Source organism: Molothrus ater, chromosome 5 (assembly GCF_012460135.2).
Source record: "Molothrus ater isolate BHLD 08-10-18 breed brown headed cowbird chromosome 5, BPBGC_Mater_1.1, whole genome shotgun sequence".
Lineage (NCBI taxonomy): Eukaryota > Metazoa > Chordata > Aves > Passeriformes > Icteridae > Molothrus > Molothrus ater.
In genome coordinates, this window is record NC_050482.2 from 65636328 (window position 1) to 65708416 (window position 72089).

Below are 72089 nucleotides of genomic sequence, written 5' to 3' on the forward strand. Positions count from 1 at the left end.
GAGTCAGTCAGTAAAACTGACATGATTTTAGTTGGCTGCAGCGTGTTAGGATCTTACATTACAACCTATTTGATCTCTCTTTTGGGTTTACATTTTCCTTCTGAGTAAGTGATTTTTTGGCATGGGAAACATTTTTATTAATTATGAACTTTTCTCTGTGTTAGAGTTTTGTGCCATGATGTTTGGACACACATGATGATACACTGCTGAATATTTGGCAGAACTGAGATCCCTTCACCTAGAAACTGGCTGTCAGTGTTTGTCTTTCACTGAAATGGCACAATGGTGGTTTTGAGCAAAATAACCAAACTGGATAGGGAACTTACCATGACAGTTATGATTCAAAAATAGTCCACAGTATAAAAATCATTATAAGGTCAAGTTTCCAGTTTGAAGTCTCTAGATCTGTGAATCACATTTTCCTCTATTAGTAAAACAAGGAGGATAATCTCTTCTGTGCAATGTGGATTCATTCATTACCATTTCTAGAAAGCCCTGAGAGAGCCTATTTCATAAGTCTGGCTCTTTTGCCACCCAAAATTCTTCTTTGGTAGGTTATGGCCAAAATCTATCCTGGCATCACTTGACTTCTCCACCCAGAGAGAACCCTAAGAAACATATAAAATGTTACGCCTTTTCTTTTTGAGTTAAACCCACATTCACCTGTACTTTGTATGAATTTTATACAGATAAGTCATAAATCTACAATATTTATGTCCCCAAATGAGCCCCAAAACAGTGACAGGCCTCTGAGATGTGTACTCAATTTTACATTTGTGAGATTGTCCTCTTGGGCCATAAAGTTAAATATCATGTCTGAACTTTTAGGTTGAATCATTTGAATCTGAACTGGAAAATATCAGTCCTTTACTTAAGCCCTTTTACTTGAGTAATCATCAGGTTTCTTGGCCCCAAAAATAAAAAAGCTAGGGTGGTTTTTATACAGAAATATGCAGAAAAACTGTTTAAACAGAAAGAGCAGAAGAATACAACATATAGTTAATACTTACAGGGATTCTAAGCAGGCAATTTTAATTATCTGATTTTCCATCAGTTCTTTGATTCTAAAAAATGCCAGAGGATTTTTAGCGCCACAAGAGATCAAGCCCTCTGTTTCATCTGTGGGAGGAAACAACAAACTGTAGGACATGCATCATCATCTGTGACCATCTATTTTCCTTGTGAATGAGGCATTTTGTATCTCCAGAGGAACTGGATTTCGGGTTAGCATGAAATCTCATTGTTTTGTTCTACAACAAAGACTCTGATTCTTGTTAGCTTTTGGGAGTTGGTTTGTGATGTTTGGATTGCATTATCAGGATCATGCACCATATGGGTTAGTTATCAGATCCTTCATGAAGTTACAGTTTTCCCTACATCAACTAAAAATCCCCAAAGGGGCGATTTTCTTACTCTCATCTTTCTGTAAGACAGAAGGAATGCTGTTGATTTTTTTTTCCTTTCTGGTGACAGAAAGTTTTGAAGCATAACAAACAAGATGCTTAGGAGAGTTCTGAAGCATGCTTTAAGACATGGCATTAAGGTATTATTTATAATTATTTTTTTTCCTGAAAGCATGCAAAACATTCTCTTCATTAAAGTAACTGAACAAATACATATGTTGCTCCATTAGTGCAATTAGTTTTTCCTTTAAAATAAAGATTTTTAGCCTTCTGTAAGTATTTTTTAGAACACACTGGAAGACAGAATAAAAGCACTCAGCTTGGGAAACACTGGTCAGCCCAGGAAGAACCTTAGGGAAGATGGATTTTGAACAGCATGAACTGTGATTTTTTTTCCCCTGTCTGTGGGGTGGGCTTCCCCACACAGAAAGGCATATTGTGTCTCATGGTCAAATTTTCAAAATCAGTGAGAATTCTGTTTACCCTCCAAATGGGTGGCCAACTCATCACAAAGAATTGTCTGTCAACTGAGTAGATTTGTGAGAGGGGTGAGTGGTCCTACTTACAGACTGAACCCATGACCTCCTAATCCTATCTCATGTGTAGTGCCTGCCAGACTGTTCAATGGTCATTAGACCTGGGTGAACAATTTGGACAAAAAAAAAAAAATGGAGCCATTCTGAGGATTAAAGATCCAAAGACACCCAAACTGAGCTCTCAAAGTTACTCTGGGCTTTCAGCTTCCACTCAGTTTTATTTTATAGTAATGTCTTTCCCATACTACATGTTTGTTCTGCCACGGCAGTAAACTTTCATCCTGGGTCATATAGGCTGTGCTAGGAAAACTTGAGGATATGGCACAAATGCTTTATGTGTGAGGTAGGGAAACCAGGGTCTAATGATTCACGGTAATGGCATAATGCAATGGTAATCCAATAAAATCAGGCACTTTGATTTTTACTAGGGATGAAATGCTCAGAAGTTGGATGAAAACACTGGCTTAATTCTAGAAGTGTTACTGGATAGAAACCTTTATATGATCCATACTCTAAAGAAAATCCATGAATTACAGAAAATTCAGAAGCATTGAATGATTTGAAGTGTAGATCTTAACTCCTAGGGTCCCTTGAATGTACAGACTGGCCTAGAAATTAAACAAAGGGTGACAGTATTTAAGCCTGCAACTGGAAGATACTTTTTCACCAACACATGTAGGTCCTTACAAGAAAAACTTCTCTGGTTTTGTTTGGAGACACAAGAGAATGACTTAGTAAGGCTGGAGGTGATGCCACCTCATCTCAGTTCCAGCTGGAGCAATTCTTATTCTCCTGAGCAGTTGCTCTGACTCCCAGAAGTGCAATGAAACCAAAACACATCAAGCCTACTTTGGCTACTGTTTGTTGGGAAAATTGATTCCTCTGCTGTAATTCCACTCAATACTGCACCAAAACTTGGTGTAGAATTATTCAGGCTGTGTATCAGTGGGAGGCAATATATGCAATATTTTTAAGACTCTTAAAATGGGTGCTTTTAAAACACAAGCTTTGTGTATTTTAGGTACTTAGTGAAGATACTTTTACTTGACCTGTCTCAGACAGTAAAACCTCTAATGTAAATATTAAGCACAATCTAAACAAATTGTTTTTCTATACTTTTAACCACACTTCCCCTCCATCTGCCCCATGTTCTCAAAGTCAGATGCTGCAAATCAAAGGAGTGCTCATAACTGGACACTGATTGCTGAACTGCTAATGAGGGGATGAGACACAAGGAGTCAAAATGCTTTTGGGCCTGTTTCACACAGCTGCAATGAAGTCCATGCAGGAACTGAAGAAGTCAGAAGCAATGGTAATTCACTGTAGAATAAGGACCGAAGAGCCACTTTAAGTCTCAACTCTATTTTACGAAGTGGAGCTAAAGACATAGACTGGCAAAAGCAGTTATCTTGTTTGTGTATCCCTGAGAGGAGAAGAAGGGACTGTAATTCCAGTCGTGATGTGTAGTTTATCTTCTTATGCAGAAAAGCTTGGACCAGTGGGAGAGAATATTGGAAAGGGGGATAGAAATGATCAGAGGTCTCATGCATGAGAGGAAAATTTGGATGAGGGCTCTTTTGTTCTGCGGAGGGTTTATGAACAACTTGAAGGGCAGTGCAAGGCATCTGGGGACAAAATATTCTGTTCCCATTGGGTATCGGAGAAGAAACCCTGATCTTTAATTGCAGAAATTTCCTAGAATAATAGAATAGAAACATTGGAATATTCTGAGCTGGAAGGGACCCACAGGGATCATCAAGTCCAACTCCTATCCCTGTGCCTGAGTGTTCAAATGCTCACTGGGGGAATGGAGGGGGCAGGTTGCAGGCTTCAGATCTTAGAGAATGTCCATGGCTGTCCTTGTCTATGACCACAACCTTTTAAAAACAAACTCATCTTCTGAGCATGCTACAGTGCTTAAAAGATATTTAAGTCGTGGAGTTTCAGGAAAATTTGATAATTTCTGAGCTTCCTAATAGTCTGTGATGCTGCTGTTAGCTTAAGTTTTTCTTCTGTGGAACAGATAAATGTGATTCAGACAGAAAGCTAGCTTGTCTATCGATTTCTGTTTTACCTAGGGGTAAAGAGTTAAAAAGGTCAGTGACAAAAGAATGGTAGCATCAGGGAGAAAAATGAGATCAAGTATTTATTGGCAGTGAAAGGATATTTCTGTGAGAGTGTGGGGCTGACTGATGATGGAGACCGGACTGTGGCTCAGATGTGGCTGTTAAGCCAGGCTTAACCTGCTCTGGGTGCTCACTGGCTGACACTGTGTGTGCCATCAGCTGCCTATAGCCCCTGCAGATTGCACATGACTCACTTTGGTAGAGCTGTTTTAGTACCACCTCTGCAGGCTCAGCTGTGAATCCCAGACAGTCCTTATCACTTATCCTCTTTAAGCCTCTCCATTCTTTGGGTTGCATGGCCATTAGGGGTTTTTTTTCAAATTATCAAATTCAGAAAGAAAACTGCAGGAAAAAGGAATCCAAGATGCCCATAGTCAGCAGCATCTTCAGTTTGAAGGCAAGAAGCAGCTAAATTGGGGTCAATATGCCACCTTACAAAAAGGCAGGTAAATGCCTGTGTGTGTATGACTGACAGTGTGTGTGGGATCTTTTGAGAGAGGATTTTAGAAGGAGAAGTACTCCATCCAGCTGCTTTCACAAGCTTACAGTGATTTTCAAAACACCAAGGACACACCCAGCACGGGCCACTGGGATAATAACACAGATGCAAGATTTTTATGGCTGCACACCAAATTTAGAAACTCCCTCTAGAAAAACATCTCAAAATGACTTTTGCTAATCCTTCTGAACACCTGGAATAGACTCAACAAGCCAGGGAACTAGGAAAGTTACTGTGTGGTTTACCAGGCTTCTTATATCACTCAGAATTAAAATTTTTAAATAAGTAGCTGAGAGAAACCTTAGACATTCATAGATAGCCCTGTTTGGTGTCACACTATTTTGTGCCAGTGTTGACAGTTCAGATTATAAAACAGAGAGTTGTTGTTCACACAAAGCCCACATGCAGCATACAATAATGTTTTAAATGCTTGGAAATCTGCATAGGAAATAAACTTTCATATTCTGCAGTTTCTGAGGGCTTCTCCCCTTTTTCTCCACACTTGTGACTTTCTCAGACTGAAGCTATTTTATAGTAATATCCAACTTCTAGGTACAGATTTGAAGGTCTGATCAAACCCTATTTCCATGTCTAACCAACATGTATAATCTCAAATAGACCAACAGTCTTATAACTTCAGTAGGGTAATGCCTGTAAGGAGCTAACCATAAAATATCTATCTGATGGATCAGAATTTCTTTTTGCATGATCACCAATAGCCAGTGGGGAATTTTGCTGGGTTCAGGGAATGCAGACCTGCTCCATGGAAGTGCCAAGCAGTTTTGCTTACAGCTGATGTGGTGGTACAAGAAAGGCTGAAAATCTTTTTTTTTGTCAGGGAACAGACTCAGAAAATAAGAGACAAAATTAGTTAACACACTGAGATTATAAAAAAATATTTCCAAGTGCCAATTGCTATTTTCTTAAAAGTAGGTTGCCTTTTTTTTCCTTTTTCTTTTGAATAGCTATTAATTAAAAGTATAGAAAACCTACCAAGTGTAGCATTTCTGCACTCTGCAATTCCTTTGCAACTTCCTTAGTGTAACACCTCTACCTTCTTAATATTTTTTTGGGATCCGGTGTTCAGCATGAGGTCTTTGTACAGGGACATATTCTGGTACATTGACTTGCAGTTAACAACAAATTTTCCATGGAAGCAAATAGAACTGCATGACCAGGAAAACACAAAGGGTGTCAGCCATACATCTAGCACCTTGAAATCTCTGATAGATCTCTTGTATTTAGTAAGGTGGTCCTAAAAGCATTTTCCTTCCTAAATCAAGGCTTTGCAGGAGCTTAGCTGAGCTATGCAGGCTGAAAGGGACTTTCAGGGCACTTTTGCCTTGAAGTTGCAGCCAGCCCAGGTAGGTCATTTAAAATTGGCTGTCCAGCCCTAGCACAAACCTGTCCTGGGAGCAGAACCTGTACCCAACCTGTGCCAATCTGAGCAACCTGCTCCAGTGCAAAGTGAGGCTCTGGCAGAGAGAAGCTGTGGCTGCCCCATCCCTGGCAGTGCCCAAGGCCAGGTTGGATGGGGCTGGGAGCAACCTGGGATAGTGGAAGATGTCCCTGCCTATGGCAGGATGTGGTGCTGGTTGGGCTTTAAGCTCCCTCCCAACTCAAACTCTTCCATGATTCTGAGGAGCAGGATCTGTTTCTTTTTGAGGTGATGTGGAAGGTGCATCCCCCCTCCTGTCCTTGGTGCTGGAGATGGAGAGTAGTTATAATTCAACCCATGTCTCTAACAGAGATACCTCTGCACCACCACCCAGCCTCATGCAGACACACCACCCATGTCTGGTGTGATATTGCAGGTCTCCTGTGAAGGAATAAACTCTGACATAAAATATTTAAAAAAAAAATAAAATTAAAACCCCACAGTTTTCCTCATTCTTACCTGTTCATGCTAGACCTGGAGAGGTCCATGATTCCGGCTTCTGGGAATTTGTGTTTCTTTTCCAGTTTTTCCTACATCTTGAGAACAGGACAATTGTGTTCACTGTGAATGAGTGTTCCCCAACTGCTGTAGTTTGAGGGAAAGGTGAAGGTGGGTAAGTGAGGAGGAAGAACACAAGGGCTCAAGGCTGCACAACCAAACTGGGACTATTGCCAAGGCACCAGTGATCTGCCTGGTCCCACCTGGGTGGTGCCAAGGATGTGCCCAGTCCTCACACTCTTCCTCCCCTGCTGCACACCGGAGCAGGAGGAGCTGCCCTTCTGTCTGTCTTCCCAAAGCTTCAGCTCTTGTAGGGAAACTTCAAAAGAACTCATCCTGCCCCTTGTACCCCCTGAGAATGGTTTTGTCTGAACTGAGGCATTTAGAGCAGATGAGAACAGCACATGCTGCTGCTGGTTTGAGCAGTGCTCCCATTCCACACGTAGTAGCCAGTAAGTAAACCTGACAGCACCAAATCCACGGATTTTTTGCTTTAATTTTGTTTGTGGATGTTACTTAATTCCATATCCTGACTTTTCATGGCCTTACGAAAGATTTACCACCATGAAAACAGTGGTGAGGGAAGGAATAAAAGAAATAAGTCATGGCTCATCATAGTGGCATATTCAGTGGATAAAAATTCAATGTCACTGACAAAGAGAATTTAATTTTTTTTTCCTCTGCTGCTAATTCAAGACCAGCAAGTCCTGTTTTGTGGTCATATATCTGTGTCCAAATAGCAGCCCTCAGTGGTCATTTAGTCTGAAGTTCATTATGGGAAGGGTCAATGTGGCCTCTCCACCTTAGTAATAAAAGTACATCTGAGACAACTTTGTATGGCTTTTCAGGTGCACCTCAGAGCTGCATACAGATTTTGATCCTCATGATTAACAGTCACTGCAATGGAGTCTCAACATTTTAACACAATATACTAAGTTCTCCAACATAATGGCCCAGTAGACTTTCAAAATTTATTCTCATTTGTTGCTAAGATCCTGATGAGCTCCTGCCTGAACCACAACAGCAGTAAACCCAGCTGACTTCATTTTGAGAAGGAAGAGTCTTCTCTCCTGTAGACCCATTATTACATGCTTTCCTCTTTCAATTTTTGTGTCACATCCATGAAAGCCCTATGCAGACAAAGCAAAAAATTTAGGATCTTTCAAAAATGTTTAATGAAAAATATCACGAAGCATATGTTTTAAGGTAGAGTCCTGTAACAGTCCACCTTAAAGATTTTAAAGCCACAAGGCACACCTGGCACTTTAGAATGAGCTAATCAACAGATAGCTGCTTCTGTGTAGGACATCTGTGGTAGGACTATGACAGGCTTTCATCAGATGTCACAAATTAAGCAGGGCATGGTCTTGATAAATCTTGGACTTTGCCTGAAGACTCCTTATTTCTTTCTTCCTCTTAATCCATTCCCCAAACAGAACAGACTGCTCAGCTTTGGTCAGAGACAAAATATGCACGTCACTTAAGTTTAATTAAGGCTTGGAATTGATAAAGCTTGGAAAATGCCCATACCTATATATATGTTGTGTGTGATTGGAGAAAGCTTATTTGTTCTTATTTACTATATGAAAAACATGGCAAAACTGTGAACTTCACATATAGAAATGTGAAATTTTCATTTTTCTATGGTACTGAACTGTTTCTGCATAGACACAGAAAATCTGTGAGTTATCTCTTCCAGCCACTTTGGTATCTCAAAGTTGCATTCCATGCCAGGAGAACTGCAATATCCCACCCTGGTTATTCTGCAGGGTAACTTTGCTTTCCACACTGGTGGGTCGCTGCCAGCAAGCTCTGTGCCTCCTTGTCAGATATTAGTGTGGCTCTTTCTAGTACTGAAGGGAGCCAGAAATGGGATGGAAGGCAAATTATGGTGCTGGACATCAACACCAGCTGGGAGTGCTTAAGGGGCATCTTGGCATTGAGGAATGGATTTTGTTGTTACTGAAGGTAACACCACCATGTTGCTTGGTACTCTGCAAGGTGAGGCATGTGCATATTTGCAGAACTGGACTGGTAGGTCCTGCTAACACTCTTTATAGAGACAAAAGAAAAAAAACCTGTGTGAGACAAAAGTGTTTCAGTTTGATTTCTAAATCTGATAAAGCTCTGTTTGTAAAAGGAATCAAATAATTTTATATCAACACAATTTTTCATTAAGCTTATTCAGATAAGTTCAATTGCACCATGTATGTCACCACCTTCATCCCTGACAAGACCAAAGCAGGAATATTCCAGCCTTCCATGAATTGCCCAGGAGAATGCTTAATTGCTACCTTCCTGCAGCTTTCTAACACTGGCCTATCAGTTTTCTCTGGTTTAGCAAACCAAACACTTATTGAAACACAAAGTCCTTTGGAATCATTATTTGCCACACTTCAGATATTTTAACACCCAATTTTATTTTTATAAATTTTTATATCCACAGGATGTGTTTTCCACCATATAACATGATGCCCCCAGAGTAAAGTGATTTGAGACAAGAAAGAAAATCCCCATTAGACAGTAGTTTGCCATAGAAATTTCATTGGACAGTAAATGTCCAATGAAAATTGAAATGTAAATTTGCTAGTGGCCTTTACAATAGGACACATGAGGCCTGTGAGGCATTTCTGTTCTCCATGAATCTTTTGTTGGTGTAAAAAAGTTGAATACAGGTAAACTACAGATGTAGCAGTCTTTAAGATACCCTGCTGTTATGTATCGAGTCTTGCCTCACTGAAAAATTATTAAAAATTATTGCAGTGGACCAGTCATACAGCAAATAAGATATGTGTCAAAATCAGATTTCTCTTGCTGAGTGAACAGCAGGAATTTGCAGGAGGCTGGTGCTGGTTGCTGGTGCTGATCTGTGAATGGCATCCCAGGCAATGTCTGCCCTCCTTCTGCTGAAGCCTAATGATTCACAGCAACCATCCCAGCTGGGAGGGTGTGATCCAAGGCTTTGCTGGTGTTCCCTGATTACTGTGGCACAGAGGGATGGGGGGCATGCCCCCACTCCTCTCTCAAGCACCCATTTACCCCAAGGCAGGCTCTGCCCTTGTGTGAGCTATCCCTCAACTCACCCATTCCTCCTGGCCATGCCAGCAAGCACAGTGCACAGGATATCAGGCACTTTTTTGGGTGAGCTCCTCAAAGAAATCTCTGCCTTTCATTTGGTGGGAGTGAATAGGTCTGTGTGCAGCCCCCTGATGAAGTCTCTACTGCAAAGATGACCCCGAAGTGTTAGAAAGTCTCTTTTTCCCAGTCCCGAGACAAAAGAAGAAGACAGGATTCCTTGGCTCTCGTTCTCAAGGTTGTTTATTTTTTCTTATCCATAACATTCTTTCTCTGACCTGCTGAGATCTGTCCAGCACATTGGTTCATGGCACACTGACCACCTTGGGGTGGTATTATCTTTTTATACTAAGAACTACGTGTACTTTATTTACAGTAATTTTCCAATACCTATCACCTATGTTAGACAGTGTGTCTCGACTCTAAACCAATCCAGAAGTGTCACCATCCCAGCAGAAGATGGAGGACAAGAAGGAGAAGGACAGGACACGCCCAAATTCCTCCATCTTGCCTCTTGAGCCCCCATTCGAAACCCCCAAAATTCTACTTTTTCACCCTGTGACAAATTCCCTAGCATTCTATTCAAACCCTTGTGGCTTGTAACCCTTCACACAAAGTTGGTAATTGTTTCCATGGGTTAAAATCGAAGGCACAGGTGTCTTTGACTCCATGCCAAGGTCTCTGAGCCCCCTGCCAGGGTCTCGAGTCCTCCAGGGCAGTCAGAGGAATGTCCTGGGTTCCGACAGCCCCCAGGGTCTGGAGCCCCAGCAGAGGGGAGAGCAGCACAGGGCTGAGCCACGCAGCCTTGCTGGATTTCCTCTTCAATCACACATGTGCCCAGCATCAGCTTCCCAAAGCCAGGGTAGAAAACAAAACTGAAAGCCTAAACAAATGCATATGGCATTCAGAGCCCAGGACACTCCTGCCAATTTCTGCAACTGATACGCACTCAAAATATTGACTTAGGAATTCTTAATTAAGTCAACCATTTGGTAGTGGTGTACGGTTTCAGATGTGTCGCAATGTCACCACAAAATACCTCGGTGGCTCCTGCTAACAAAGAACCCACTGTGTGGATTTTTTTTTTTTTTTTTTTGGTCAGAGATGGTGGGGTAAGTTTTCTGTACAGTCTGCCAAAAAGCTGCACAACTCCTCTGCTGTTAATGGGGTTCGTGTGGCTAAATGCCTTCATTCCTTGCTGAAAACAAACCCTGTGCCCAGCAGCAGTTTCAGGTGAATGTCAGAAAGCAGAGCTGGGGTGGGATCGCAGTGACCCTACAGTTGCCTATCCAAGGGCTTGCAGCAGGGCTGGCTCAGTGGGAAGTGTGTGCTGTGCTGTTGTGCAGTCAGGAATGCAAGTGAGGGACGGTGCTGGAGGAGAAGAAGTTCTTGACACCAGTCCTGAGCTCCAATAAAATGTAATTTGCCCAGGGAGCACAGATTGACAGAGGATTTTTAAAGCAACTGTTTAGTTTTTTTTAACCAAAAGGTTGAAATCAACTTGACTAAGTGTTTCATCTGTAGGCAATGTGTTGTTGGTTTAATCTCATTTTACATCTTTTATCATGTATTTGTCAGAATGGTATATTAAGCTCCCAGGAGAAATCTCAGTACTCACCTGTGCCTGTGCAGGAGCTTGGGGATAACTCCAAAGATTGGTCAGTTACTGCTCTTCATCTAGAAGTAGACAGTTCTGTTTCATAATTTTATCAAAATTCAGATTCTTTTAGCAAGAATCAAATTTAAATTGTTTCTTCTCATGTGCTTGTACAGCTATCCATTATGAGGATTTACTTTATATATTTTCCACTCCTGCAAAGACTCTGTAAACTGCAGTTCACATGATGACCTTCTTATATGTAAAATTAATCAGAAGTTGCAAGGACATGATAACATATGAAATCAATGAAATGACTCATGCTCAAGTTAGGTGAATGCTTGCTTTTGCAAATATAAAATGGAGACTCCAGCAAGCCAACCAGGAGTGAGGAGAACATTTCTCTTCAAACAAGCAGTTCTTAAAACTCAAGTGGCCTTAGTGCTTAATTTCTGAAGCATTTCAAGGACCTTTACTTTTATGACTCGCTTAGAATATCTAATAATTTTCATTTAGCTTTGTGAAAAGGGGAACTGGAATTGCTTAGGTCCTACAGAGGAGATACAACTGTAACAGGAAATACATTTGGAAGGAGAAATTTATCTTTTTGTGACAGGATTCATCTGTCTTTGCATAAGTAAAAAAGCATTATTTCAGAAAATAAGCTGAAACTTGTCTCCCACCGCTGTGTTTTTCTGCTTGCTGTGACACAGTCCTAGTTATTTTTTCAAATGATAAAAACCCTGATGTTTCAGAATTCTTATGCAGAAACCAAGCCCTCCAAAATCTTGTTCATCAGGTGTAATTTGATGGAAGTTTGAACTGCAAGGTCCTATCCAAGCCCAGATCTGATGGGGTTTTTTTGTTTGTTTCTGTGTGGGTTTTTTGTTTGTTTGGTTTTGTTGGGTTGTTTGGGTTTTTCCTGTGTTTTTTTTTGAAGGGGTTGTTGTTGTTGTTTAAATTTGGGCATAACTCTGTTTATAGATATTGCTCAATTTCAGTGCTGGTGTTTCCCTTGCATTAATGGCATAGGCATGAAGAAATGTCAAAGCTCTCCATATGCCAGGGGCTAGTGCCGATTCCTTAGGAAATGTGCCATTATTCCACTCACTCTGTTTATCTGGATAAGCCATGTGGATGATGTTTAATGGAATAGCCCATGTGGATGACCCAGCAGAACAGTCTGAGCTGTGTGGAGACTGTTGTGGTGCAGGATGGTTGCAATTACTGTAAACTGCATCAGAAATCTTAACAAAATGCCAGACTCAGGAGTTTCTGGTGATAAGAATCAAGGCAATTTGCACCACAGAGAAAGATTAGATGAAAGAGGACGCCAAAGTGTGGCATGGAGGATCTGCCTTTTGACAGCTATAAATTGGAAAAAAAAAATTTAGCCTTCAACCTGCCAAGGGGCAGGAGCACATCACAACCCTCCCAAATGTGTGATGGATGCACAAACTGAGGGACGCCACAAGAAATAGAGGAGAGGAAGCTTGAAATGCTGTTGGGTGCATTTCTTTAATAAAAATACAGCTTTCCAAAACCTCAGTTTCATGATTCAGCATTTCTTTTGGCAGTGTAACAATTTAAAAGTAGGCTAAACAAGTCTGAGGGAATATGCTGGTAAATTCAGGCCAGAGAGGGGGAAGTTTCTGGAAGTAATAGAAAAACCAAGACCCCTTCCACCCCCAATAATTGCAGTTTAATTGTTATAATACATTTCACAAGCACACAATAATTATAATTCTAATGACATGAAATCCTCACAATGCCTTCTGAAGCAGGTATGATCGTGCTTATTTTCTGGATGAATAAACTAACTCACTGTGTTAAAATACTGTGACCAAGGTCTGCTCCAAAAAACAATGGGAGCCCAAAGAATATATTCTTTAACCTAATTATGAGACAGCAGGGACATGTATGAAGGAAGCAACTTAACTGAAAATTATATGTTTAGAGGCTGTGGCCAATTCTTGCTTTCCTTTGTTTTGAAAGTCGTAAGGTTTTTGCTGCTCAACTTGAGAATAGTTAGTGGAAACTGTGGAAGCCCAGCAGCTAAAAAAAAAATTATGTCAGGAAGTTATCGCACCGTTTTATCATTTTTTTAATTTTTAAAAAAGTATTTCTATAACATACAAACAATTTTTTAGGTGTAAGTTTTGCTAGCAAGTTGGTGGCATAGCCTCAGTAACTTGATGGCCATCAGGCAGCTACAAGACCAGAACTGTGTGTCTTGTGCATGTGCCAAGCATTAGATGGAATTTTGAATGCCTTGTGCATGTCTCTTTCTTAGGAGCCAGCCCCAGAATTTGCTCAGGGCTAGATTTTCCTGGAAGGGTCAGTGTCTGAAGCAGCAGTGGAAATGGGTTACCAGGTGGGAAGGTCTTGCAGGAAGCCTGGGCACCTGGTCTGTCCCAGGGAACTAGGCAAAGCCTGGTGGAGGGGATGGGGCAAGAATGGGACATGTGATTTTAGTGTCATCAAAGAGTCTGTGTTTCTGAATTTGACACATTATCTATTAAGGAAAAATGCTTCCCTTTGTATTTGAATGAATATTTTCAGAATGTCCATCCTACTTCGTGTGGAAAGTGGATGAAGTCAGAGAGAGAAGGGCTCCATGACCTTTCAAAGAAAGTAACACTTATATTTTTCAATATGGAAAGTGTGTTATTTAAAAAGAAAGAAAAAAAAAAGCGCTGATCCTTCCCTCTGTGATTTTCATTAGCTTTTGAAGCCATAACATAAAAGTCATAAGCCACTGTAAAAAGAATCTTGTCCCTGTATCAAACATAATACTTTTTAAAGATTATCACATCTCTTGGAAAGTCCTAAAGACATCACTATTTAAATTTATTATTTTTCTTTTTAATTTGAAAGAGGAGAAATACTTTTTGCCAGAAATAAAACGTTAGCTCAAAACCTGCATGAATCTCAGGGACTCTTGTTCCATTTGAAGCTTCCAGCTTTGTTTCTCAGCATCCAGAGGAACACAAATTAAAGCTGCAGGTCTGAGCACTCCTGCTCCAGCACTGGGAGTGGTCAGACTGGAACTACCTTTTGTTCTTACTTCTGTTTAATAGGCAGAACAACAGGGCAGGCACATGCTGGGTGATCCCTTATTTCTGTATCCATAACCCCCCTCCTCCACCATAAACAAAAACCCACCAGTGGTGAATTTCTCATGGGTTGTTAACTTTGGAAAAAGTGCAAAAATACCTACTAAAGGCAGAGTGGATCATCATGGAATTTCCATTCCACTGGAATAGCAGTATTTCACCCTCCTTGCTCTGGCTTTAATGTATTCTATTGAAATGGCAAAATGAAACACTCTGATTTCATTGAAATGCAGCATATATGTAATCTTGCAGTTTCCTTGTGAGGAAGTTGACAAATTCTTCTATAATTCTTCAATTTTGTTTAGTTCAGCATTTCCCCAAGAGAGCATTTCCAGTGGGAAATTTTTAACACTAAGATGAAAGGCCTAGGCTGGTGTTCAAGGTAGGAAGCAGGATCATGGGCAGTCAGTCTGTTTGTCCAGAGCCAGCTGAAGCATCTCCGCAGGCCTGGAGGGTACTCAGTAGATGTGACCAGAAGCATCACTGAACACATACCCATCTTGTCCTATTTTTTCAAAATACTACCATTTAAAATGTAGGCTGTAAAGATGTTGAAAAATGAGCCTGTGAAGATGTTGAAAAGTGAGCTGAAAAATGAAAAATAAATGTGCTCAAGTGAAAACGTATGGCAGGTGGAAGTTATGTGCAAACTTCCTAATGAATTCTGAAAATATACTTGAATAATGAGAACTGCAAATGTTTCTAGCCTGGATGGCACATATTAAGGATAACTCCCATGTGCTCCATGATGTTTGCCAGATCTAAAAGCACAGTTATGCTGGTGAACTTCATTAATCATTCAATACCCTGAGCAAAAAAATGGGCAAGAGTGTTGGTAGCGTCAAGTCATTTTCTAAATCGTGCTTAACAGTTTCAAATGAGAGGTGAATGAACTGGCTGCAGTAACTAAAACACTAATTCTGAACCTGCATTCAGAGATTTGTGGATGATTGCTTATCACTATATTTCAATTTTAAATAAGTCTTTCTTTCCACATCTCACAAGCTGACGTCTCTGTGTAGGACTGAAAACAAAAGTGCCAAAATTAAATTCCTTTGTTTCTTCTGGCACAAACCAGACCAGGAATTACTGCAAGATTTCCAGGCTGCTATACCAGACCAGAGACACTGTTCCAAGTCGGCATAATTACAGGAACTCAACCTCCGACCCTTCCCCTTTTGCACAGCACCCCGCCTGCCACACAGGAGCACCTGCTCACCTCAATTCGGTTATAACGTGTCTTTCTGCTTTTTCCTTCAGAGCTTTGTCATCCGTGGTGGCTTTAGGAGCTAATATAATCTGCAACAAAATCCCAGGCCTGGCCCCTCGGCAGCGCGCGATCTGCCAGAGCCGCCCTGATGCCATCATCGTGATCGGGGAAGGGGCACAGATGGGAATCAATGAGTGCCAGTACCAGTTCCGGTACGGGAGGTGGAACTGCTCTGCTCTGGGAGAGAAAACAGTCTTTGGACAAGAGCTTCGAGTAGGTAAGGGTGTCTCTGTCCCTGCAGTGCTGTAGGGGTTTGTTTGGGATGGCTTTCTCTTACCTTTCCCGCAAAGGTTTATAACCCTCGGAGTTCAACAGCAGTGCTTCCAGAATAACTGTGTGTTTCCACTCAGTGAAAAGTCACTGGCAAGAGACATGGAGTCTCCAGTGATCTGTAGATGAAGTCACTCATATCTGTGCAAGTTCAGGCCCAGCAATGGCCTCAGCGCCTGCACAGCCATCCAAGGTCACAGCCCATGAAGAGTATTTCCAACATGTTGTCATGATAACTGTGGTGAATATCATGGCTGATCAAAATTTAACTAAAAGCAGCTCAGAAAAATCCCTCTGGATGGATAGTTCCAAACAGAAGACTGGGAAAGGGAGGGGGACAACTTCTGAAGGAGAGATACTCATAAGCAACAGTGATTCTTGCTCTCTTTGTACTGGAAACAGGTAACATTGTCAGTCCCCTCTTGATCCCATGCTTCAGCTGCAGGCCTGAAAAGACATGGGAACTGGGCATGAAAGATAGGTAAATCATGGAGGAGCAGTTAGCATCTTATCATACATGGTTAGGGGGTGTCAGCCGGTTAATTATTCTTTGTTCAGACTTCCCAGAAGCTTAAGCAATGGAAGAGTCCCAGATAATTGATGAAGTACTGTGCATACAACACTGGCCTTCCAATACGTGGCAATGATACATTTTAGTGTCGCTATCATACTGCAAAGAAAATACTGCAAGTGATTTGAGGCAGGAAACATAGTCAAAGAAAATAATACATGGCCTTGGCCTGACAAGCTGCTAGCTGGCAGAAGTTAAATCAATACCTTTTCATTTACCCTATGTCTGGTGTTATTTCACAGGGGAGATTATGTAAATTTTTTTCCAGGAGTGAGGTCACTATTTTCCTCATCATCCAGCAGTGTATCCTTAACTTATTCCTGACCTTTTCTCTCTCCCCCAAGGGCTGCCCACTCTCCTGTCTGTTGCTCTGGGTTGGGATAACATGTTGTACTGTGTGGCTCTCTCAAGGGCACTCAAAGTGATACCATCCAGCTTCTCAGTGGGGTTGTACCCTATTCTTCTTGTATCCCATTTTTCTTTGGGTGATATCTCTTACATTCAATGGTTTGGGTGAGTCTTGTGCTTCCAATACAGCTGAGTGTGGTCAAACATAAGGTCTCATTAAAACTGTATGAAAAAAGGCATAACATTTAATTTCATCTGTGCAAAGAGGTGTTGACTCACATGGTGCTTTGGTTGTTAGTGGTGGTCAAGATGTCAGGGTTTTTTTCTGACACCCTTGTGAAATGAATGCCCAAAACTGAAGTATGTTTGGGTCAACAAGGGAACTGAATATTTTTTGAAAGAACATCAAATCTGAGAGTCTGGCTGAGGTCTGGGTGCATTAAGGACACAGTGGTTCAGCTGTAAAGTGTTGTAAGGGAATAAATCCTTTGGCATTGGGCAATTGACTTATGTTTGCAGAGGGTCTGTCATATTCTGTGAGCTTTACATTACATTCTCAAGGCATCATATTCAAGGATTAACCTAACTTTTTACTTCCACCTTCAAATTTAAATGAGCCAGAAAATATCTAGTGACTTGTCTTGACTATTAGAAGCATGGTCTGGTCCTCCTTGGCTGGTATTATGGTTGTTTCATTTTGGTTGGTAACCAGAATTGCATTGCTGTCAGAAAATATACATCTGCCAAGCATTCTGTGCTTCTTCATGCTCTGTTTTCATCTGCCAAAGCTTGCAGGCAAGCCCTGACCTTAGATAAGTGAGTTGTCTCACCTTCTGTGAGATCCCTTATGGCCTGAGAAGGGCCACACTGGAGGGTTGTACCAGAGTGGGTGTCATCTCAAAGCTTTCCAGTGAAAAGGCTTCCACCACTTCTGCTCTCCTCTTCAAGCTCAGGATCTTGTGCTGCCTCAACATCTTCACCACTGTGCTCGTGGGTAGCAATCCTCTTCACCAGAGACTCCTTTCATCCTCCAAAACTTTGCAAGTGAGGGCAGTTCAAATGCCTAAAGAGGACAAGTCGTAGTTTTGCTTTCAGTCTCAATGTTTCTATGCAAAGTAAAAGAGCTACAAGGAACAGAAATTATTTGTCATTAGGATGGACCAGCTATCAGGCTGGTCAGACTATACAAAGTTGGAAAAAACCAGGGTTTTCTTGAGCCACTCTTCAAGCCATATTTGCCAAAATGTTTGTCAGATTCTTGACCTGTTCACTGAACCTGGGTGGTTCCTTGCAAGTCTGAAATGACTGAAGTGGAATTTGGTGGGTTCTTTTATGGGTTAACCCAAACACAGATGAAACTTGGCTGTTGCAGCTGAGTTCTGCTCTGACATTTGTTGGGTGTGAAACCACACAGACTCTAGCAGTTGCAGAAGGTTTACATGACCCCTTCCAGCCGAGCCAGATGAGTTCCATGCAGGTCTGTAAAGGATCCCATAATCCACAAGTCTTTATTTCTTTTATTAGTGGGGTAGCACCCAGAGATGATGAGGTCAGTACCTAGGAAAAGGATAGAGTTTAGGAAGTAGTGCTATTACACTAGCAAGGGGGAAAAAGGTAAAAAATGGACAAAGAATTAAAAAACCCAACTACTTAAAAGTACAAATATTCACATGTGTAACAAAACACACCCATGTCTGACACAGAAACACTAAACCAGCCATTTGGCTCTTCCTGAACACACTGGAGAAAGGACTGAAACTAAAAAAAGACAAGCATGTTTTTCACTTCACCCCAAAGGAAAGCTTTGTCCCAGAACCCCTTGGGGAGATGAACACTGAAGGTGAGTTATTCAGGTCTCAGGTAGGGAGGGAAAGTAAGCAGTGATAACATATTAAACTCTTGGGGCATGGGAAGGAGAGGACCTACTCTTTAGCCACTGACCAAGACTCTACCACCACACTGACAAGTACAGATTTATGGTTATTCTAACTTGTATTTTGATGCAACACTCCTCCTTCAAAACTCAGAGCAAACACTCACCCAACGTGAGGTTTTCTCCAGCAGATGTACATCTCTTTCTACCATCACCTCTTGGGTGCCTTTGTGTTCTAACTGTGCATGTCTTCCACCCACCACCAAGCCAGAAGACATGACACAGGGACACATGTCCCTCCTGGTGATTTCTAGGGATCCTGCTGTGCCAGGAGAAGTCCTCAGTTCATTAGATAAACTCTAAGATGGATCAGTGAGGAGTTATTTATTCACAGAGGTACTTCAGTGAATGAGGGCTGTACCACCAATACAGTACATGGAATCTATATTTAAAAACAATTGAAATAGTCCAGAGGATGGAATAAGAGTTGTAGAAATCGTTCATGTTGGTGTGAAAGATTTATAACAGCCAGACATAAAAGTGACAGAGAAATCTAAATTACTATCATGAACAAAGGCTGTAGCATGGGATGAAATTGCCAAGCATTGTGTATGCATAGCTTATTTTGATATATTTATAGCTGGGAACTCTTCCATAGTCATGCCACCCCCAAAGAAAGTCAGTCCTGCTCTTGCTTTACTCATGCTGTCCTTGTACATTTTTGTATTTGTCACCTTCCTGCATTCATCCCTAGTTTTCAGACCAGCTTCTCACATACTCTTCTGTACTCTCCACTCATTCTTCTTGCTTTAGCCTCTTTAAAGATTGCCTCTAAACAATTGAATTCAAAAATTAAAAATTAAATATTTTTATTCTAATTAAAAATAATTATACATCAAATGTTGTTAGTGATAATCACTGTTGAAAGATAATTGCCCTTCTAACATTTTGAAAGCAAGGACCCTGATCTGGAAGAGTGAAGCCTCTGGTCCTGTCAGGTTATTGATACAAAAGAGCTCCAGCACTAGGTCTCTATTCCCCCAAATGATGGGCAGAGCAATTTGTCCCCTACATGCCTCTGAAAGCTGCAGATCATTAATAGCATTGAAAGCAAAGAACTCCCCCCAGAAAAGTCAGCAGTGCAGGCTCTGCAGTAGGAAGTCTGAATCAATAACAGAAATGAAACCTACTGTTGTTCTTTGACAGTGGATTATTCTGGCTAATCATTTGTGCATTGACCCTTTCCACTGGAATCCTTTAAACTGAAGTGCTTGTGAACAGGCAGCTCTTACCAGTGCTAAATCCAGGGCAAAACAGAGCTGTTCTGGTGTTTTGGAACATATATCTGTCAAGATATCCAAAGTGATCTGTACCTGTCTCCTTTGTCAAACTCATGATGTGGAAAATGAGCAATGATTTAGCAATATTTGGCTGTGTCACTGGTGCAGTGATTTGGAAAATCATTAAATTGGACACCTGACAGGGAAATATTAACAAGCAGGCCAAACAAAGGGAGTTCTGAAGTTGTTTTTTTTTTTGGTTCGGGGATTTGTTTGTTTGTTTGTTTGTTTGTTTTTTAAATTTAATGTCTTACCCTTAGTTTTGATCTGTAGTTTTCTGGTGCGTTGAAAGGATGCCTCTGAAGGGAAGTTACAGCTCTGCTTCCCAGGGGAGGTTGAGGAGAAGAACACCTTAAGAAGTTTCCTGTCTCTTCCCATTCATTTAACTTTTGATCCACTCTCCAGGCAGAAAGGGGGAAGGATAGGAGAAACAAAAACCCCACAGTTTAAGCAACAAACAAAATCTGTGCATGGATTTTATTAACTGCCAGGTGAAGGAGACTTTTGTCAAACACAATCAGAACATAAAGTTAATTTCACAGCTCTCTACAAGCATGCACTTGTGCATGTGCACACGTAAACCGGGAAGAGGATGGATAATTCCAAACAGAAGACTGGGAAAGGGAGGGGGACAACATCTGAAGGAGAGATACTCATAAACAACAGAGATTCTTGCTCTCTTTGTACTGGAAACAGGTAACATTGTCAGTCCCCTCTTGATCCCATGTTTCAGCTGCAGGCCTGAGAAGACATGGGAACAGGGCATGGAAGATATCTAAGTGATGGAGTCATGGAGGAGCAGTTGGCATCTTATCATACATGCTGAGGGGGTGTCAGCCAGTAAATTATTCTTTGTTCAGGCCATATATAGGCTAAATTAAATTTGGATTCCACATATGAATCCAGTCATTTTTATTCTGGGCTACAATGATGGTTTAACCGAGATGCCAAATGTTCATAAAAACTTCCTACCAAAAATGGGAGGAGTAGAGAGGTTCATTATTCTCCAAAAATGGATATTTGGGTCCAAGCAGATGGATTAATCTAGCACAGTAGTGTCTAGTGTGGTATGAGTTGGCCAGCTTGGGAAGCTTGGCTTTCAGTGTGAGCAGAAAACTTGGGACACATGAAGATAGGCGGCATTCTTAGGAATGCTTTACAACCATAGCTGTGCTTTAATGCTATCAGCAAGTCAATAAAGGGAACCATAAATGAATCCAGACAGTTTGCTCAAGTAAGTACATTGCTAGCTCACTTTTTGCCTTTATTTTCTCCTGCCAATTCTTTCTCTGCTACTTTATGTTCTCATTTTCAATTTTTTAAATAGATTTATGTTGTTTGTTATATGTTTGTTAAGGCTTCGTAATATTCATATATCAGGTTGACTGTATGTTTATTATTCTAACATCTGCGTATTTATTATGGGAAAATCTATCTTTACGAACTTGCACTATATCCAATAAAAACAATATGGGGGAAAAAGAGGAATTGTACAGCTGGAAACAATTTGGAGGGGGAAAATGAGTTGGAATTAGATTATTTTAAATATGATACAGAGCAGGGTACACACTTCACCGACGGAAAGGCAGTAATTATCTTTGTCATAGCAGTAGGTGCTATGATTGGTTTAGGCATTTGTCAGCTATTGGAACCTCAATTGCACAGTGGCTTTTGGACCTAAAGTGGAAAAATTTGGGGTTTTTTGTTGTTGTCTTATAGCACAGGCCCAGACAACAATGTTCTTTGAGCATTCAAGCAACAGAGCAGAAATCTGTTTTCAGTAATTTGAACTGGATTTCTCTGTTGGTGCTAGGATGTAGTAAAGCCCTTCCAGTGTGAGGGGTGGCTTCTGAGGGCATGGCATCAGCTTTCAGCTCCTAGTGCAGCAGGCTGTCTGGGATTCCAGGAGAGAGGTGCACAGGATGCATTCAATAGGCTGCAGTCTGTGCTGAGGATGTGTGCAGCTCCAGAAGATGATGTAGGACCAAAACAAATTCTGTCTTTATTGCTCATGTAGCCAACTTGGGGTGACTGCTGGTGTCCATTTCCCAAGATGCCACGTGGAGTCATTGCATTTGCCTGTTTGATTTAGTTAAACTATGAATACCATGGCAAATTTAATGATCTGCGGCTTAAGCAAGCATAACTCTTAATAGAAGCATAGTGGTGCACAATAAGTTGTATATTTCTTGGTTATTTGGAGAGGGAGAGTATTCTCATTATTAGCCTGAATGAAAAAAAAAAGGGTAAGTGGCTGGCAGGTAGAGACAGGCAGTAAAGAGATAAAACCCTCAAAATCTGTGGAATTCCTCTGCATGTTCATTTTGCAAGAAAGACTTACTACCCTGCAAACAGTCTCTGCAAAGCCTCCCCTCAAAATGTCCCAAACAGCACTTTTATTTTCACAAGTGCCATGTTGTTGCTGGAAGGAGAAACTAAAATATCTTTAACTTTAAGGAGGTCCAATTGATTTGTTCTCACTTATTAGCTCTATATTACTGCTATTATATAGTATTATATATTCCTTATATTAGAAGGATTCTGGTGTGTCAGGGACTGTCCCACAAGTTGCCTTACAGAGGTAGAAAGGTAGAAAGGCCATGCTGGAGCTGAGCTGCTCCACACAAAGCCCTGTGTGCTGGTCTGAGTTATTCTACAGGCAGTGAGAAAAGTCCTCGAAGGCAGCCTGTCTTAGCAGAACAGTTTCCTCAGTGCACTTCATCTCAGCTGAAAGCTGAGCACTGGGGAAAAGGGGTGATAATGCAGCAATAACAAGGCAAAGTATGTGAGAGGGCATTTCAGTTTGCATTATCATCTTTGGGGGAAACTGAGGAGTTGGTTAAACCGTTCATGCTTTCTTACTGTTGAATGTTGGATAAGCTTTTCACTATCACAAGTAACAAGGTAAGGCAGTAACCCAAACCAGAATAAGAAAATAAACCCTCCCAGCTGGTGGTAGCCGAGGTTGTGAAGGAGCAGTAAAAAGGTTATGAAACCCTTAAGGTGCTAAGAATTTGTACTTTTTAAACTGAGGAGACAGGTTATTGTGGGAGTGGTAGGTTCAGACTCTTAATGTCTGTCACTTGGATGTTTTTAGAAAAAGGAAAATTATCTTTTTATTCTAAGAAAGTACTGTTGTTTTAAAGAAATATCCTATTTTGACAGGATGGAGGATTCCCAGCTTGGTGAATCAATTTGAACATTTGTGGGTGATAATTTCTCTGTGTTTTAAAAATTTCTTAGATGTCAGAACCTCAAAATGATTCAGGGAGGCCTTAGTAATGTTTTCAAAATACATTGTAAATCATAGGATAAAAGACAAACATAAATGGACGGTACCATTTGTAAATTGAGTTGGCTGAAATAAACTTTGTTTTACTTTACTAGAAAAACTGTCAGTTGGCCACACTAATTTTATAATCTATATTTCTTTGTCTCCCTATTAAAAAAATAAAAGCATATATAGTCTACAGCATATAATAATTTCCAGCCATGAACAGACAGATGTTTATATATCTCAATTTATCTTCTCCACTTCCTTGTCTTTTTGTAAGGTTTTACTGTGTAGTTCAAGTATGGCTCAATTGTATTTTCTTCTTCCCTCAAGGGTCCTGTGTGTGAAGAATAGTATAAATCCTCTTAAATTAAAATGTTGTTGTTGCCATTTAAATATTTACCTATTTGGCAGCAGACTTTCTTTAAAGGCAGATATCCTCATTCCAAACACAGCACTAGTATGGTAATACAATTACTTGGTGAACTGTGTGTGGCTTGCATCTGGATGGGGAATGGTGGTTACTGATCTGAATGAAATCTGGAATTTCCATTCGAAGGAAAGGGCTTTTGTTTCATTCTGTTTCATATAAAACTGAAGATTTTCTTGGAACAGGTGCTTTTCTGTAGACATTTTCAAATTTAAATACACTCACATACCTGAGTGTGAGTAATTTCATTTTTGTTTTCAGAGCACTTGATTTTAAATTTGTTCCATGCATTGACATAAATTAATGCCAAGAACCGTAACTTGGGAGACTCAGGTCTCTGGATCTCCTGAACTCTGCTCTCACATGCTTCCATGAGTATTCTGGGATGTAAGGGCCCATTACACTGCACAGCTTGGTAGGAAACATCATATAGAACAACACATTTTCTTCCTGTGACCCTAAACCTCAGATCTCCTGAAAAACCAATGGACTGACATGGGAGTGGGGTTTAACACATCATTTCCATGGTTCAGAACTAAATGGACCTTTTTATTGTATGGAATTGCTCCATTTAAGTGTCAGTATGGAAAATAAACATTTTTTGGGGGAGAGGGGTGGGTACTCATAAGTTTTGGCATTTGATCATCCTGCTTGGGTGTAGTGGAAAGGGGGCAGGAGCACATGATGGGGCCTTGGGTCTGTGATGATCATTTCCTGCTCAGCACAAGAATCCTCCTTTTCTCTTTTAGCTTTGTCTGTAGCTATTCAGGGTAACATTTTCCATATTGCTTTCTGGTTTCCCTTGGGATGAGTCAGTCAGAGGTCCTGTGGAAAAGATAGTGTACAAATTCTAGGCTATGGTGTAGTTGAATTCTGTACCAAAGTTTGGACACAGGGCTGACTTCACATAACAGCTTTAAGCTTGGCATTTCCTTACTTCCAAGTGCCTCCAAGGAGCACTAATGTTCATTTAGTGCCATTTTTTAATATTTTTATTGCTGAGTATAAATGTTCCATAGCATGCTGACTCATTAGTTACTTCAGCATCCCAGTCCTCTTGGTCAATGACTTAGAATGCAATGCATGCTTAAGCCAGGAAGGCAAATGACATTAAAAGTCAAATAAAGTGGGGCTGGGCTCCATCCAAAAGGACAGAGGCCAAGTCCTTGTCCTATTGCTGTCAGTAGAAATTTTGCCACTGGTTTCACCAGAACTAAAAAGTCTCCTGGCTTTTGGTTATGAGCAGAATTTGGAAGTGAAGCTGAATTTCATAGAAGGATTCAGCTAAACCCCAATTAGTTAAATGACAATCAACCATACAACATTTGACTTTTTAAGTACAGAGCAACTTTGCAAACAGGCAGGTGCTGCCAAGCCTTGCCACTGCAGGGGAAGTTCTTTATGGAGGGTGACAGGGAGTGCAGGACAGCACCTGCTGGTGTGTGATGCCTTAATAACTTAGGGTTCCAATGACTTTGGAGATTCCTTGAGCTTTACTACTGTGGTTAAGTGTGTTGTCAAAACCTCTTCCCTAGAATTACAGATGATAGGTTTGGTCATCTAGCCCAACCTCTACACCAAGCAGGACAGGCTAAACATAACATTAGGCTTCAGAGTTACATGTGTAGCAGCATCCCTCCCTTTCCTCCTCTGTTCTTAGGGATAGGTTCTGTTTGGTAAACAATCTGTTTCTAAATTGAAAACTTGAAATGCAGAGAGAGGCATGTACAAACATTACAAAAAACACTGAGTTTGTTATCTGCACATTTTGGTTTGCAAACAAATATTTTAGCATTCAGGATTAGACCACTGATCCATGCAGTTTGCCATCGTGCCTCCAGTCACGAGCAATTTCTCTTCCTAACAAAGTGGCTGGTGTATTGCAAAATATTACATCTGACAAATACCTCATTTTCTAATTGACAAAATTTCCTTCGTGTGTATCATGCCTGACCTTTTAGCATTGGATTAAATTGTGCATGACTGTAGTTTATTTCTTACTGATGTTCATACTGTGAAGAATAATATTATTGTTACTGATAGAAGAGGAAAATTGAAAAAAGAAATCAAGCAAGCAAGCAAGAGAACTCTATAATCTGTTATTTGGAGACTTGAAAAAGTGAATCAAGCATTCTAAGGTAGTCATTCTCAATATTCAAACTGGGAACTGACTCCAGCAGTGCTTTTTTTACCCAATACATGCTTAACTTTAAACCTTCCATTGTAAGTGCTATTAAAGAGGCTTTGAAAGCCTCTTTTTAAAGGCAGAACGAAGTAGTTTGCAGAATACAAAAGTCATAGTAAAATCCAGCATGCAAGAACAAGCCGAGGATGGGTCCTTCTGCCCACCCCAGATCCACTTGGCGTGGATCTAGGGGACTGCTTTTAGCCACAAGTGTAGTTTGCTGCTATCTACAATGCTCTCTCCACTGCAGAGGTTCAAGAAGTTCACATCCCTATTCTGGGATTGTGTGAGAAGGGTGACTCCTAAGACTTAGCTGCTGTTAGCTAAATGGGCTTGAATTACTGAGGTGTCTTTTTGGTTTGCTCTCACCCCAGAAGCTCCCTGGTGCACTGGGAGAAGGCTCTGCTCTCTCTAGATGGGAGCTCAACAGACACGCATGGAACTGCTGTAGACTTTACAGCTTTATTCACAGTTCACTCATTTCTTCACCAAAATGTGGAACCTGATATTCTGTCTGATTCAGCCTCCAGCCACCTTGTTCAGAAGAGATCTCCATTTTAAGTCCCATCAGATATCATCAGTGCAACCTCGCAGTTCCTGAGGGGAATGGCACAAGAGGTTCAAGTGGTTTCTCTCTGCTGCTGAATTAAAGGGTTTCAGACAACAAAGGCAGAAAAATGAGGAGCCCCTTCCTCACTTCTTTTCTTTGGCCCAGTTTCACATCACACAGCTCCAGGCATTTGCTTGAGATGTCTGAGATAGGAACCTAGTCAGGCTGTTTTCCTTGTATGGTCAAAGAACAGGGAGAAACACTTCCAGAGGGTGATTTGCATCTTAATTTGACTGCACAATGGTCCCTGTTGCCTATCCTGGGAGTTTAGACTCTCTTAATACCTAAATTCTAGTTGTGTTTGAAATTTTTCCATCTCTATGTATATTGTTCCTCAGGGGAGCATTTGGTCCTCTCATAAAGCCCTACCTGCTTCCCCACATGGCAGACATGGAAACTTGATCCCTATTTAAAGTCCTACCAATTCTTAGTACTCAATCACCAGTAGTACCTGCAAAAGTTGTCGTAGCTGAGGACTTTTAGACAGATAGTGGCAATAACCAAAAATAAATGCTGCAACCACAGGTGTAGCTCCACCGCTGCTCTTTGGAAATTTAAGAATTGGGAGTCCAAAATTACCACCAGATGGTGCACCTATTTAGCAAGTGACAGAGACATGTTCCACAAAAAAATGGAAGCCACAGCCTCCAGCAACCCACAAGGTAGCTTCCCCTGCTCTTTATTCTCAGTTGTGATATAAATTGAATGTGTTTGAAACATGGACCTGCAGGTCATACTATCCCGTTACACTTAATAATATGGAGTGTGTTTTCAATCTGTGTAATGGAAGCCTTTCAACTCTCTGGCTAGGGACGTGAGGAAGTGGGAAAGAGTGAAGCAGACCTATAAATGCATGTGGAGGGAGAGGGAAAGAAAAAGGGATGGGCCAGAAGCAGGAAAAATCAGTAATGGTGAAGGGCAATGACAGGATCCAAAATCCAAGTGGCCAGCACAGAGCACTGGTGCATTCCTGCTTTAAGTTGAGGCAGTTCTGGCTATCAATGGTGAGCACCTGACAGTGCATTTTTGAAGGATAATCTTGATGTCTATATTTTGGAAACTTGCTAATGCCAGTATCCCCGGCAGAACCAGAGAGGGTATTTCATTAAGGGCCTAATAAAGGTGGTGAACTTTCCTAAACAGTCAGGTGGGTTTTATTCTCTGACTGCTTCTCATTCTTAAGCATTTGGGTCCTCCATACTCAGAGCAGGATTAGCACAAATTGACAAGCATATATTTTCTGCCATATCTGTCAAAATACCACGATTCTTTCAACCATCAATACATTATCATGTGTAGCACATGAGCTGGTGTCAATTTCCACTCTATTTCTTGCTTTAAAGAAAATTCCAAAGTAATAACTAGGTTCCTGGCAATCCTGTTTCATGAGCCTCACAAAACTTATGCTGAAAAAAAATATTGTGTCTCAGTCCTTTGCTTTGGTGGGTCTTTTACTGCTTTCTGTTGTTATGGTGTCTTTAAAATTATGCTGTAAATAGAATTTAGTCTATTGCTAAGAATGATTAATTAGATTGTTCTTTTAGTTACAATTTCACCAGTGAAAATGAACTGAAAATTTCCTGAGTGAAAACATTGGAATATTCTTTAACTCAAGCAGTATTCACGTGAAATGGATAAAATAATTTTTCATTTTCTTTATCTAAGCTGAGAGGAAGGAATCAGGTTGAGAAACTCAATACTACTCCCTTCCTATCCTTTTTCACATACCTGCGTCTCCTAGTTCAATGTAAGAACAATCATTTTATGGTGAAAGCGTGGACCAGGAGATAATGGACTTGTGCTCTGCTCCCAGCTGTGCTTTTTTGTGTGACCTTGGGCAAGTCACTTCATATTTCACTCTCTGGAAACTAACAGTAACTAATTTCAGTGAGGAATTGAAATTATTGAAGATTAACCTCCACTTAAACATTTTGGATATATCCTCAAACAAAACTGGTTGCTGATAAAGTCTTCTTACTCAAAGAGGAAAGAGAAAGGAAAAGAATGAAATATCATGGAGGAATATGGTCTTCTAAAAAGTGAGTCCAGGCCTGAAAAAAAAATAGTGAAAAATCCCAGTAGAAGAGGCCTAATAGGATTATTAGCTTAGATTGCAGAAGAAGGAAGTTTGAAAACCTTATGTAATTGTGCACTCAAATTTCACAAAGAGGAAATACTGAACTGATGTTCAGTACTTTCATGTAACATAAAAGGGACAGAATAAAGCCCACAGGGAGAGTAAATTCTGGTTATTTATTGTATGTGTGCTGTGATTCTTTGGGTAAATCTTCCTGTCTGTGGTCCCTCTTTTTCTAGCTACTGGTGCACATCCTGACACCAGAGATGGGGCATTAACAATTTCCCCCCTTTCCCTTTCTCTTTTTCCTTGCTGTCTCCCATTTTCTTTCACTTCAGCAGTTCAGTAATGCTGAAACCAAGCTCCTTTCCCTTTTGTTTGCTTTCCCCTTGTCCACTGATCAACCATCTTGATTATTACCCTGCAGTATTAACTATAGTATAAACAGAAGCACTGAGCAGGAGATTCAGCTGGGTTTTCCCTGCCCTCTTATGCAACCAAAGGTTCTGCAGCACCCCCTTCTTGCTCGTTTTCAGGGATCAGTGGCAATAATCCTCATACTGGTGACATAATGAGGCATAAGCTTCACTCAGAGAAGGCAGGACGCTGTGTTTTGGGAGACCTGGACTACTGTGCCAGAAGGGATGGGCATGGAAAGTTTGAAAGGTGGCAGCCTACCCTCAGAGCTGAGTGTCAGGAAGATTGCTGATGGGGTTTTGCACATCATGAAAGCATTTTCATGAATACTGTCTTCTTCTTGAAGCTGGACTCAAAGTGTCTGCATGGAATATCTCACACAGCAGCATGTGCATGCTGTCAGTTTGTGCCAGCCAGAAGAACATGACATCATGTGATAGACAAAAACACTACTTGGTACCATATAGCCCAGCCCAGAACTTTTCACGTGAAACATTTGTTTTGGTTTGGTTTTAAGACATTTGCCTTTCTAGCTGGTCCATTTTAATTAGAGCTGAACCTGAACCACAAACGATAGATTTGAACTTTCCCAGAGTTCAGCGATGTTCAGATCTGGCTTTTGGTTTGGCCCATCACAAAGACAGGGGTCAGCTCCAAAGTTCAGATCTGGAAAGGAGCTGCTGGAAAGTGGGGGGCTGGAAAGATTATTTAGTGAGACCCATTTCTCACTTTAATGGGGTATTTGCAGTAGAGACACTTGCTCGTGGGTTTTAGGAGCAGTTTTACATAAGCAGCATCTCAAAGACTGGTATTAATACCAATCTATCTATTGAAATACTCATGTACAGCAGAAAGGGCCTTGTTCCTCCTTTTCTGGTCATGAAGCCTGGATCCTGGTCTGAAGCTGGAGTACCTTAAAAACCTAGAAATTTTTCTTGTTTTTGTTTAAAACTCATCATTCCTTTCTAGGCTATACTGCTTAAAAACATTTGACTGTGGGCTACAAATTTGATCATTTTATTCTCATAAAATGTAGTTTTTTCAGCAGGTAGCTTGTGGGGTTGTTATGGCATCTGCCATTTGTCAATCTCTTGCAGGTTTGGATCACCATTTTAGGGTGAGCTCACTCAGTCCATGGCAAGACACAACACAAATAATAAACAGCAACCACTTGTCTGCTAGATCAGATAACCTGACCCCAGTGGGGTCAGCTGGACAGGCTCAGATGAAACATTGACTCAGTATCTGTTATAAGTCCTGAGAAGATTCAGATAAACCTTCCTTGTTTATGTGAATCTTGTCACTTCCCAACTCTTGTCAGGACCAGAAACTCCAGAGCTGAAAAAACAGACTCTGCTCTTGTGATGCTTCCAGACTCATTTTGCAAACCAGAGAGGTTTGGATCAGAATCTAGACTTTGTGTATTTATCCAAACTTCTCTGAGCTCTTTACTCTTTTAAATCTCTTTCATATGTGTGATCTGTGCTGTGTCTTGCTCCCTGGGGTTACAGATGTAACTACCAGGCAAGGACCCTTTAAACACCAAGAAGGGTGGACATCATTTCTTGACCTTGTCTCTCCTCCCAGCGAGATGTACAGGCAAGCCAGATGTATCAGAAAGGTGAATGCAGCCACACAAGCAGTGTGAAAGAGAATTTGGAAAATATTTAAGCAAATTCAAAAGCAAGTCTCAACCCAGCCCTTCCACCAGAACTTTCTCATTTGCTTTCCACAACCTCTGAGCTCGGAGAGAGGACTGCAGTGACTTGCAGGGTTACTGCCCAGCCTGTCTGCTGCAGCCCAGGAGATGTGACCTCTGAGCAGAAATAGCAGAGCACAGACACATGCTGGGGGGCTGCCAGCCCAGCCCCTCTGCTGGAAGGGCTGGGTGGAGTGGGCTAAAGCCACTGTGGCACATCTGCTGCCATGGGAGATATCCAGAGTGTGAGAACACCCTAAAGAGCCACATAACACTCACTGCTGTCTCCTCTTCCAAACTCTGCCCTGCACCAAACCCATGAAAGCCCCCACACCTACAGGATGGGTCACTTGTGACAGTGGAATTTGACTTGCTGAGTTGGTCCTCTAAGGTATCCTGCCAGGCATTAGAAACCTATGCCAGGAATTTATGTGAGCAACAGATTTGTAGGACAACCTTCATACCTTCGTCTTCTGGGAGATAATCAACAGCAGTTCCCAGCAAATGCAGCAAGAACCTCTCTGCTGTGCTCCTGTGCAGAATTTATACAGAAGAAGAATACAGAATTATATGCAGAAGAAGACAACATTCTGGTATACTTTTTGATGCAAATTATTTTTCCTTCTTTTTGGTCCAACATAAGTCTTTTGTCTATGCTTATGCACTTCTTAAGAAGAAGGCCACCTTGAAGAGCAGAGTCACCAGACAAGAAAGCATAGCAATCTCTGTGCCTGGAAAGTGCTGTCCTGGGCACACAGGAGCTGTTTCTCCATGACCTGAAATGCTTTTCAGACCTCCCAGTCTGGCTGCCACCATTTCTCAGTTTGAGTAGGATGTCCTCCATACTCACTGCTCTTACCATGAAATGTTGTGTAGAGCAAGGTATTTCTAGAGCTCATTATTTCACAGTTATTTGACATAAGGCTCATCTTGTGTTGCTGTTGCAGTGAGAACTAAAAGGACAAAAATTAAAGGGCAGTCGTTATTCCATTTCATGATATTTGTCTGGATTTCAATTGAAAGTCTGAAAGAGAATTTAAATACATATTTATTTATTTATTTATTTATTTATTAGACCCTTCCTAGGTCACATAGATGCCTAGTGTATGTGATTCAGTTTAATAAAAGATACTGCTGCTCTTCATAAATCTTACTGCAGAAATGTCACGACAAAGTAGAATTAGCACTTTATATAAACTCATCCTATTTCTGTACTTGACAGAACCAAGTTAAATGATGCTAAAAAAAAATAAAGAAACCCTAGAAAAATACACTAGAAGTTATGTTCAGAAGAATGTCTTTTTTCTAATCAGTGAAAGCAAGAAAGTAATCTCCTGGCTTTTCATGTAAAGAAATCTTTTTTCCTCAGTCAGAATCTTTTAAGGGTGGGCTCTCCTTTTCTAAAACCACCATGTCCCTCCAGCAATTACACTAAGATGATTGCTGCCAGCAAAGTTGGAAAGACTCACTGTGCAGGGAAATCTGGCTTAACTCTGATGGGATGAGTTTAGACTCTCCCTTTCCTTGCCTTTTCTACTGCCAGTTTCGGGGCTTCCCCATGCAGCTTGATACCTTCTGGGAGCCTTGCTTTTTTTGGTTTCTAACTCTCTCAGCTCTTGGTGAGGCTGGATTTTTGTGCCAGCCACATGGAAAATGCTATGTGGAAGAACATCTAAAAGACAGGCTTTTAGAGCCAGCACCCTGTTGCAGATTTAGCTCTAGGTGATTAGCTCTTGCCCTTATAGATGTAAATTATTTTGTGTCCCATACACATTAGTCTGAAAGCAGTATCTCATACTTGATAAATGTCCTGGGCTACTCTTGCTTCGTATGTGCTCCCAAAAGGAGGTTTCTAGATTTATATCTATCTATCTATCTATCTATCTATCTATCTATCTATCTATCTATCTATCTATCTATCTCTCTATCTATCTCTCAAACATCTGTGTGGGCTAACATAAAAAGTGAGTACAAGAAAAAAGTCTACGCTGACGAACAAAATATCCAAAATATCCAGCTTGAAGTTGCACCTGTCTCACTAGTACTCAAGAAATGTCAATTCCAAATTGGGATGTGGAATCCCTTGGCATCTCTCATCTACAGAACAAATAGAACCTCAGCAATTCTTCTGGGAGGACATATTAGGTATTTTTTGGTCAGTTATTTTTTCCAAATGAAAAGTAAAGGAGGGATGTGGATCCATGCTAAGCAGGTGTGGCATGTGAGGATGTGTGTGAGTGGGAATGTAAGGAGTGGACTCCTGCAGCCATGGCTTTCTCTGGCAGGCACTGGGATGCTGAGCATTGCTGTGTCAGATCCCCCTGTGTCTCTGGCAGTAGATGTGCAGGTCAGTCCTTTACTGAGCAGTGGAAGAGCAGAGCAGAGGATTCTCAGTCCCATCACAACTGCTCCTCTCTGGGAGGGCTCCTGCCCCACCATGCAGCTCCGTGGATATTCTCCCTGGCTTGAATTTTTATTTCAGTTGTTGCTTGAGAAGATTCCAACTGAATTGCTGTTATCTCCTCACAAAAATAATCCAGCAAGAGGACAGCTTGTCCTCTGGATACATACCTTAACCTCCTCATGCCTCTGTAAAAGAGAGGTAATTATCTCTCTTTTCTCAGCCCTCTCCAGCTGAATGATGTGTCTCCTTAAGGCAAGGACTCCCTCTTGCAGAAACAGATTTGTGTCTAACAATAATTTCATCCAGGTATCACTCAGATATTTGTAATTTAACAATTCTGGCAAAGTGGCACTGGCCTATTCATAGGCTCTGCACAGAACATTCAGGTAATATTCATGATTTAACTAAACTTCCTCAGGGTAAATTTTATCTGCAGAATATACAGAAACACATCCACAGACACTCTGGCATGCCCAGGTATAGGAGTTTGGGGCTTACAGCAACCCATAATTCATATGACCCTTCATTCACCCATAATTCAGTGGATCCTTATAGAGGATTATTGCTCCTACAGCAAAGGAGAGGTATGGACAGTGATTTAAAAAAGAAAAAGGACATGACCACTGGCCTTGGGGATTTGTTATCTGGGCTAGAAATGACATAAGGTAATAGAGGAAAAGATGATTTGATGCCAATGGCAATGCAGATTTATTTTTATAGAGGTGCTCTTCAACACAGTACAATTGTGCCAGACCACTGAGATGATTTAAGTTAATTAAAATAGTGACCCAGCAAAAAGTCCACTGAGAAGGTCTGATGCTGCATGGCAGTGGATTTTTGATACTCATGAGTATAATAGAAGGAATATAGACAGAGTATTTGTGAAATGGGGTCACAGCAAAATCAAATACAGTCACAAAATTACAGAATAATTTAGATTGGTAGGATCCTACCTTGAGTGCATCCATTCTGAACTGATTCACTCATGAAAGGCTCAAGCCTCTAAAATCTATGCACATGAAAATCTCAGTGGTTATGGTAGCCACCTCCTCTGCTCTTGTATCTCCTTAAACAGAACATAAAGTTTATTTGAAAGCAAATGTAGTTTAAAAATGTGATTGGTAGTACTGTCCTGTTTGCTTCTCAGGTTCAGAGTGGAGATTTCTTTTCTGCTTGTTTTTTTTCCTTCTATTTTTTATTATGGGGGAAGCATCTTTTCTACTTCTTAAATCCAAGTGGACAGTGTTTCCCTTGCTGAGCCCCACACAGGTGCCTCAGAAACCTTTAACAGGCCATATTATAGTGCAAGAATACTATCAAGAGCAAAGCAAAAAAAAAGACAAAAATATGTGCCCACATAGTTATAGATTCCCTTCCCTTTTTTTCTAAATATTGCACTTATTTTTCTCTGTGAAATGCCCTTTAAGAAAGAGACTGTAATGCATGGTCAAATCCTACATAAGAGCTGTTGTGTAAAGGTTGAGGCAGTTGAATTATTAGAATGGAATGGAATGGAATGGAATAGAATAGAATAGAATAGAATAGAACAGAATAGAATAGAATAGAATAGAATAGAATAGAATAGAATAGAATAGAATAGAATAGAATAGAATAGAATAGAATAGAATGTAAAACACATCTGGTTCCTCACAGACTCATTTAATTTAAGGACACTGGTACACTTCAGAACACAGTTTCTCTGGGATGCCTTCAGGATTCCATGCTTTCTGGCAAGGGGTGCAAAGAACATTTTTAAACCCCAGTGCACTGGAAGATGTCTCCAGCTGAGCTTTCACACACTGTGACATATCAAACCTCTTGTCATCACTGAAAAGAAAAGGCACCAAACATTCATCAGGGAACCATTGAGCGCCACAGTGGGACATCAGCAGGTCCAGAAGAGAACACAAGCAGGAGACAATCTCTCTGCTCCAGCCCTTGTTTCCCACATGCTGCTTTGATAGTATTAGCAGCAGCATTGTGGAAACACAGCCGTGTGTGACACACACACAGAGGCTCCTCTGAAAGGCACAGAGCATCTGGGAACTCCCCCCTCGTGCTCCTCAAGCCATGCTCTCGTGCACTCTTTAAATGTGCGCTCAGCACCATGTTCTCATTTAGCTTAGACAAAAATAAGCAGTGGTGCTTTGGGACCAAAACTCAATTTCACCATTTTCTCTGAAAATGCTTCTTAGGGCTGAGCTGGTAAGAAATATTTGTTATGGCAAATATACTTTTACAGCGGAGAGCACAAAAATTTCGTATTTCTCTGGGCACTGCTAAAGATCTTTTCAAAGATTACAGCAAACTCACTAACCTCACAGAAACTGTCTCAGAAAACTTCACCAAGGGACGTGTTGCCAAAAGACAGTCAAAAACATAATAGAATTATGCTCACTGGAACAGAAATGCTGACTATTGTTTAAGGTTGCCAGGACTTAACTGAATAAATTAGGGGGTTAATTAACTTTAAAATCCCTGTAAATCCTTGGAAGACTCATTACAGAAATCACTGTGGAAAGTAACACCAAGCCTTTAGAAAATACCCATGACATTCAAAAAATGTTTGAAAAAATGTGAAAAGGAGAGGCAAAGTAAGTATCCCTTTTTAATAGACATGCTTTCAAAAGCATACAGTGACAGCAAGAAGCTGCAATAAGGCTAGTGTGAAATAATTCTGGCTCATGTACAGCCCATTCTAAAATAAGATTTGACAAACCCACATGAGCAACAGAAAACAATCCAGTTGACAAAGCAATTCAAAACTGATGGCCAAGATCCTGGCACCTCCAGCCATAAAAACTTAGTGGGAGCCTGGAGATGAAAAATGCTGAGTAAGAGAAGAATCTGTAAATAAAGCATTATGTCATATCACTACACATGCTCAGCTTTGAGATCTGCAATTTTCTCTGTCCTGGCCATGTGTAATCGAAAATAGATACCACAGACAGCCTAGGAAGAGGCTGCTGTAATCACCCCTGCTTTAGCTCTAGTTCAACTAAACAGACCTGTACGGATGAAACAAAATTAAACAAGATTGTTTTCATTAGACTGTAGTAGAAAATAAGGGGTTTAAGGAGGAAAAGTGAAATGAATGAGCACTGTAAAGACAACATTGCTGAACATGACCATGAGCAGGTCCACCCCTGAAAGTCCTGGGATATTCAGCCAGCACCACATTCATTGTTCAGGAACACTTCTGAGCACAGGTGCTTCAAAGGAACCTCACAACCATGGATGGCCATACCCATTTTTTTTTATTTAAGGAAGCTACACAGAAATCAATGAGTTAGCAGTAATTTGTCAGTGAGTAGGAGATGTAGAACAAAGTCTGATCCACTGCCCAGTGGAGTGGACTCCAGAGGAGAATACAAACAAGGATAATATCGAGAAGGCCAAGCACTTCTTGCCTCAGACTTCCCTAAGCAGGTGAATGGTGTGCAGATGGTTGTAAACTTACACCATCAACAGAGGAACCCTCTGAGCTTTAGAGAGCAGAATTTGTCTGTGTTGATTGCTTTCCAGTTAGCTGTCCCTCCTCTCAGAACATTTAATGGAGTGAGAGGTTGTCCTTACAGCCACTAGTGCTGAAAACTAGCGGAGAACTCTAATTAAGAAGAATTGAAAAGACAAATGTGTTGCCTTTGTACAAAAAAAAGCAAAACAAAACCACCAAAAACCTAAAAGAAAGGAATTGTAGGACAAATCAGGTTAACTTCAGTACATGAAAAGATATGGGAACAAACTCCCATTTGTAAGCTCATAACTAAGAGCAAGGGCATGAGTAAGAGTCAACCAGGATCTGGCAAGAACAAATCACATTAAACCAAACTAATTTTCTTCCTTCTTGGGCCACCCAGGGCCTCAGAGGCAGAGCAGAAGCAGTTTATACCCTACATCTTGGACTTAAAGGGATCTTAAAGAAAAAGAAGAACTTGCCAGATGGTTACAGACCATCTGGAAATATCTTGGAAGGTATTTATCAAAATGGAAAGGTGTGCTGGCAGGGTTTCTTGTGATCTGTGCTGGAGCTGGTACCAGTCAGCATTATACTCTGGACATGTCCAGGAGGATAAGCTGTGCACATGGCATTTGTGAATTATAGTATGTTGGGAAGGACTACAAGGAAGCTGGAGGAAGTTTGGGTCAAAATTGGTCAAAAATGATCATGGATAAGTGATCCAGAAAAGAAGAAAAAAAGCCTTGAAGCAAAGAAAGAGGAGGCAAATCGGGAAGGCAAAGATCTGTACGTGGGAATGATCATCTGCACAAATGCAAGATGAGAAACATCTGGAGGGAGAGCAGCTGCACAGAGGACAGCTGCAAATTGAGTAAAAGTGTCCTGCTGCTGTGAAAGGAGGAATGCTGGCAGGAACAAACAGGACTACAGCACACAAGGCAGCACAGAAGGGCTCCTTCTGCTCTGGCCCAAGGAGGCAAGGCCTCAGCTGGAGCACCCTGTCACATCTCCAGCACTGCAACTCCATCAGCCAGCTGGGAGAGCAGGGCAAGGAGCAGGGCCCTTGGGGTGCTGGGCAAGAACTGACAATGCAACACATCTGGGAAGGGGTGGAAGTCTTTACATAGCTCAAAGCTGCTGCTAGAAGGAGGGAATAATCTGCTCTTGGCAGCTCTAGAGAAAGAAGCAGTGAGTTTGCACTCAGAAAGACAGTTTCAGGTTAATATTAGTGAAATACATACCAGGAAGGGTCCTAAGGTACTGGGCTAGACCCTGGAACCTCCTCTACTGAAGAACCTTAAGAACAGGAACAATAAAGATTGTTCAACAATAAAAGCTGTTGTGAGGAACATCTGTCTTGTTAGCCTATGTCAGAGTTGACAGAGTAGAGACCCTCTGAGTTTTCTGCTCCTCTGCCTTAATTTTTCTGCCTGCACGAAGTGGTTTCAGTAGCCTTTAGTTCTGACATGTAGCACTGGGTACAGAAAGCTAGAGGGACAGAGAAATTAAATTAAATTAAATTAGTCCCTGCTTTTATAAACCAAGAAGCTCAAAGTTAATTACACTGAAAATGCAAATAAAGGATCTGCTCCAGACAATGAGAAAACTCCCTCTGACTTGTACTGCTCTAGGATCAAACCCAAAATGAAGAGCCTGCAGTATTTTCCTTGAGAATTGTTCATATGTGTGTTGAATAAAATACAAAATTACAAAGGAAATAAACTTGTCTGTAAAGGCTTCATCCAACACTACTTAGGGTGCTGTTGTCTGAGTTTTAGTTTATTCATCTGGATGTATCCATTGTCTTTTGCCATAAAAAATGACTCAATCTGTCATCAGCTTACCAGACTTGTTGAAAAGGGTAGGTTTGTCAAAAAAACTTTTAGTTTTGCTGTGGTTCATTTCTTTTTCCCATTGACCTATGTTGTATTGTGTCATATAATCAATCTTTTGTCTTGTGCAAGTGCATGAAGAATTTGTTTTGTTTGATAACAGTGTGTAGTATTTTTTCTATCATTGCTGATGCAAGATCTAGGAAATTACTGGCCAAACACTCTATGTTCTGCAGTTAAATATTTCAAGTTAAATTACAGTTCTAATGGCTGACATTCAGTGGCAGCCTTATTCATCTAGCTGCTGACATAAGTGATTTCAGGATGGTGTGTGCAACAGCAGAATTCTCATCTAATTACTCTGACAAAATAGATGTCTTGCAAATAGCTATGGAACAGTTCAATCTTTAACCCTGTGCTCACAGCTGGATGACTGAATATGTATTTAGCCTATGAGATTCTCAGCTCATTGTGGCTCCAGGCTGGAAATATTCTGCTGAATCTGTGCACATTTGAGTCTGGTAAACTACAGCAATCGTGGAACTTGTAAGAATTTCTACATCAAACCATGCTGAGTTAAGTGCTCAGTTAGAAGTCTGAAACTTAGCCAGAAATGACATCTAAAAGAGGGGTAAAACACAGGCTACTCCAAGGACAGATAAAGGCTCCTCTCTGCCTACCTGCCAGAAGACAAGTGCTAAGGAATCAGTGGTCCAAAATCTGTCTGAGCAGCAGCTGCCTGCATTGCTGGCTCTTAGAACACTTTTGAAGTTCTGTTAGAATGCAAATAACTCAAGAAAATAGCAGTAACTCAGATTGGCAAATAGACTCCTCTGATAGCCTGGAAGTTTGCTAGAAGTGGCCTTGAGCACCTTCACCAAAGAAAAAAGGCTTAATTTTAATTAATACTGGCAGTCATCTCCTTTTGGAGTTATTAGATTAGAACAGTTATCAGATCAGATAGTTGTTAGTTCATGTTATATTCATGAAAACATCCCTTCTATGTTTTGGGAATAAAGTCAGAACTGTCATCTTTGACACCAAGGCAGGAATTTCTAACAGAGAAATGGACAAATCCAAGGGTTGCAATAAAGCCAAAGTAGTGTCTTTTCCACCAAAATAAAAAACTCAACAGAATTTTTCTGGTCTATGTGAAAGAAAACTTTGGAAGTCAGACAAGATTTTTTCTTCTGAGAAATTGAGTGTATACAGTGCCAAATAACTAGATAATCAGGATATTCACTGGGAAAAGAAATATCTAGCCCCAAATTTGAGTCAAACCCCAAATCTGCTGCTACTTATATCTTCATTTAATGAAATTTCTGGATGTTGTTGCAGACCAAGAATATTTTTGAAATCTCAGAAAATTCCGTAAAATGAGATTATTGTTCTCCATTAAGGTATCACAGCAATCATTACTTAAATATTTTTAGCTGCCTAACAAAGACTTGCTTAGAACTGATTCCAAGTGATGACATGCTAATGAGAAGCTTTGTGTACAGCAGATATTATTTGAGCACAGAGGTTCCCTTCCCTCCTCCATCAGCAGTTTCTGATAGACTCCACTGATCCTGGGACCTTAGTGAACTGTTCAGGAACACTAGTGAAGTTTTAGAACATATTCTAGTTTAAAAATACCCCCAAAAATTTAATTCTTAGCAGGACAACTTAACTTGGTAATTTCTTAGTCCTTCTTATTTTAGAGCTGCATTGAAACAGGAGAGTAATCTCTTGAAACAGTCAGTGTGGTTTCCATTGGATATTATCCCATGACTTGAGAAAATTCCATCACTGCTGTTAGCTCTCAGATGGATAAATGAAAGATATTTTCCTTTATTGTTGATGGTAGTCAGGGGTATAATGGGAATGGGAGGGAGAGAAAGTAAAATAAAGAGATGATTTTCTTTCTTTTTATAAAATTGACCAAGGGAAGCAACGTGTGAAAATTTACAAAGAAAGCACAGACACAGTGGCTGTAATAAAATGTCTTACCATGTGCTCTGGAGACATGGGGAATATATTGAGCTGAAACACAAAATATGAGCAACTGTCACTAAACCTCTGAGTAAATCTACTGAACTGTAGGTCACAGCTCCTATGTTCCCTCACAGGAATAAGTTTCTTCTTGTTAATAAGCTTTTCTACATATACTTCAAAGGTGTCTGACCAAAAATTTCCCTGGGTCTGGTTTTGCATTGTTGTTTACCCTCATTCTGAAGAAAAGTCAACTGTATCTATAAATGTAGCTTCTATTACATCTCATACTTCCAATAGTTCAATTTATAGATTAGAAATAGAAGTTTTTTTTAAAAGAAGAAAGAAAGTAATCATGCAAGTCAACAGAACACATTAATAATTTTAAACACATTATAATTTTTAACACATTATAATTTTAATTAATAATTTTAAAACAAGTGTCCCGGATTTGAACTTAGCTGGCAAGCAAAGAGGAGAGGAGTGAATACCAACATGTGAAGATCACACTAGGAGCTAGAACAGTTGTTGCATAGCTGGTTTGGATTGCTATAAACCCTCAGAATTTCTTACAGACCACCAGGTATCGTTATCATCAAACTTTTAATTGAAAACACTATTTAAAATAGTGTTTAATATGGCTCTGTGGGTTAGCTGTGAACCCTTTGCCGTGGCCTCCTGGACCACCAGTGTTCTGCAGAGCATGGTTTGGGAAGCACTGAACCAGACTGCACACATCGTACACCCCAACAAAACACTGCTGGGTCTGAAACAGAGGCACTCCTGCAACTGCCCCATCTACTCAAATAATGCACATGTCAGCTCAACCTTCTTGGTAGCTGAACAGCACAAAACCCTTTTGTTTTTTTCCCTAGCCCAAAGTTTATTTTTTATTTCTTTGGAGAAACAAGCAAATGGTGCCAAACCTCCCTTTCTGATTGTTTCTTGTAGGATCTTCCTCATATCTGGGAATGGTGTAATCTTTCAGGAAGTTAGCAGTGAAAATAAGAAATATAAGTCGCCCCACACTGTGGAGTTATCATTCCAGAATAATTGTGACATCTATGAATCCAAAAATTAAAAAATTAGAACTAGCGTCTGAGTTGGTTTTATTTTTTTTTCCTCCTCTGGAAAATTTGTTCCTTTTTTTCCCTTCCCAAATCCACTAATGATGCTAGAGCTCTGTGTGTGGTCATTAAAGCATTTCAGCAACTTTCTGCAAATTCTTTACAGTAATTCTTTGGCTGCAGCACTACGGGATTGTCTGTTTATTACCAGAGAAACACACAGAGGAGAGCAATGAGAAGGGAACTTGTGGGGAAGGCATTGAGAAGGGAACTTGTGTGGAAGTGTCATAAATAACAGCAGCAAAGCACCACGATCCAGCCCTGTGTGCAGTCAGTGACAGAGTGTGGTCTCACACAAGAGCAGGGATGGGCTGTAGCTTCCCCTCCCACCACTCTGCCTCCTTGCACCTCACAGGCACCTCAGGCAATCAGTTTAGAAAGGGGCCTTATACACTTCTCCTCATATTCACCTTATTCACCTCTCCTCAGACACTCATTATCATCTGCTATTGCATGGAATTGGCAACCAGGAACCTTTGCAAGTAGCAGCATTGCAACAAACAAACAAACAAACAAAAAAACCAAACCCCAAAACCCCAAAACTACCAAAAAAGAACTCCTTTTGTAAACCAGCTATTATTTAAAAATAAGGCTGTGCTTCCAGGACAGTATCTCACCTAATTTGGGGAGAAAATAGTGCTGTCACAGCACTTCTGTGCCCTTTGTATGCTCAATAGCCATGGTAATGCAGAGGTTTGAGTCAGAGTGGGAGTGGAAAAGGATCACTTCGGCAAAACTAATGAACAGGAGAAGTCTGCAAGGGAAAGGGGTAACCTCTGCCTTGAAAAATAATGAACCCTACCCAGTTCTTGTCTCTATGGGTCTGTCTTGCAGTACTTTGCACTCAGCATCAGTGATGGATGCTACTGGAGCATCCATTAGTGTTAGATTAATAATCAACCAAAGTTAGATTAATAATCAGCCCCATATGTGTCCCAGGGGTTGTTGTTGTTGTTGTTGTCTGAACAGTTCTTTTTCCAATTGCAGTGTCAATGCTTAGAGGTAGCTGTCAACTCACTTTTTATTAATCTGAAACAGATAAACTTCAAGCTTGCAAACCTGGCTAGACAATATGAAAACAAATCCTGTGGCCTCACCTCAGGACTGTCCAGATTCATTGCCAAGTTCCCCTCTGGTGAAGGGGGTTTACTGGGTCTATCCCATGCCTGCATACCTGGGGTAATTTGCCCGAGCTGAGCCAAGCATCTTAAACACGCGCGGAATTCCGTAAGATGAGAAATCCACGCTGAGGAATGATGCCCCTCCTCACTTTGCTGCCTGACCCCCTTGCTGTAGATGATGTGTGTGTGCTTTCCTCAGCTGCCTTTCTGCCAATCCATCAGCTTTTGGCTTCTCTCCACAGGAAGCAGGGAGGCCGCGTTCACCTATGCCATTACCGCTGCCGGGGTCGCGCACGCTGTCACGGCCGCCTGCAGCCAGGGCAACCTCAGCAATTGTGGCTGTGACCGAGAGAAACAGGGCTACTACAACCAGGAGGAGGGCTGGAAGTGGGGAGGCTGCTCTGCGGATATCAGATACGGCATTGAGTTCTCCCGGAGGTTTGTTGATGCCCGAGAAATCAAAAAGAATGCACGGAGGCTGATGAACTTGCACAACAATGAGGCTGGAAGAAAGGTATTCCAGAAAGGATGAGGGATGGGAACTTGTGTGCTGGAGGATGGGGGGGAGGCTGGCTTGGTGGCAGGAGGCATTTCCTGAGAGCTCACCCCTCTCTCTGAGAGCTCACCCCTCTCTCTGACGCTATCCTGCACCCACATCAACCCACCTGTTGTTCACCTTTTTTATCCTGTTTCTTTTTATTCAGAGCTGGCCATGTATATATGGTACCTATAGTTCCATGTATTATAGGTACTCCTGTAAAACTTTCTGCTTCCTAAGCCTTCTTTCCAGCCCTGATAACAGGGAGGACCTTGCTGGATCTGTTTAGCATAATGATAAATCACAGCTTTTCATCCCAAGGGATGCCGGGGCTTGTGATGGGACAAAACTTCATTGCTCAACTTCCACAGCACTTCCAGATATTTATTTCAGTGAACCTCAAATCACTTATTTCACCCCAGCTCTAGTGAAATACACAAAGTAGTACACAATGCACTTCTTAGCAGATGCACAACCATCTCTTTGTAAATACAAAGCTGAAAGAGCTGCAGAAGAAGAAGCAGTTTCATGTCTACAACCATGACTGAATTGCTTCTTGTGGTGACAATAAACATCATGGAGCTATGCTGATTTGTGTTCACTAATCCTCATAGCTGTCAAAGCTTGTCCTTTAAAAAGTGTAACAAATCTTTCTGCATCATATGTACCTACCTCAGGAGAGATTATAGCCTTCAAAGTGTTTTCCCCTAGGAAAAGCCCTCCACTCCAGTGTTGCAGAAAAATCCAATATACCAATGTAGCAATCCAATAAAATCTGACTCCTTCTCTAGTCCCCAAAGTAAGACTGAATTTTCCTCCTCTAAAACCATGTGTGCTTTCAGTCCTGTACTGAGCACTGGGCAGAGAGAGTAGAATTGGTGGTGATAGAAGCAATCCGATTATTTTACAGCCTGGATCTTGCTTACTAGCACAGTTGCATCAGCCATGCTCTGAAACAGAAGGTTCTGTATGGGCAGGAGTTCACTGGGATGGAAACACTACATAAATTCAGTGTGGTGAGAGAGGCATAATCATGTGCAGGAGAAAGGTGACTGAAGAGCCAAACAGAAAAGCAGCCTTGAGGGCCACAGTCTTTTTTCCTAAAAATTGCTGCCACAGATATAAAAGAACTTCATTCAGCAGTTGACCATTGGAAGACCAGCTCCAGGTCTGATCACTTCACTTAGGCTGGGAATTTCGGCTCAGCATCATAAGTTGTGTTTGGAGGCAAAACAAGATGGAAGTCAACTCTTAAACTTGCCAGGGAGGATTTATTACTGCTAGATTCATTCCCATCCCCGCTTAAGCTGGCATCCTCTGTGGTGTGTGTGTGCCACCCCCATGGAGATCCTGAGGCAGGTCCTGCTTGGAACATGCCACAGTGTAAATGGGAAAGAGGGACAAAAGAGCAAAAGCAGATACTGAGATGGAAAACAGTGACGTCCCAAGGACAGAAAGAGCTCATTATGTGAACCAGGCACTGATCATGGGTCCCCCAATTCTAAATACAGCCCAGTAACCACCAGACCACATTGCTGATTCTTATGAAGCACATTATATTTTACTTTTCATCAGAATTTCATAAGCAGAGGGACATAACCAAACCAAATAAGTGCATGTTTTTACAGATACTTCTCATAGTAGAATTCATGTAAATAAATTTTATTTACAATTCTATTTTTTTTCAAATGTTCTTGCAAAAAATAAATTATACTAATTTCATATTTTAAGAAAGGAATACAAAGGCTTGCAATACCAACAATATATTTTTCCCATTTTTAAAAATAGAAATGGTATTTTGGAATTTATTAACTTTTTGTTGCATTTTTCAGTAGTTATTTATACCCATAGCTGTTCATTAATTCATTGTTTTGCTTTCAAAAGCTAAGAATGACTGAAAGAATTTGGTGTAGTTTTTTGGTTTTAAGTATATTCCATAAAATCCAGAGGAATGTGCTAATATAAAACATGTTTTTGGGGGTCATGTTTAGAAATAATTTTGGTGTTATGATGTATATTCCCTTTATGTGAATATTCAGAGTCATACAGTAAATAATATTTAGTGATTTTGGTTCTTCCAAGATAATTTGGTATTTGTATAAATAAGACATTTTGAATTCAGGACTGACCAAAACTTAAGGTTAGAACAAAACCCTGGAACCTGGAATATGCTTTCTGTGTTTCTGGGTTGGACCCTTGCAAAAGCAGTTCCAGAATTTTCTGCAATTTGGGTGTGAAATCACAAGTTCCTTCTGAGAATCCAGGCAGACTTGAATCTGACCTACATTCACCTGAAATCTGGCTGGTTTGGGGGTCCTTGGCGAACCTGGACTACACTGTGAGTCTGATACAAAATCTGAAACCAGGGGATTTTGCTTATGCATGGGTGTCATTCTTACATTCTCCACATGGTCCTTATTCACACTCAAGTCAGAGATCACAGAATCACAGTAGCATTCACAGAATCACAAAATCACGGAATAGGTAAGGTTGGAAGGGTCCATCCTTCCCTTGCTGGCTCCTCCATTTGCCTGGGTACCACACTGAACTTCCATCTTTCTCTTTTTTCCTTCCAAAACTCTCACAACACAACTGGGAAATGCTTGTACTGCTCTGAGAAAATCTGTCAGTGCTGTCCTGCTGATCTGTGTGTGGCTTGTCTTAAAATTCAGAAGCGCTTTGGAGCCAAGTTTCTGTTCATTACAGCTGCCATAAAGAACCAAAGTGCAGATATTTTATCCATGTTATGAATAGGAAGAAAAGGTGAGAAAGAAAACACACACAACAGGAACGTTTTAATTCCTTCATTGCTTTAGAAGTTCTCAAATATTTTCAAATAAGGTATTTTCCACCTTAGAGTGGTAATGGACAGTAAAGATGGTAAAGGAAGTGTAGGCTTTTGTGGCTTCCTACAGAGATTTCATGGCATTTTCACCATTTAAAGTACCCTGCATTCACATCTGTAATGGTAAGGCCTGCAGCTCTTTTCTAGTCATTCCAAATTTTTGAGTTAGCTTAGAAGAACAACTTTTAGCCAACAAATATGCTACCTTCCTTTTAGTCTTCTTTTTGAATCTCAGAGCCTTCCAAGTCAGAAACATGAGGAAAAAAGGACACATAAAGCTCCGAACCCCACATACAATTGTTTCCAGCTTGCTCTGAAGTCAGTGCTAGGCACTTGATGACCCCACTAGACATCTACCAGGTGCCCAGAGGTTCATTGCTAGGATCATTAGTCAATACTCTGTTTTTTTTCCCTCAAGCAATTATTTGAGTGTTCTTTTATACCCCCACAAGGACTTTCTCATGTGCTCTCAGAAATCTTGCCCATTCTCCATCTCTTCCAGCACTTGTGCCACACATGCCTGGGGGTCAGAGGGGTTTGTAAGTACAGCAGTGTGGCTTTAATAATTTGCCTTTGTTGGGATGCTCTCAAAAGCTGATCTTCACTGCTGGTACTTCACTGCTGCTAAGAACAGAGCCCAGAGAAATTTTTCTTTGTGGAACAAGCAGCATGCTGTAAAAATAATTGCACAAACTTTGCAAACAGAGGAGGGGAAAAACAGTCTTGCAGGGGTCTTTTACTTCTGTCTAGGGTTGAGATGTTCAATACAACCTTCTAATAAATGATCTCATTGAAAAAAAAAAAAGGAAATTTAGGCTTCTCGGGGAATTTCTGATGACTGCGGAATGAATGAATACCCTAATTGCCCCACACTGCATCCTGTATGGCTCTGCACTGAATTTCTAAGAATTGTTTCAGCTAATGGCAGGTTTGCAAACTTTCTGCTAAATTTGCAATAGGAAGCACCAATGGCAAAATCGTAATCTTGTCATTGGTGTGATTTGGAGTAAATAAATGCTCAGGGATTCCTGGTGGCACAAGACTCTCCTGATGGAAGATTTCTGTTTGGTGGCAAAGTGGCACCGCACGGTGTGAAAGAGCAGAGGAACAAACTTCCCTGTCAGTTTCCAAACATCTGCTGTGATTTGGGATGGAAAGAGCAAGTGTGGTAAATGAAAACAAGCCCCCAAAGGAGGACTAGTGTAAGTCTAACACAAATGTTACTGAAAGAATGTTTAGTTGCAAATTTGAAAGATTACAGAGAGATCTGTGGGCAAAACTTTTACAGAGTAATGAAAAATTAAATATCAACAAACCAAGTCAGCTTTGATGCTGTTTTATGAGACAGCTTTCTACCATGTATTTTTAGAAATAAGTATCTTTATTCTGGGATAAATGAACTTAGAGTAACATCTGGGAAACCGCATCATTAAGCTTAACTTTTTGTTGAGAGTTTCAAAACAATGACTGTCTCTCACGGGAAATCTCATTTATAAAAATGGAGGTTTCTGTTTGTTTTTATGGGGTGAGTTAAAAGAACAAACTGACAAATTGGTAGCAGATTGCAGCTTTTACCAAAAAGTAGAAATGTTTCTAACAGTTTATCAATCAATTAGGCTCTTACAACAGACAGTGACTGTGGTTATGTGGAGAAGAAACTGGCCCTTCCAGAAACACACCCATCACTCTGACTGCCAGCAACTCTGCCTGACACCATCCCAATATTTACTCCTTTGTTACAGCAGTGGGGTTTTCCTGCTGTTTTTTGTAATGCCTGGAAGATGACAACAGCTTATTCTACATATGAAACAGTAAGAGTGTGGGGAAAAAACAAATAATTCAGGCTCTCTTCAGAAGAGATTTTTCAATTATTTAGGACAACATTTCCACGTAAGACATGGCTTTTTCTCTGTAGTTTCTGTTGCAATAGGCCTGTGGTATTGGGAAGGGGTTCTTTTGCTGACTTCCTTTGGCTGTAGAACAGCTAATGAGGTGATTTGTTGATTACCATTAATTACATATATACACATATAAAGATACAAAATTTTTATATATCATATTATGTTATATTATGTTATATTATGTTATATTATATTACATTACATTATATTATATTATATTATATTACATTACATTACATTATATATACATAAACAGACATAAATATATATAGCGTGTGCACATAATTATGAATATTTATACATATTTATGTATATGGTCTGTGCATATTTTATGTAAGACAGTGTTAGCTCCCTTCACCTCATGTGAAGCATTGTAATTAGTCAGTTCATTCCTGCAAGATGCACAGTGCCTAATTTGCTGCAGGCTGCCCACGCTGTCACCTGACAGGATGTAAAGATAAGGAGCAATGCTCAGAAAAAGACTCTGAATCAAATGTCCTGAAGTCACAGTGGAGGCTGAATCCCAGTTTCAAACGTGAAAGCCAACTAATTTTATGCTCTTATAAGCCTAAAGTATTCTTTAAAATGTGACTTTGTTTCCTAAGTCATTTCAGGGATGCAAAGAATGTTACTTTCCAGGTTTTACAGCCTCGGGTCCATCATTTGCTGAAAGTTTCTTTCTCTAAAAGTGACAAATTATTTCACTACACAACCCTTGTGAGACCACTCATGAAAGAAAAGTTTTCAATAGTTGTGCTTCATGCCGTATTTTTAATCTTCCCGCTTAAAGTGATTTGCAGTCAGTTACATAAATCCAATTTCAAAAATGTTGGTGTTACAGCTTGGGTGGGTTAGATGGATAACTAAGGACTTATCCATATGTCCTGAATATGCAAGCTTTGGCTCAAAATCTCATGAGGATAGATCTCCTGCTTCCAGTTGGGCTGGATTTGTTAGCTTATTTTCTTCTTCCAGAAACACACCCTTAGCACAGACTGCCAGCAGCTACATCTGGTACTACCCTACTTTTTGAACAATTTGCTTTAAAATTAGAGGGGGGAATAGCCAAATATTTTAGGACTTGCTAAATGGTTTTATTCAAGAAATGTGCATGCCCATGCATACCATGTAATGCATGCAAGGCATGTATCAAACATCTAGTGAAATATCACTGCACAACCTCAAACCTGACACATCTGTTCTGCCTGACAGAATAAAACTACCAGTGAAATATTTTTAACTACTTCAGGTGATATTTTATCTTTAAGGTTTACAAAGAATTCCATAGAAAACAGGGTGGAACACTGCTAGCCCACTTTGGGGATGATGGGGAGGATCAGGCTTCTGAAGGAAACTGCTTTGCAACATTTCTCTGTAAAAATAACATTCAGAATGTTTTAACCAATCGCAGCAGTTTGTTGATCAAAAATTTATTTTCTCTTCCCCTAGAAAGTAGAGAAGAACACTGATGGATTAGGCTATTGTTCACCCTCACAGCAGCAGGGACATCCGTCAAATGGGCGGCAGGTCCCAAAATGCTGGGTTAATTTTCCTGGTAGCCAAGAGGAGAACTTGTGTAAAGAGTGCAGTGGGCTTTCCTCAGCTTTTTCAACACACTAAGTGGGGACACTGTCTATGGAAGGGGGTGCCTTACCCAGGGAGGGAAGTGGAGGGCAGGAGGAGGTGAATTGGTACCTCCAGGCACCTCTAATGGTCCCCAGCCCTGCTCACTCTGGCCAGTGGCAGAGAAAATCCAGCTCATGCTGTGTCTGGACACTGACCTGCTGCAAAGCAGAGGCTCCCTGCTCCCATTAAACTAAACAATAAGGAAAGCAAGGACATGACAAGAGGAATAAGCACAGTAACTCAGTTCCCCATCCCACACCCCCCAGAATATAAACACTGTTGTGATGCTTGATGGAACAGCTTCACAGAGGAGCAGAAAGAAAGCCATGCAGATGAAATAGCCTTATTCCTCTCCTGCTGGCTGATTGCTCCCTCTTCACAGGAAGGGAACACAACCCAAGGAGACACACCATGAGCTGCTCAATTTTGGGCTCTGTGATCTGCTATTAACCAAGAATAATTTCAGGACATTTGTATTAGAAGCGTAGCATTACACCCTACTAATCTTAGTTACAACCATTGCCTATCCAAGATGAAAAGCCAAACCCAAACAAACTGAGCTTGGATTCCCAGAGGGATCCAGGAGATCAGCATTTTGTCAGCAGTGGTAGGGCCCAGGCTGCACTGAGATTTGGGTTAGCTGAGATTTGGGTTAGCCTGTGCCCACACAACATCAGCAAGCCATCCCCTGGCTGCAGCTGCATGAGCACCAAAGAAGTGGTGACATCTTGTGACCAGAATCTGTCTCTTTTGGTAGTTATTACCCAAAACAAAAGCTGATCACTTGCATATTTGATGAGGCAAAACTCCTCAAGTCTTTTATTTCTTTTTGATGCTTCAGTCAAAAAGTTATATGGATTTTGTTACACTCAACACTTGGAACAACAATGTGCATTTCCATTGAGGAAAACAAAAGCCAACAGGAGTAAGCCAAAACACATACATGCACAAAATGTAACTATTGTTTTTACATATATATATGTAAAACTATTGTATACATATATATATATATGTGTGTGTATATATATATATATATATATATATATATATGTGTATATATATATATATGTATATATATATATATGTATGTCTATATTTTATCCAAATAGGATTTTTACTATGTACAGAAACTGTATCTGATGTTCTGATGTTATGCAGTTGGGTCTAGATATGGAACTTGAAAAGGTGAATTTCTTTTAATGCATATAATTCTTTTTTATTTTGGTCTTCACAAGGCTTTTTCTACTTAACTGGCAGCAGACAGCCCTCAAATTGCATTTTAAATGTATGATTTATATAGGTATAAAAAAATGTGGGATTAAGAAAGCTTTAATGTTCTATTTCACAATTCATTTAACAAAGTAGCAGTAGTTAGAAAATTTTACTTGGCAAGATCATACTGGGGTGGGAGTGGACCTGTATGTGGAAAAGGGACCTGAGAAATGTTCCTATGATTAATCTGAGGCAGCACAGCCCAATGATGGGAATTTCCTCTGGGAGGTAGGTCTTGCTGTAAACCATTCAAGATTAGATATCAGGCACTGACATATGACAAATGAAACTGCTGAGAGAGTGGCTCATAGGAGCTAATGATTTTCAATCTTTAATTAAGCACCTAGCTTGGCATAGTGTCTTAGATTTGAGTGAGTAAGTACCTTTAGGGTTCAGGGTCAGAGCTTTGATGGGAATTTTGCCGAGGAAAGCTGAGCTGGGGAGACTTTTAGGAAGCAAAATGTTAGTTACTCTTCATTCAGAGCGCTGAGCAAGCAGGGTCAGACCCGGCCACCTTTGCCAGGTCCCATGGCACATCCCTGGCAAGTGGGAAGCTGCTCAAGGCACCACACAGAGAGAAATTCCTCTGGAGGGCCAGAACATGCTGGCCTGTCAGCAAGGAAGGGCATTCTGCAGCATCTGGGTGGAAAGAGGGGAAAAAATGCTGCTCAGAATCTGCTTAGGTTGGGCTCGTATTCCCTGACCTCCAAGTCTTTGGGCACATTTTTATACCCACAGCTGACTGTGGGCACACAAATTATAGCATTCAGGAATTTAACTACCTGATGATTGGGCCTCTGCTCAGTGTTGTAACCCCAAGCATTCCACATTCATGACAGAAGCCTCCAAAAAAATTAAAAAAACCTGCAAGATTGGCCTCAGGAGCATGAATCAATACTTTTTGAAACTTCTGATTTTTTGAGCCTGCATGGCTTGCATTTGCAAGTCCTCCCACCATCAAAAATAGTGGGAATCTTTGAAAAAACACAGCAGTGAAATCAGGTTCCTGCTCACCAAAATGAATCACAAAACTGGACCTTTAGAAAGACAGCAGCAAAAAAGAAAAAAAATATCAAGAGTTGGGATAAAGTTACTGGAGATTGTAGTATAGAGGCTGCCAGGTAGTGTCTATAAATTATATATATATAATGTATGTAATAATTTATACAAACATCAGCATCTCAACCAAATACACACAGGCAAACAATTCTTGTACAGACAGACAGGCATCCATATATAAATACACATTTCCAAAGATGTCACCCAGGACACTGAAATGGGTGATGTCTGTCTTTCAGGAGCAATGACACTTTCTAGGGAAGCACATCAGAGGCTCCTTGGGACAGTGTTGAACCCACAGAAGAATAAGGAGCCTCATGAACTTCACCTCTCCCACTCTCTTTGCAAGCTACTGACTTGGCCTTTTCAACCAAAATGTAGACACCAGAAACACATGTAGGGCATGACAAAATATGGACCCTTCAGCAAGATTTACTGCTCAGGGAGGAGTACAACTCAGGGATGACAGATCCCATTGTCAGTGCTTTCCTGGAAATCCTTAAATCCTCGTGCTCTTTGGCGGAGGTGTAAAAGTTGTATCCATCTTGTCATGGATTTTGTTGCAGTTCTTACAGCTGCAGCTGCATGTTGAGAAAGCTGTAGGAATGGGATAGTTTCAACAAAACCAAACATTTTTCAGCACAACTTCATATCAAGCACAACTTCTAAGCATGTTTTAATATATATATATACAAACACATCTAAATATCAATAGATTATTTGTACCCAGATTCATGGAACAGGATTGAAATCTTACTTAGGGGTCTTTGGAAAAAGACTTTCTCCATAGGCCAGAAATGGAGACAGAGGAGACCCTGGAGACCCCTAAAAGACCCCAGAGAGTGTCACAGTGCATCCATCTCCTCACTGCCACTGAAATGCTGCTGCTGCAGCAGAAGGTGGCAAGTTTTCTCTTCTGTCAGTATGGAAGACAGGAAGGTGGTACAGTGCATTCCAGTGCCCACAAAAAACCCAGCTCATCACAGCCTTGCTGATTTTCTTCTCTTAAAGCAGTTTCAGCTACAGGAATTTCTTCCCCAACTCAGTAAATCTTGCTGGGAAACACCTTTTCTGCCTCTGATAGCCTAACTTCACCTTGACCCTGGTAAAGCCTGTGGTTTCAGAAGGTCTAAGGTATGACCATACTGAGGTCAGACCTCAGCAGGGGCTGTAGCTCTTCCTGAGGGGAAGAGGAGGAGCAGCTCTGATCTCTGTTTTCAGTGACCAGGGACAGGAGCCAGGGAACGGCTGGAGCTGGGTCAGGGGAGGTTTAGGCTGGAGATCAGGGAAAGGTTCTTCCCCCAGAGGGTGTCGGGCACTGCCCAGGCTCCCCAGGGAATGGTCACAGCCCCAAGGCTGCCAGGGTTCCAGGAGCATTTGGAAAATGCACCCATGGATGCACAGGGTGGGATTTTGGAGTTGTCCCGAGCTGGACTCAAAGGGTCCCTTCCAGCTCAGGATATTTTATGATTCTTGCATAGGTTGCTCAGCTATCTCATACTTGCTACCGTATGTTGGTAAGGGAGAATCAAATCCAAATATTCTCTTTAATACTGAAACCCCAGAAATTTGGGAAAAAACAAACCATACAATTTAAGTGAAACTCAAACAACTCAGGAGGGTGCCCTCTATTTGCAGGGATAACCAGATCTGTACAGCTTTTATTTTAAGGCCAGTTTCTGAAGCAGTAAGCATTTTTTACTCCCTCCTACTTCATTATACCATTGTACTCAGATTTCGGCCCTTTTATCCTTTGCCCATTTCAGTCATGTTCTGGGATCTGCAGCGAAACCGCTGCAGGAGATGGTCTGCAGCATCAGTAATGCTTTCAGACAAGCTCCCTAGCTCATGTTTCTTTGTTAGCATCCCGTTGCGAAGGGGAAAGATCAGCTCGCTTTGTTCTTAGGCCTTGATTTCCATAAGCTAATGATGACTGTGGGTGTAATTATGGTCAGCCTTAAGTGGTAACGCAAGGGCAGAAAAACAGAGAGGCGCTTCCGTGGGGCTGGCGTCCCCCTGCTGCACACACGGGGCGGGAGGACACCGCTGCCTTCCCCCGGCACAACCTGGCCCAGTGTCCTGCTTCAGGGCAAATCTGGGAGAGAACCCCCAGAGGGGCTCCTCTAGGAAAGCAGATTCAATTGGCCCCTCCCCGCAACCGGTCGGGAGAAAATACCTCCTTGGAGAAAAGTGGAAAAAACCTGTTTATTAAACAGTAAAACTTAATATTAATCAATAAAACCCCTTGCTGCTCCAAAAGAGGTGACAAACTGAGAAAGTCCCCTCCCCGGGCCGCAGCTCAGCTCACTCAGTCTCTTATCACTCAGTCTCTTATCAGTCTCTCCAGTGCTGGAAATGCCCAGGCCCGGCCCGGTGCCCACAGCTGGAGCTGCCAGTGCTCTGCTGGGTGTTCTGTCCAGAGCAGGTTTGAACAGGTCCAAAGAAAAGGGAAAAAGGAAAAAAACCACAGTCCAGGGAACTTCTTTGCCTCAGCTAGCTAAAAGCTAACTAGGAGCAAAGGGAAGCTCTGTCCCTCTGTCTGTCCATCCGCAGACAACACAGTCCAGGAGCAGGAATGTGGAGGAGTGAGTGCAGTGTCTGAAAACAAACTGCGTGCTCTTCTTTCCCCCCTTCACTCTCTGCAACAAGTCTTAAAGGTGCAAAACTTATTATTCAGCATAACCAGAACTAGACAACTGGGGATAAAAGAATCATCTAGTCAACCTAGGACACCCAGGGAAGGAGGGATGTGCCGGGATTGGCACGGCTGGGTGGCAGCAGAAACAGCAATGTGACAGTGGAGCATCAACCTGAGCACCCACCCCCAAATTTGTGTCTCCTCTGACTCTGAATTAAACCCCTCTGGCTGAACCTCCTCTACAACGGCAATGCATTTCTCTTCTCTCTTGCTCAACAGTACTCTGTTGAGCAGGAGAGAAGAGAAATGCATTGCTTTCACTCCTTTTTTCCCTCTAGTGATGTGTTTTCATTGCCCTGGTGGAAAAAAAAGTATTTGTGGCTGATTGTTTGCTGAATAGTTGGACTAAGTACTGCAATGAGTGCTGCTTTTTCAGGAATGGGACATTCTGTGGGTGGAATAGGCCATAAGTTTACTGCTGGTGGTGCTGGTATAGGTACATAGGAAAAATCTTTAATTATGCAGTGAATATAGGATCATAAAATGGTTTGGGTTGGAGATGACCTTAGAGATCATCTAGTTCCAGCTCCCTGCATGTAGGCTTGTTCAGTCACACAGTAGATACTGTTCTTCTTAAGCATTCTTTGATCATTACTTAAAGCAATTAAGTATTTTGAATCTTATACCACTTAACCCCCAAACCCATTCTTGTTTTCTGTTTTCAAAATGAAAATGATTTGAAAAAAATTTGAAGTCCCCTGAGGCTCTAAAGAAATGCCTCCTAAAACATAAGTAAATATTCTCCAACATTTGGAAAAAGAATGGGAATGTTTTCCCAAAAAAATGACAAGACACTGTATTTCCAACCAGGTGCCACTTGAAACAAAATGTTATGAGCATTCTGCTGGGAGGTGAGAAGATTTATAAGCATGCATTTGAAAAATTTGAACCAGCAGTAATGAATACTCATATGAACTAAATAGACTGAGGTTTAGGCAGGCTTGCAACATTGTTTTCCTGCAGTAACAATATGCAAATGTCTGTACACATAGGTTCTCGAAGAGAGAATGAAATTGGAGTGCAAGTGTCATGGAGTTTCAGGTTCCTGTACAACCAAGACCTGCTGGACCACGCTTCCTAAATTCAGAGAGATTGGATATATTTTGAAAGAGAAATACAACGCCGCAGTGCAAGTGGAGGTGGTAAGAGCCAGTAGACTGAGACAGCCAACCTTCCTGAAGATCAAGCAGATTAAGAGCTACCAGAAACCCATGGAAACGGATTTAGTGTACATTGAAAAGTCACCCAACTACTGTGAGGAAGACGCTTCCACGGGGAGCGTCGGTACCCAGGGACGGCTCTGCAACCGCACCTCTCCCAACGCGGACGGGTGCGACATGATGTGCTGCGGAAGGGGGTACAACACACACCAGTACACCAAGGTGTGGCAGTGCAATTGCAAATTCCACTGGTGCTGCTTTGTCAAGTGCAACACGTGCAGCGAGAGGACAGAGGTGTTCACCTGCAAATAGCGGCGCCGCGCGCGAGCGCGCAGAGCGAAGCCCCGCGAGCGAGGAAAGTGGAGTACCACAAACAACAACAGCATCATTTTGCACATCTGATCCTCTTGGGGGAAAGAACCCCAGCCAACACCACAACAACCACTCCCTCCCCACAACTACCTATTCTTCTAAGGATGGTGCATTTTGGCTGGCTGGCTGTTGTAACTGCTTTGGAAACAAGGGCAACAGGATTAAGGTGATGTTGACAAACACATGAAACTTTCTCTCTGTCTCTCTCTCTTTTTTTTTTTTTTGAAACTACAATCCGGGTGTTGTAGAGTTCTCTTAGTGTTTTAAATTATACATATCAGAGAAGCTGATTGCATTGCAGCTCCCATGACATTTAAAAGAAAAAGACATTTTCTCCTATTTTACAGCAACAAAACTGTCTGGCCCTGTGCAAACAAAGACTTTTTTAAGGAAATGAAATCTTCACTGACGAGAACACAGCATTCTCTCTGCAAAAAACAAAATTTCTAAGAAAGCAGATAGAGAGAAAACAACAGGTAGGGAGCAAAATGTATGGCAGAAATACTCCACTGTCAGTTTGGAAAAAAACCCCAACAAGCACTCACAAAATTACATCAGCTGCCAGTGACACTGGAACTCTTTGAATGAACATTAAAAATAATTATTTATGGTTTTAATAGTATCAAAAAATTCTAAGCACTAACGGGTAGCTATGTCTTAATTCTGTACTAAATGTAAACTTATTGGAACTCTTGACTGTATGACTTTTATATTTGGTTCTGCCTAAGTTCTTCAATGCTACTGATCTGTTGTCACTCCACTATTAGAGAGCTCAATTACTGTTTGCAATTGCCAGAACTGAGCAAAACCATGAAACTTTGGTTACCAATGTTCGATATTGACTTTTACCACTTGCCTCCTGAATAAGAATGACTTTTTCAGACTCAGGCCTGAGGTGTGGAGCACCTGCTCACAGCTCCTCATAGGGAGTTTTAGGATACAAAGATGTGCTTCAACAAGTATCAAAGGTTTTGCTTTGACAATGAATGCACTGGCAGGGTCTTCCAGGCATTGTGTTTTCCCTTTAATGGTTGAAAGTTAGTATTTTCAAGACTTTTAAGAAACTTATGCTCAGTATGCACTCAGAAGATGATAAAAGTCTGGCAGCTGAGCTCTAGGTTGCTGCAACCTCTGAGCTGTCATGGCTTCACAAGCATAAGAAAGCCAAAATTTGGGTTAGGTGTGTCATCAATATTTAAAGGTTGGCAATAGAGTACCTCCTGGTAAGCACGTGAATGTTAAAAGAAAGAAGCTCACTTAAAGCACTCAATCCTAATTCCCACACCTTTTCCCTATGAGAGATTTTAAAAACAGCCTCAGATATTTTACTGCTGTAAAATGTAGTGTTTTAACCCCAAGAGCCCAGATATGCCCACTTAGAACACAGCCCATTTAACCATTTAATTGTTTGCTTGTCCCAAGGGTCCCTGCCTGATTTTCTGAAAACTTGGATTAAAAATCTCCTTACATCTGCATATCTGCATTTTTAGCTTTTGTTTAATTTTTGTTCCGTATATTGAGGGGCTGCAGAGACATGAGCCCTCCCTACCTAACATGGAAGCACTTGTCCATCCACATGGTGCTCTTGGGGCAAGGGGCTGGTGGATCTAGAGCTCCACCAGCTCCCATTCTGGATATGTGAATGAGCCAGAATTACCTCTGCAATTTGTGGACCTGTATTATCAAAAGTAACTAATGATTTGGGGACCTTCATTTGAACACTTGTGAGGACCTGCCTTTCTGACCCCCAAGCACTTACCCTTTGAAAATCAGACCCGTTTGATGACTCCCCTCACAGAGCAATGTAAAATTGCTTTTTTTTTTCTTCTTCTTTTTGATGTTGCTGTTGATTTCTAAATACCAGCCTTGGCATGAATGATTGCAACTTCACAGAAGTCAACAGGGGCCCCCAAAATACTAGATTCACTCCATGTAATTTAAAGTCCCTTGGACTCATGGGTATTGTTGTTGAATTCTAGTGACGATACTGTACTTTCACTACATTCTTGACAGGAAGCAAATAAAGCTCCCAAACACAGTAATGCACAGTCTTATGGTACTAGATACTGTAAATTTATTAGAATAGTATTTGTTAAGTACAATTGAGGAATCCAATTAAGTTATATTATTGTATATCGTTTAAATGTCTATAGAGTATTTTAAATTATTGCGAACTACACTGCATTAGAGAAAAGAAAAAAAGGAAAAAAGGTTATATATTATAACACCAACCACTCAAAAAAGTGGACCAAAGTGACACTTTCTCTCTTCCACAGCCCTATTTGAAGTAGCTCTGTCTGCTACTGTAAGACCACTGTAACAGTCCCATGACTGGGTGACCACTCTAGAATGTAAAGTTTCAGAGCATCCTACAAAAGCTTTGCTCATGTGGAGCTGCAGCATTCCAAAAGGTGCTGTATGGCACAAAGCAGGGGCTGGCAGTGGGAATGCTTGGACTTTGAAATATGTCCCATGGAAAAGCAGTTCTGATCAGAAAATACCACTGCCACTAATATACAGAAACACTACCCAAAGTGACGACTTCTAACAAAGGTGTCTGTGAACAGAAGTGGGTTACACACAACTTTTATTTTTAAAAATGTAGTTTGGTGTCAAAGACCTGTGACAATAGAGGTTGGAACACGACCAGCAGCATGTGGTTTAACCATACCTTAGCCATGACAAAACTCAAAATACTTTATGTTATTAAAGAACTTAAGAGCAAAGATCAATTTGTTTACTATGTTAATGTTTTATGGCAAGCAGAAAACAAAAGATGAAATGTGTTTCCATTAAAACTTAATTTTTTCCCCTTCCAGTTCCTTTTCCTTTTATTTGTTCTTTGTTAAGGGAAAAAAAAAAAAAAGGCAACAGGGCATTATGAAAAGAATATTTGTGTACAGACTTCTCCACATGAGAAATGATAGGCGAATTCCAAGTCCTAAACAGTTTTTGTGTTTCAGGAAAAATAGTAATGAACATGACTATGTGTGGTATCAGTCTTGAGCCATCTTCCTGCACCAGTGCTACAGAGACACCAGCACCTACAATGTTGCTACCAGAGACTTTAGCTGGCTACAATAAAAAGTCAATTTCTTGGTGGAAGAAAATAAATGTTTTGTGATAGAAATTTGGCATCTAACCCAAAAATGGTTCTTGACCATGAACCTCACATAACAGATTAGCAAACAGAGAGGAATAAGAGCTGTACAGAAGAGGGTTGAAAGTCCTGACTTGGACACTTGTACATGCTGCAGCTTATTAAAGTCAGCTATGGACACATCTGAAAACCCTACCTGAATCTGAACCTGAAGGATTCTACAGCATTTACTTTGGCTAGAATGGTTACAACCTCTTTGATATTGAGAATACTGTCTTCCTATACAAAATCTAAAGAAACTGTACAACTTAAGCTGTATTTACCCCTCAGGGAAGGTATCCAGATACAGATAGTGCTATAGTGAAATTCTACATGAACTGAGTCCAAAATAACTTCATTAAAAATGAGCTAAGTTGGCCTGGGTTTTACAGTAGCATAAGTATGCACAGTATTTTACCCACAGATGCCAAAGAAAACACTGCACCTTCTTTCTAATTACATCATGGGAAACTTGTTAATAGAGCTGCAGGAAGTTTTTATAGCACATGATAATACTACATTTGTTTCCACGATGACATCTGGAAACTAGATGAAACTCATCAAAAGCTTTGCAAATCTTTTAACAAATCTAAAGCATGTTGTAAGCAGGTCACCTAAAGTTTTAAACATATTTCCTTGGGTCTCTCTGTTAGTTGAAGACTAAAACCCCGAAGTGATACTGGATCTAACAAATCAAGACCTTCCCTTATAGCAGCTTTCCCCTGCAAACGGCTCAGTGTGGCTTTCATTATTGAAGGCAAAATTGGCATTCAGCAGAAAATGCTTTCTATAAAGCTAATTTGCATTCATAGCAATTTTCATAACTGGACAAGAATGACTGCACGTTTCCTTTCCAGCCCTTCAGAGCTTTTGTTGCAATGACAGTTCCCACAGCGAAGGCGATGGAGTAAATGGTACAGTAAAGACTCAACATTCTTCTCTCTGAGTGATGGCCACAACAAGATGTGGGATATACACAACAAAAACTATGCCTAAGGAAAAAAAAAAAAACATCAAAGTTGGAAAGGCAGGGGAAGTTGTAAGCAATTTCAGTTTGTGTTACTGATATTGTAAGAAACCTCCTGTGTGCTAAACAAACCGCATTGTAGGCTGAACTTCACCCACAAGCTCATTTCCCCTCAAATCCAAAGTCCCTGTCTGCATGTCTACACATTCAGACTTCAACAAGCCTATCCAAAGGTTGGCAAGCATTTCCTTTTTCGTGTTTAATCTGCTATTAGGAAATGGTAGGGGATCATTTTCTGGCAGGGAACGTATAGCCGCAAATTTAAAATTTGCATCTCATTTTTTAAATGAAGATTTAAGGCTTTTCTCCCCTGCACAATCCTGCAGAACAGATATGTTTGCTTTAAAAGATTTGTTCAGTGAAGAATGGCAGTTCACATGATACATGGTAATTGTTTGCAATGTGTTCCATAGAGCACGGAGGGAATAGTACTACTGTAAACTCAAAATCTTTAGTCGTGCTCTTTTTACTAAAAGCAATATATTAATTATTAGCTGTTTGGAGACCCCCTGTGTGAGTCTATTTTGATCATCCTTTTCAGAAGTTAGTGCTATGAAAACCAAAAAATTGAAATATTAAAGTTTGCTTTGTTACCAGGTCCTCTTATTCTTGATGCAAATAGGTCCTCAGATCAATAAAAAAAACAACTTAATGAGACTTAAACTTGCATAGGTCATAAAAAACGATTAAGATATTTGTTTCATAGGCATCCCAAACAACTGGCAACCGCACCAGACACTGGAAATGTTTGCATCTAAAGCCAGATGTATGATTAGCCTCTGCCTTCATTTGCCCAGCAATTTAGGGAAAACCCTGCATTTTAGATCCCATACAACTAAAAGGAATTCCCAAGAAGATTACAAGATTTTGATCTTATTGTTTAATTCCTGTGGCTGAGAATGAAAAGGAGCATTCCCTCAATCTTTGGGTAAAGGGAAACCCAAAGGCATTTTGAAGGCTATTCACACCACTCAACTTAAAAGACTAAAAGACAGGCTAAGGGAAGTGACAGCCTCTCCAGAGTCCCTCTACAATAGGGAGAGCAATCTTGCTCCAGGGGGGGGCCTTAGTTCAGCTCTGACAGACCTTCTCCCTCTCATCTGGAGGAAAACTCTCGGAAGACAACTTAACTGCTGAAATTAAACACCAAAAATTGTATCACGGGAATGAATTTCCATTTCCTCTCTACCATTTGCCTTAGTTGCTCTTGGGCACCAATTTCATTTTCCCTAGGGTTTTCTTAAGTGCAAGCTTTTTTATTTTATATGTTGTGGAATAGATGCTCCATCAGTGAAATTTGCTTTGCTTTTGCTTTTTACTTCCACCCTCTCTTCTCTTCCAACCAATCTCCAATTCCTGATTTAATGCATGGACTATCTCCCCGCAAAAATTATTTCAAAGAGAATTATAAAAGCCAGACTAGTATGCAGTGATTTGATTGAAGCAGTTTCCTACAAAGCATCTTATTTATGATTTTGAATTCTTCTAAACATATAAGCTGTCCAGAGAACACTTATTCAAGGGGTGAACATTTAATAGTGTCACGACAGTGGTTGTGGACAATCCTAATGGATGTTCATTGAAGTCCTCTCCTGGTTCTTTCACCAGAGTGGATCCAGGCTGCACTGAAAGGATATCACAGCAACTGCATCCCAATTATCTGAGTTCAGCTTCCAAGTTAGGCTTGTTCAAAGGGCAGTGAAATTTAACAATCATGTATTTTCAGTAGTGCTAGACATAACATAGAATTTTCCACAGTGCTAAACATCATCTCAGCACTTTGCTGAGGTAAGTATTACTTTTTTTTTTTAATACAGAAATATACACATAACAGGAGGTTTAGGCTGGATATCAGAGAAAAGTTCTTCCTCCTGTTCAGGCACTGCCAGGCTCCCCAGGGAATGGTCACGGCCCCAAGGCTGCCAGAGCCCCGGGAGCGTTTGGACACCGCTCTGAGGGATGCACAGGGTGGGATTGTTGGGGTGTCTGTGCAGGGATTGTTGGGGTGTCTGTGCAGGGCCAGGGGTTGGACTGGATGATCTTTTTGGGTTTCCTCTAGCTCAGGATATTCTAAGATTCTATCATACTTGAAGGAATTAGCACACCCAGAGAGGGAGAGAAAAGGTAATCCTCAGATTGCATCTTATAGCCCAAATAAAAAGCCTAAAATGCATGTACATTATCCATGTATTTCCATGCACACGTACAGATATATGTAAATGCATAGAAATGCATGTGTGTGTGTATATCTGAAAAATACGCACTTCAGATATTCAGAACAATTTCTGTAAGCTCCTTCCTCAATTTTCCTTTTTCAAGGGGAGTGGATTTTGTTGCCTCCTACTGAAATATAGGGACACAAATTTTCTATGTTGTCTTCCATATATCTGTGTCATCAGTAACTTCTGAGAAGACCTCCTTCTTTTATTTGTTGGTGGGTTCTTTTTATTAGTAGATCTTGATGGAAAACAGAAGGGGAATTAGATCTAGGTGACTTTTACGAGCCTTTTCTAAGCAGAACTGTTCTGTGATTCTATGTTTGTGCACTTGCTAAAAGGGGATGTGTGTGAAACCTCTCTCCCTCCGCCTAGTCAGGAACAGAAGGCAGCCTAATTCCATTCTAAATCCCTTGCCAAAGGCCCCAGCAGAGGCCAAGAGTGAGGGCTGAATTCAGAGGTCCTGGTTTTCAGTGCTATTGCTGGCCCCACCTGCAGCACACAGGAGCGACAGTTGTGATGAATTTACATTTATTGGCAAGCACCTCACAACCCTTCCTCCTTATCTCTCTCCTTAAAAGATAAGCTACTTAATATTTGCCCCTGGCTGATATCAACAAATGTGTCATGATATGCACTTGATCTGCACCCGTGTTAACCTTTTGAGCAGATGCAGGCACTTTCAGTCAGAAAACCATCACTGGTATGCTCTGTTAGCACATTTACAGTAATGAGTCAGATAAATGCTTTCTGTTTTTAAAAGGCCAGAAGCAATGCAGCAGGACAGGTTTGTCCACCCACTGCATTTTGTTCCAGCAATTCTGGCACTGAGCTGCATCTGGGATGAAATAGACTTAGGAAGCCAACATGCCAAGCTTGAAGAGTAGGGTAAAGTAAATATATAATGGCGTGGGAAAAAGTCATTTGTTTGTTAATATTAGGTGATATAGAATATCTGTTGTTCAGGACAAGGAACCACAGAGTTGTTGGATTGTGTTCAAGAGTGTCCAGTCGTCTTTTTTTAGTGGGTAAATTGCTTTACTCTCTGTGCATGTGCACACACGCAGAGGGACTTGGGAAAGATTTACTGAGCCAATGCATTATTAAACTTTACTTTTCATGGAAGAAACAAAAGAAGAAAGTGTTAGGGATAATCCAAGCGAGAAGTACCTGGAGATGGGTCGCAGCACGGTAAGAAAATACGTGCTTTGGAAATTTCAGCTGACTACCTAATCCAAACCACTCCTGGAGGAAGGAGAAGGAATGAGGAAGTCAGTTTGTGGTTACCAGCTCCTCTGGCTGTGATATCCAGTACATAATTATTACAGGGCTACAGTTCAGCCAGCTTTTGACAAAAGAACTACCAAGAGCTTTCTCTGCATGTTTTCCATTCAAGTGTGTTTAGTCATAAATACTTGGTTCTGATGGCATTTTCTTAGTCAAACAGAGCCACTCCTAAGCATTAATGTTCCTAGTATAAGCCTCTGGTTTTTTATTCAAGTTGAAGGTCTTTTTACAGAAGCTGAATATCTTGGACTTTTTCAGCCGTACTAATTGTGGCTGATTACACTCCTAGCACTCTACATCTACAAACCCTTTGCAACAGTTCATACTGTTCATACAGTCTCTGCTGAAATGCTTCCATGAAATAGAAATAATCACTGAGATGCTCAATAGAGTTATAAAGTTAATTTTAGAAAAGGAAAAAAAAGGAGCAAAAAGGACAATTAGGCCAGAACATCAAATTTCTTTGTTCCCAAGCACCTTATTCAAATTCAGCTTCTCTAGTCTTCAGGATCATAAACCAGAAACTCCTGGGTTTGTAACGCTCAAATTAACTTATCCAGAGGAATCCCCATTTTAGAGGTATCTGTAAATATCAACTTTCAGTCCCAAAGACCTGGAAGAAGAACCAATGAGCCTTTAACAATCCCCAGTGATGCCACTTTATGCTTTAGCTGTATTTGCAAATTTAAAATGAAAAGGTAGATGTGGAAAATGTTAATTTTTAATCAGTGCATATTTTTCAAATTGTATTACTTTTTAAAGTGATAGCTAGAACTCTTTTTCATTATTTGCAATTTTACAAGCAGATAATAAGAGGTCAACACACCCCTTTGGTGATGTTTTCTGAAGTGGAAGTCAATTTAGAGAATTGAATGCCCTCTACAAGTATTGGAACCACTTTTGTAGTTTTTGATTCTGCATTAGAAAGTCATGTATACTTCAAACACATTTAGTTAAAGTACCAGCACTGTCAATTTTTGTTATTGGTAATTCCTGAAACATTTTCCCTATCCCTAACTACCCACTAGCAAAGAGAATAAACAGAAATAAAATTTTTCGAAACCCAGCTAAATGAGTGCTTTCCCAAGGACCTGCATTTGCTTTCTTCTAAAAACAATACCCTCAGTTTTCTGTTCAAAGCCTTTTGTATTCAAGAGCTGCCTCTTTTCCCTAGGTGGGTTCACTTGAGCTTCTTTTTCCACTTCAGCTTTTTAGCTGGCTGCCCTCCCTGCCAGCCTGATACCTGTTCAAATGTCTCTACTCAAGCTGAGACAGATCCAAAAGGCACTTGCAGAGGGTGCTGGCCAGCATCCTGAAAGCTTTTCTGCTGGCACTTCAAAGCAGTGAAGTGTTTGCCTGCTCCCATCACCTCCAGCTGAAAGAGGAGGGAGCTGAGCCTCCCCTTCCACTGTGCAGGACTGCAAGGTAAGACACATCAGCTTAAGGAGCAATAAATCAAATCAGCTCCAGCTCCTGACCTGAAACCTGTCCAGGGTGATGGTTTTCACCAAATCCAGCTCTGACTCTACACTAAGTAAAGCCAGACTACAGGATGCTATGAACCAAACAAGGACATTTTCTAAGTCTGGTGTGCCTCTCAAACTTTGCAAAAATATTATTTGGGGAAAAAAGACAGATTAATAGAGACCAAAATAGAGTTATGATGCATCTCTCAAATTCAATATAAAACTAGAAGACTAGGGAGTGAGGACTTTTTTTAAGGCAGGCTTCCTCAGTGTCCTAGTTTTTGCATTATTTTAATTATATATTTTAATATATTTAATCTAAAAGCTTGAAAAAAAAGGAGAAACAACATACATAAAGATTTCACAAATACCAAACTGAAATTAGTTGCCTGATCCAAACCAGCCCTTGTCTTACATCAAGGGAACTATAAATTTTCATGCTTCCTTGGAAAGAGAATAATTTTCAGGATTCTTTTGTGTATGTGTATTTGTGATGGGGAAATCATTGTACTCCTAGTTAAGGAGCATGTTAGCTTTTTGAACATTTCTGTCCCAATGCAGTTGATAATCTTTAATTCCTCCAACTTTTGTAAAAACCTTGACTGGGTGACAGTATAGAGTTTCATATTTCAGTTCCAAAAGAGATAGTCCTGTATTTTTCCTCTCTCTAAACTTTCTCAGACGTGCAAATCAAACAAACTTGGAGTATACCACCGTCTTAATCTTAGAGAGATCATATATGAAGCCAAAAGGTGTTAAAAGTACTTTTAAAAGATATTAAGATACAGAGAAAAAAACCCCCAAAACAGAGAAAATTTAAATAACCAAAGTCTACCATTAAAACAGAGCTAGGCTATCATATTCTGTCATGGTTTTCAAATAAATACAACTGATTAAATAGGAGCTTACTGGCCTGACCTGGGATGCCATTTGTGAAATATTGCCCAATGCCTGGGGGTAGTTTCCCCTTTCTTTCATTCAGCAGACCCTAGTGAAATTCAGTGCTGAGGTCAGGTGTGGCAGAGAACACGCTGAAGAGGTCAAACTGAACGTGGAGGTCAAGGAGCACACGGTAGGTGCAGCAAGGCACGGACTCAGCAGGGTTTGAAAACCTCTCCACAGCTATTTGTGGAACACAGGAACACTCCTACCAGCAGCCATACCACAGGAAATCTATGGCTGGAGCTATTTTCAGTCATTTTCAGTATTTCCAAGTGGAAGATGTTTGGCTTCTCTGCACTTCTTGGTTAATGACTGCTTCTGCATCCTCTGGGAGAGAGGAGGGCAGAAGGCAAGACTTTGAGAGCTACAGGAAAACTGATGGGAAACTTGGTGTGGTTTTCCTGCATCTCGTGGCACCAGCTCAGGAGAACACTTGGAGGCCAGTGCTGGAGAAGTTATTTAAGACAGGGAGGGACAGGATGCAGACAGTGCCCAAGCAGAGCCTCCCAAGCGACACTGCAGCCCTGTCACAATGATAACAGCCCTTTACTGAATCCCACATTATTTAGCCTTATTATTTGGCTCATATTTGTTTTCTTGGTGCTTTCCCAAAAGCCAAGTGTCTTTCTTTTCCAGACCAGCAACCAAACAGTGCAAAATAAACATGCTGCCTGTTGCTAGACAGCTTCAGCACAGGCTGAGGAGTCACTCTGAGCGTGGGTGACGCAAACAAACAAATCTTGCCCAGATGACAAAGCAAATATTCCATTTGTGTAATTTTGGCTGTGGCTTATGTCAGGAAATCAAAGGCAGAGGGGATCCCATCTGCTCAGGGGAATGGGCTGGGATTGCTGCCCTGCCACCTGCAAAGAGCCATGGTGTGGAGCCAGGAACCAGAGAGGTGAAATCTCAGCCTCCAGCACACCTTGACGCTTCGCCTGCAGCTCACACTGAGGAGATTGAGTATGCAAACTCAGGGCATGAAGAAAGGTGAAGTTTTCTGAACTATTTTAATGTAAATACAGGGGTATCCACAGCTAACCAGCATGGCAGTTCAACTGGGATGGCTGCCAAGGAACAAATTTAATGCAATTTACTCCTTAACAATGGGTAAATGGCACTCTCTTGCTGTTTCAGAGGTGTACCCAGTGCTGTCTACGTGTCTGCCCACAGGTGTTGTGCCCTGTGAGCACTCACAGCCTGCTAACATAAATCTGTTTGCTTCTGTTTGCTTCCCTCTTACAGCCTGGCTGCTAAAGCCTGTCCCGGCTCCCAAGCCAAACAAGTACAAACACAGCTCACAGAGTGAGCAGCAGCAATTAGAGCTCGCCCAGGTAGGTGCAGAGCCCCAGCCAGGCTGGCCCCTGGCCAGGGAGCTGCTGGAGGGAGCTCTGCTTCCCCAGCCAGGCAGAAGGAGGGAGGAGGAATTCCCTTCCTGCCTCCCATCCTTTCAGAGCTGTGCCTCTGTGCCGGTGTTTCCAGCTGCCAGTGGACATTCAAGTGGCCCTTCTTAAAATTTGCCTTCTCTGCAACCCCATTAAGTACTTGTAGTAGCCCCCTTTCCCCCCCTGACCACTACCTGAGACTAGCAAATAAACTGCTCTTGCAGTGAATTTGTATGTTATTTGAACAAATACCGGCAGCTCTTTATTGGTTTTGTGAAAAAAAATTGAAAATTCGTGGCCAAATCTAAATATTTTGAAAAAATATTTTGCTGTTACATAATAAAAGGTGGGAAAAAAAAAGCAATTTTAAAACATCAAACTAAGATATTTTATCACTTTATGAGCTTAAAAATAAGCATGCACAGAAGCATTTTGCTGAATTGCAACCTAAATAGTTTTTACCTTCTGGGACAAAACCTCCAGTACTGTAATGATGATGGGGAGCAAAACCATCTGCTAATTCTGTAAGTTTTTCTTTCCAGGATATTTTTCCATTATTGAGTGTATACATTATGAAAGGAAATACATCCAGCTCAAGCAGATTTTCCTTTGGACATAGACATGGGAAAAAGTAATAATCACATGGTTCAGTGCAGTGCTCACCAAACTTGCAGCTTTCTATTTGCTCTTCTATTACTGTGAAACAACTAGAAGTGCATCCCATATATTAGCATACAAATAGTGTATATAATTCAGTGTAAACTGAATTGTTTATAAACATCAAACATTATTTATAGCGCTCACACACGTTACCATGGAAACAAAGTAATTGCTATACCATTAGGACCCAATTTCTCTGTGCAGTGGGAGAGAATGGCAATTTATCTGCATCTGGGTGGTTTCACATTGCTGCTTGTGGTCACAGATCTCCCCTCCAAAGCATCTTTTGGATGTGGAACTAGTTTTGATTAAAGGAGAAAGATTAGATCAATGTAAGAGACTTGAAACAGAAGTGCACATGTGAAAAGGCTGCAATTATTGCACAGGAGTGATGTGAGCTATTCAGGGATGGGAATTCAAAGGCAAAATGAGGAATTTCAAGCCCAGTCAAAGGTCACTGTAGGCCAGTGTTTCCCATCTCACCATTGCCAGTGGTCAGTGGTTGCTGCCATCTGTTTGCTGCTCAGCAGCCTCATGAAGCAGCAGGATTGATTGCAGATCCAAAAGGTAAAAAATTAGCAAGAAGAGACATCCTTGTTTATAATCCTTCTAGGAAGGTCAAGGGTTGAACGGACCAGAGAAATGTTTTTCCTCTTTAAAGAGAATGGAGTATGTGCAGAGTCAATATTTAAAGGTAAACAGAACTTTATCAGACTACTATAGAGGCAGAGTTTGTAAAGGACAGATATGTGTGCATATAGAGAGAGACATTAACTGGGATTTTTTTGTCAATATGAGTAAGAATATAAGGCATTAAGAGCACTGCTTTCCTTCTTGCACTTGAATTGGAGGCTATGATACAAAGAAAACTGTTTTGGATGGACCTGACAGTGTTAATGGCAAGATTATCACACCTTGGCAATGACAGCTTTCAACTTGGTCTTTTCTGCCCAACAAGAGCCCTTCAAGGGAGTTAAGAGAAAATGGTAATTCATCACAGCATCACACCAGACTGCATCAAACCATGGCTTGAACTGATCATGTATGTTTTAACATGAGAAAATAGAATAAAATTCTCAGCTGATCATTCCCTTCAACCAAGATTTATAAAGATGAGCTGATTTATAAAGATGAGGATCTTTGTATTTTTGACAAAAGGTTCACACTGAGGATAATTTTGCAATATCAGTTGCAGGCCCAACTCCAAGAGATGGTAGCTCAGAATCACAAGGTTTCTCCAAAAAGACTGCATGTAGAAAGTCCCATTTCTCCACGAATTGAGCTTTTTCCCAGGCTAGATTTCCTATGAATATCCTGCATTTTGTGTCATCAAAAAGTGCACCTACATTCACTCCTTTGTGTCATCTGTGCTAATTACAGTAAAACCAGAATGGCTTCTTTATATCTAACAGAGATTTTTCTCTAAGGGGGAAAAAATATCTTTTCCCTCCTTGCAGATCTAAATGCTGCAAACTACTTCAGGAGGCTTTAGGATAAAAAAAAAATGGCTGGAGTAAACACAGGGTATAATTATCATCATCTGTCTTCTCTGTGAATCCATACATTTTATATTCCATTTAAAACAGAAAAAAAATCCCCCCTCAACGGGATGTCTTCCAGTGAACCAATTTAGCTAATGAGAGTGAATATCAATGACTGCTGCTAATCAGAATGGTATTAGCATAAATTTTACTTAATGAGGACATATTTGCCTGGTGCCAGGAGCAAAATGCTGCTGAGATAGATTGTAAAATGCAATGGATGGGTAAGTCTCATCTGGAAAAAAAAACCCAGCAGATGAAGTAAACAGAACTATAGATGTGGTTCCTGCTAAACTAGATTTTTTGCAACTCAGGACTTTAACCCCACTTGAGGCTTTTCAAACTTCTCCATTATAATAGAATGCTATCAAGACTTTAAATGTGATGAATTAAACACCCTGGGGAACAGCTTGACAAGAGATTCCATTGAACACTTTTAACCTCATGTGGGTAGGTAGATCACTGGGGGAACTTGCTTTTTTCAATTTAAAGCATGCAATACATGTATTCTGCTGCACAACAAAAGTGTATTTTCCCTTTGTGCATTGTGTAAGGCTCTTTTTCTGAAAAATCCTTACTACTCCTCTCAGCTTCAAAAGCAGCAATGGTACATTGCCCTCTGCCTGCCTGTGAGTGATCTTGGGTGGAAAATTCCCTTCAGCCACTATTGTCTTGAAGGAGTTAAGTCCCAGCAGCATCCTGGAGCTGTTCAGCACACTGCATTTCTTCCTCTTTATACAGAATCCCTATTAGACAGTCTGAGGAGGCTCCATGAACAATATGAAAGATTTTTGTCTACAGTAACATAAAGGGGTTAGAGTTCAATACTCTCACAAAATATTTAATCTTGTGAAATGCTATTTGTAGTGTCATTCTTGTATATACCTGCTTTGAAATTGCTAACCTCAGATTCTTCTATGTAAAGGAATATAGGGCACAAGTGTTCTTACCTTTGATATACTATAGGATCTAACAATATTTAACTGGTGAAGTCATTTTTGTTTCCAAACCTGTGTCTCAAATATGCTTGGGAACGTGGAAACTCACAATGCCCTTATTCATGACATCAAAATCAGTTCCATGGTAACACATTGTGATGACAAAATACACAGATTGCAAGGTCACAAGTCACACTTAAGAACAGGCAGGGGAGAAATTGTTAGTTTAATGAATAACATTAGCCAGTTCCAATAGGAATAAAAATAAAGAAAAAAATAAAGTGCCTAAAGTAAACACCCTTAAATGCACTTCAGAGCCATTTCATCTTAAGTAGTTCTTCAAAGGCAGAAGGCTTCCACAGCTTTCACCTCTGCAGTAAAGAGAAGCCACTGTTAAGAAGAAAAGAAGTGCTGTACATTAATGATGACCCTAGCAGTGCTTTTACATGCACAGAGAGAATCATCAGCTGCAGGGAAGAAATGTTGGAAGAAGAGGAGTCACGTTAATTCCAGGCTAAATCCCTGAAAGCAACTAATGATTCTTATGCTCAGCAAGGACTACTGAGGGGCTTTGCACCCAGTGAGAAGCCTCTTCTGAAACTTGCAAGTCCTTGGTCTACAGACAGGTATTTGGAATATTTCTGTCACAGAACTCAGCAATGAGAACTGCAGTGTGACTCCTGCTGAATTTGAAATTATTCTTTTGTTGCTTGTTTTCTGAACACTGCATCACAAGAAAGCAATCCAGGTTTACATGGTGTTAATGTCCAAAGGCCACCTCTGACGTTTAAGCCCTTTTGCTGCAAGGACCCCACGCTCTGCAGGTGTGAGAAGTTCCTGTAACCAGCTCATTGCCTGAGCAGGTAAAGGCTGCAAAAGAGAGAAAGGAAAAACACAAAGGAGGAAATGACCAGCCCAGTACCCCAACAGATACCAGGCACCTCTAAGTCTTTGACACCAGCACCGCCAGATTTGCTTGTGATTTCCTGGGCAATGACAGGGAAACTTTGGAGTTCTTCAAGCAAATGAACCAGAAAAATCTGTGGTTAAGGGAATATTCTTGCAAATGGCATGTCTTAGTCATTAGGTGGTTGGTCCATGAAGTCACTGGACAAAAAGTAACAAGAACACATTTGAATGGGTTTTCCCTCCTGACTCTTACATCTAAACCTTCTTTGAAATCACAGCTCAAATGTGTCACATACAATCTATTTGACATGACTGTGTCACAAAATTGGCACTGTGTGTTCTGTGCTTACCACAGTCTGAAAGGTCAACAGAGAGGATAGATTTCCTTTAGCCTCTTGTTTAAATAGCATCTTATTTTTATTAGGAAAGATGGTCTTGTTTTTTTTGCCATATCATGGCAGACAGCCCTATCCCAATACATCCTTACATAAACAGCAACTGAAGAGCCAAAAAACAAATTGCAACTTAAACTCTGTAA

At 40.9% G+C, this 72089-nt stretch overlaps 1 protein-coding gene across 1 annotated transcript; it reads left to right on the top strand.

Annotated features, from left to right (window-relative positions):
• The first annotated feature begins 15534 nt into the window (after positions 1 to 15534).
• WNT7B (Wnt family member 7B) lies at positions 15535 to 56202 on the top strand. Its single transcript, XM_036401729.1, has 3 exons — positions 15535 to 15775; positions 42813 to 43084; positions 55502 to 56202. The coding sequence occupies exons 1-3, from the start codon at positions 15679 to 15681 to the stop codon at positions 55979 to 55981; spliced, it is 849 nt and encodes a 282-aa protein (XP_036257622.1). The 5' UTR covers positions 15535 to 15678; the 3' UTR covers positions 55982 to 56202.
• Positions 56203 to 72089: the final 15887 nt, after the last annotated feature.

What these genes read in the sequence shown, in the direction of transcription:
- WNT7B (XM_036401729.1), top strand. Translation starts at nt 15,679, where the DNA reads ATGGGAATCAATGAGTGCCAGTACCAGTTCCGGTACGGGAGGTGGAAC. An exon ending in TGGACAAGAGCTTCGAGTAG is followed by an intron (nt 15,776 to 42,812) that starts GTAAGGGTGTCT and finishes TTCTCTCCACAG; the next exon opens with GAAGCAGGGAGGCCGCGTTC. An exon ending in ACAATGAGGCTGGAAGAAAG is followed by an intron (nt 43,085 to 55,501) that starts GTATTCCAGAAA and finishes CTGTACACATAG; the next exon opens with GTTCTCGAAGAGAGAATGAA.